The sequence below is a fragment of the Phaseolus vulgaris genome, chromosome 10 (assembly GCF_051622355.1).
Source record: "Phaseolus vulgaris cultivar YP4 chromosome 10, ASM5162235v1, whole genome shotgun sequence".
NCBI lineage: Eukaryota > Viridiplantae > Streptophyta > Magnoliopsida > Fabales > Fabaceae > Phaseolus > Phaseolus vulgaris.
The window spans coordinates 39,789,052-39,861,140 of NC_143507.1; the positions used below are offsets into that span (position 1 = coordinate 39,789,052).

Here is a 72,089-nt window from a genome sequence, read left to right on the forward strand (position 1 = left end):
CCCATAAGGACCAAAAATCTTACACATAACATATCTAACATAAACAACTACTAGATTAACAAATTTTTTAAAAAGTCCTTTTACAATAAACTTCAGATTTCACCACAAAATTGTTGGGAAAAAACAGGTAATTTCCCCACTAAAACAGAACCCTAACAGAGCTACTCGACAAATAATATTGAATAAACACAGCGGAATAATAAAAGAGATAAAGAGGAAAAACACACCAGAAAATTGTTAACGGAGTTCGACCAATTTAGCCTAATCTCCGAGCACAGCAAAAACAACTCACTTTTATTATTATGGGAGAAGATATTACAAATTGGGATATATAACAGTGAAGGAGGAGAATTTAATTTATAACCCTCAAACCTCCTTCCCAAACAATGAACCCACCGATGTGGGACTTGGGATTAAGCCAAAATCAACAAATCTCCACCTTGGCTTAATTTCAAGTCTCACCTAATACAAATCTTCTCAAAACATAACAAAAACAAACTTTGCAGTGCTTCAAATTTGCGCCTCCGGGCGCCAACTTCAAATGTGCAAAATATTAATCAAGTTTAAACAATGTTCAAACTTGGCCCTTGTAACCACCTTGCCTTGTAGCGAACATCTTCTTTATTAGGAAATTCTTCTTTCTTTTCAAATATCCATTTGCACCCAATTGCTTCTTACCTTTTGGTAATTGTGTCAGCTTCCACGTCTTGTTCTTCTTCAAAAACTGCATCTCCTCTTCCATCGCACTTGCCCGATTACCACCCTCTGAACTCAGAATGGCTTCTGGGTAAGTGGATGGAATGTCATCAACAACTGGAAGTGCATAGGCAACCATATCCATGAAACGAGCAAGCTTCTGAATATCTCGTCTCTGTCTTCTAACTGCAATTGGCGCTGATTGCTGTTGAGATTCTTGGGTAGGAACCTCTTCCTCAGCTGACTCTTCTTCTGCCATAGGAGAGTCACTTGTGGTATTTCGTATTGGGATCACCACTGTCTGCTCAAACTCCACCTGCTTCCGGGCACACTCCACCTGTTGCGGAGTACTATCAGCTCCTTCTGGATTTACCTTCTTTAACATGGCAGATTCATCAAAGGTAACATCCTTGCTGATAATCGTCTTCTTTGCCTCTAGACACCACAAACGGTATCCCTTCACTTCAGGACTAAAGCCTATGAAAAGAGCTTTCTTTGTCCGTGAATCCAACTTTGATTCAGTCACATGATAATATGCAATAGAACCAAAAACATGTAAAGAATCATAATCAGTTGCAGGTTTTCCAGACCATACCTCTAACGGGGTTTCGCCATCTATAGCAGAAGATGGCAAACAATTGACGAGATGTTGAGCGTATGTCACAGCCTCAACCCAAAACTCTCAGCCTAACTCAGCATTAGACATCATACAACGAACTTTCTCCACAAGTGTCTTGTTCATACGCTCTGACACCCCATTCTGTTGTGGTGTTTTTCTAACAGTGAAGTGTCGAACTATGCCACAATCTTGACATACCTTCAGGAACGGATCACTTTTGTATTCTCCTCCATTGTCTGTTCGGAAAATCTTAATCTTCCTTCCTGTCTGGTTTTCAATTTGAGCTTTCCACTTAAGGAAAATTTCAAGCACATCATTTTTGTTCTTCATAGTAAACACCCAAACTCTCCTGGAAAAATCTTCCATAAAAGTGACAAAATAATACCTACCTCCGATTGATGGAGTCTTGGCAGGTCCCCACACATCTGAATGCATATAATCCAGAATACCCTTGGTATTGTAAATTGCAGTGCCAAACTTCACTTTTCGTTGTTTTCCCATAACACAATGCTCACAAAATTCAAGTTTGCAAGCCTTCGTACCTTTCAACAATCCCTGTTTGGTAAGAATTTGCAAGGATTTCTCTCCAGCATGTCCCAACCTCATATGCCACAACATTGTTGCCTCAGCATTCTTCTTAGAGCTAGAAGTTGCTGCCGCTACTGTCCCCACCATTGTACTACCTTGGTAGTAATACAAATTGTTCTTCCTCACGCCTTTCAATATCACCAGTGCTCCTGAAGTTGCTTTAAGAATTCCATTTCGCATCGTCACAACTAGGCCTTTAGATTCTAAAGCCCCCAATGAGATGAGATTCTTCTTCAACTTTGTCACGTACCGTACATCCCGCAAAATTCTGGTAGATCCATCATGATTTCGCAACTTGATTGAACCTATCCCAACTATCTTACATGGATTATCATTACCCATGTAAACAACCCCGCCATCGAGTTCTTGAAATTCAAAGAACCATACCTGAATGGGACACATATGATAGGTACAACCTGAATCCAATATCCACTCATCTGGATATGATGATGCTGAAAGCGAGACAATTAAAGAGATATCTGATTCCACATCACTTTTTCATTTTGCAACATTTTCATCTTGCGAAGCCTTCCCTTTCTTCTGCAGTTTTGGACAGTCTTTCTTCCAGTGTCCTTTCTCATGACAGAAAGCACACTCATCTTTGGCAACGGCTCGACCTTTAGACTTAAACCTCCATCTTCTCCCATTTGTTTGGCTTTGCTGACGACCTCTTGCCACCAATGCTTCTTCTGATGTCGTTGATTTGATTTTCATCTTATCCTGCTTTCTCAATTCATGACTATATAAAGCAGAACAAACAACATCTAACGACACATTCTCCTTCCTGTGAAGGAGCGTAGTCTCCAAATGTTCAAATTCATCAGGAAGAGATGATAACAACATCAAAGCCAAATCCTCATCCTCAAACTTCACATCTAAATTCAACAAGTCTGCTACTAATTGATTAAACATAGTGATGTGTGCATTCATAGTAGTACCTTGTTGGTAGTCAAATCGGAACAACCTTTTCTTCATCAGGAGCTTGTTCTGACCACTCTTCTTCAGAAACTTGTCCTCCAATGCCTTCCACAGTTTGTGTGTAGAAGTCTCATTTTTTACAGCATACTTCTGCTCTCTGGACAGGCAGGATCGAATAGTTCTGCATGCTAACCGGTTGATGATGCTCCAGTCTTTCTCCTCTACCTCTTCTGGTTTTTCTCCTTCAATAGCAATATCAAGACCCTGCTGAAAAAGAGAGTCCAAGACCTCTCCTTGCCACATGCCAAAATGTCTAGTGTCATCAAATATTTCCACCGCCAATTTCAAAGTGGACACCAGGAACCTCGACCATGATGACGAGGAGCCCGACACTCTGGATACATCCTTCGCTTCTTCTTCTTGATTTGCCATTACAAACTCAAAATATAATATTCAATATTACAAATAATTTCAAACAACCCAAGGCGAACCTTCGGCTCTTGATACCACTTGTTGGGAAAAACAAACAGAACCCTAACAGAGCTACCCGACAAATAATATTGAATAAACAGAGCGGAATAATAAAAGAGATAAAGAGGAAAAACACACCAAAAAATTGTTAACGGAGTTCGACCAATTTAGCCTAATCTCCGAGCACAGCAAAAACAACTCACTTTTATTATTATGGGAGAAGATATTACAAATTGGGATATATAACAGTGAAGGAGGAGAATTTAATTTATAACTCTCAAACCTCCTTCCGAAACAATGAACCCACCGATGTGGGACTTGGGATTAAGCCAAAATAAAAAATAAAAAAAATCACAAAAGCATAATATCTTATATAAAAAAAAATCTTATATAAAAGTAGCTTAAGATTTTTCATTAGAATCTAGGAATTAGAATTAGAATCTTAAGATTTGAATGTATGAAATCAATTGACTTATGACTATTCATATTGACAATGATAAATGTCTAAGTCATATAGCATTACATAAAGTTGGTGTGAATGAAGAGGAAAGTTTTGTAACATAAGGTGGATGGAGAGTGGTGGTGATGTTTGACAAGTGTGAACTTGATGTATTTTAACATAACTTATGAACTAAAAAGATGGAGATATCTCAATCAAGAATTTTAGCACATCCCTTTAATTACGCTTCTGTCTCAACAAAGTTCTTTCCGACAGTGACATCAGTTTCGTGAAACAAAATACAATCAATAATACACCTTAAACTCAAACATTTGCTTCACTCCAAATTCAAAAGTTAACAAAGATTCTCACTCAGAATATAGAAACTCAAACAACTAAGTTTACCTCATATGCTGTTCTGATACATGGTTATATAGATTATACTTTTGATTATCTCAACTCAATTCCATTTTCTATATTCTTTTAAGAGTTTTTTTTGCATGTGTTGATATTAATTTTTTTATTGAAAATACTATCTTGCATAAGTAATATTATATTTACAATTTTCTATATTTTTTAAATGAGTGTCTTAGTAATATTTTTTATTTGAAATAATATCCTGTATAATATAATATTCTCATTTATGCCTCCTATAATCTTTGTATATATTCAATCTATCTTAATTGGTTTTCTAACATTTTATCCATTTTATCCATACATGAGCAATAAATTGATAAAAAAATTAAAAATCGATACAAATAATTGATAACTGAAAACTTTTATATTGTTTTGAATTTTCTTTTTCTGATAATCCAAGCATTTCGATTTGGTTTGTAGTTTGAATTTTCAAAACTAACCCAAACTACAATATACATTTAATACATATATATTATTAATGTATTATTAATGTAACAATAGTAGTAATAATAATAAGTTATAGATTTTAATCTAAATTTATTTGCAGAGTTGTTTATTATGTGTTACACATTTGATTTGCGAGTTTTTATTCCTCAACATCGGGTATTTTTATATTTTATTTTAAGTTTGTATTGTTTTAATTTTTGTCTATTTTTTAATTATATTAATTATTATATTTTATATATTTTTAGAACTTGACCCAAACTCATCACTAAAACTATGATGTAGAGTTTGATTAGTTACTGTACTTAAAATTAATCATTTTTATATGGTAAGAAAATTTCTTGACAATGTTTTTAAAAAAAAATTAAAAGAAAATGTTGCAATTAAAATTTAAGAGATGATGTTTTATTTTGCAACTACATGGATATTTGATAGTTGATATGAAAATGGAGATAATTTTTTTAAAAAAAAACTTTGATGTTAGGCATCACTATGTTACTTGACATCCGTTGACACCTCAAGTAACAACAATCATTTGTCATCACATGAAAAAAATATTATTAAAATAAAAAATAAAAATAAAAATACAAAAATATGGGGGACTAGACCAAAACTCATATGTTAATAAAAACGATACATAAGTAAACTATACTTATTAATAAAGAATTCTAAGAACATACTAGATGAAAGTCTATTATACTAATGAAATGATTCTTTATGAATAAATCATAAATTAACCAAATTATCAGCACACACATTCCCTTCACAAAAAATATGAGTAACCCTAAATCTGATTTTTTCACAGTAATTAAGACAAGTATTCTATTGATTACGAAACATCCAAGGAACATTTGTTCTAACAGTAAACGCAGCACAAACCAAGACAGAGTCACATTCCAGCTAAACATTAATAAGTTCCAACTTTTGAGCTTCCTCCAAAGCATATATAACTCCATAAGATTCAGCAATCAAAGCAGTTTGAATGTCAAGAAACACAGAAAAAGCTCCAATAAACTCTCCCGTATTCCCATGAAAAATAAATCCACAAGTGGCAAGACCTGAATAACCTCTAACAGCCCCATCAGTGTTAATTTTAACCCAGCCTGGTATAATTTGTTCTTATGTTCTTTTTAATAGATTGGTCAAAATTTTCATATTGATCTATTATTATATTTTTACGTTATTTAAGTTGATATTAAATTTTTGGTTCGTATTTATTTGTATTAGATTATAAGAATATATAGCTTTTAAGAATATTAAATATTTAATTTTTTATTTAATATATTTATAATTTATTATTATATTTTAATTTAAAAGACGGGAAAAAATGGTTAACAAAAAAATATAATTAAAAATTAGAAACTATACAAACTTCTTCGAATAAAGCTATGGTTCATTTTTTTCTTTCGATCTGATTTACACATATATTTTTATTTAAATGTATTTCTAAGTAAAAATATAATCAAGCCGCACCACAAACATCTATTTAAAATTGTTGCAACAATATCTCCTCTTTTATACTTTGAAAAATCGTAGTTAGATAGAAAATACAATCATAATTTACAACAAACTCTTATTAAAATAGATTTTATATAATATTAAAAAATAAATTTTAAATTTAATTTAACTTTATAAAACTAATATAAGATTTACAATATATTTAAATAAATTAAACATAAAAATAATATTGTATTACTTTGAGACGAAAACTGTTTTTATATCAAGTACTAGTAATTATTTTGTAATCTACCTTTTCCTACACAGTCACATCAAACATCTATTTAACACAATTTATTTTGACTCTAAATTGGAAAACAAATTTTGAACATAGCAAGAAGTGAGCAATATTACCTAAACTTGTATGAATTAGTCTTTTAAGTATGATTATAGAGAATCCAATGCAAAACTAAAGACTCAATGATTTGTATCCCTATATAGATATAGAAGCTTTTTGGGTCATATAAAATAAAGCCTAAATGTTGGAACTTATGGCCATTCTCCTACAAAACAAAATGTTCGAAATGTATATACAACCATTTGTTTAAATAAGATTTGTCTCCTTTATAGGAAGCATGCCATGTACTCCAACTCTTACTATTCCAACAATAACAAAAATATGCACAATATTTATTCAATCTCTTGTTTTTTTTCGCATAATGCACACTGTCTACTACCCACTTGCTATTTTTTCAGTGTGAAAATAATATTTTCTTAACATTCATAATAGTAAATTGATTATTAAGTAGGTTAAGTTTTGGGTTACTTGGTATCAATAAGTCATGAAAATTTTATATAAAAAACACTTCCAATTCAAATATAAAAATAACGAATATCTGATTTTTTTTCATATATTTTTCTTCAAATACATTTTTACTCAATATAAAATAAACTCATACTTAAAATTTCAAAAATATTAAAATGTATATATTATGATAAATAATTGTTGTTGTTTAAGATGTAATATAACTGAAACTGAGATCACAATAATTCTTAACATAAAAACTTTTATTTAACGTTGAAAAATATATGTTTTTTAATAAGAATTAGTTTGATATGTTTTAAAAAAGTACGTAAAAAATAACAATTCTCTTAACTTTAAAAATTAGTTGAATAATTAAAAAGTATAAGATTAGTTTACACAGATTTCTAAACATACATCTAATCTCAATTGTTATTTGATGGTTTAGATTACACTATGGGTATTGCTGTAAAATTTTCCTTTATTCAATCAATACTCATATATTGATAAATTTCACAATTTTCAAGAAGCATAACTATAAACTTTCTTGAACCATCATAATTGGTAAAATTAACTGTTATAACTTAGTATAAATCTTTTAGACTTTAACGGATCCTAAAACTGAATATTCATTACTTTTAAGCAATTTATTCAGGTTGAAACTATTAAAATATGATATTATGTTTTATAAAAGGATATATATTTTAAAATAAACACTACAATAAAATCATAAAATAAAAACTAATTTTAGAAAAAAAATAATAATTAGTTGTTGTAGTTACTAAATTAAAAATCACTTTAAAAATTAAAAAAAAATTAAAATGGTTTTTAAATTGATATTTAACTAACAATTAAAGTTTTTGTTACCGAATTTAGAATCTAAATAATTGGAAGAAACTTGGATAGTTAATTAGATATCAATTTATAAACTATTTAATAATAATAAAAATTAATTTAGAAACCAATTTTTTTAGTTTCTAAAATGATATCTAATTTAGTCAATATAACAACTAATTTTATTTTTCTTAAAGTTAATTTTTATTTTATGATTTTCGTGTACTTTTATTTTTTTTTAATTATTTATTTTCAATTGTGATCTCTTTTGTTGATTTTAAACCTTAAATATTTAGTATTTATTTAATTCTCAATTTTACTCATGTTTAATTTTTCAGATTCTAAATTTTATTAGTTGAATTATTTTTTAGAATACCTTGATATATAAATGTCATGTATGATATTCATTTGAATGAAAATAAAATAAAATGTATATAAAAAATCTGAAGAATCAAAATAATAATTTTTTTTAAAAGGAAAGTACTAAAATGGTACATCAGAAATTAAAAAAATGTGTTATAATTTAAATAAGCTTAATAAAAAAAGTAAAGATAAAATCCATTGTAAAGCAAACTAGGTGCACGTTAAGAAGTCAGTGTCAAATGAAAATAAAATAAATAATAGATTATTGGAATCACGTCTGAAAAAAAACAACTTTTTTACGTGTTGATTTTTATATTAATTTAATGCTAATGATTTCACGTAACATTGATATGATGTTCCAACTGTCTCCAAATGGTCACAATGAAATCTTTAATTACTAGGTGGACCGTTGTTCTTGTAATCATTTTCAATAATTACGTTATATTATTTTCCACAATTTCTCAATAATGACTCTTATCATTTTTCTTCTTCAATACTCGATGCTATTAATTATTATTTTTCTTTTGCTTCCTAATTTAATCATAATACCATTATAGTAGTAGTTATCATGATGTCAAACATGTTGAAACCCAAACTCAATGTTTTGAATATATAAAAGGTTTTGTTAAGTGTAAAAAATAACTTAATTTTTTTTTCAATAAGTAAAGTATTAAAAAAATACGAATATTTAAGTAATGTTATTATAATAATTAAAAATGATTTAATTTGGAAATATTTAGGTTCAATTATCAACTCTTTTTTTCTTAAACTTTTCACCTCTGTATTTACTCCTGAGTTTCTCTCATTACAATTATAATTAGATTTAAAATTCTTTATATTTTTACCGTAAGAAAATATAATAATATATAATCACTTAAATTTATAAAAAAGTCATATTAGTTTGTCTAATTTATTATTCTTATTTTGTTTGATTTTTTATTATAGAAAAGGAATTTCAACTTTGATGAGACGAAAATTATTTTTCATTTCACAAAAGTTAAAAATATATACCATATAAAAATATCATGTTTGCTAAATTATTATTTATGTTTCTCACCTAATCTCATTGCCAATTTTAATTATTTGAGGTTTATTTTTTGTTTCCCATTCTTTATGTTTATTCTCATTTCCATTTTTGTTACATGGTTTGTTTGTGTTGTTAATCCTTTATTTGTTTCTTTGTTCATTCATTCATTACCTAATTTGTTAGTGTTACATAATCTCTATTTTGATTTCACATTATGTATTCTTTGTCTATTAAACAATTTTGTGTTTTTCTTTTGCAAATTGTCAAAAAATACACCAATATTTTAACAAACACATGTTCACTAACAATGTCAATATAAAAGTAACTTGAGCTAAAAGCATTTAAGAAATGAGTGTATAATAATTACCTAAATGAGTTTAACATGACCACATGCATATTATGTACTGTTTATATACAACTTTTAAAGAAGATGCATATGAGTTTTGACAAAGATAGATGGTAGTATGAGTTTCAAATAAATCCAAAGCATCTTTTTACTTCCACTCCGTATAAAACAAAATCATGATAGTTACATGTTAAGCTTTCATATCTCTTAAGTTATTAAATAATTAACTATTAACAAAAAATTTCCTTTCAAAAATTTCTTGCAACCTCCTTCTATGGCTGCCATCTCCCTTGTTGCATCCAGGCTTCATATAGCCTCCATCAAACTTTCTTGAGAAAAATCAATTACCTTATAAGTTAACATGAAGGAACTAAATTGTTGTCATCTAAAGTTTATAATTTTCTTTACACATCGTGACATTTTAAACTACTTTAATGGTTTGAACAACAATATCTTTCCGAAACTCATCTGAATGTTCTAGACATACCAATGTGATAAGGAATTTGAACATTCTATCCACATTCCTTGAATGTATAATGGTTCTCAACCTAAAAACTATCTTTAAAGCTACAATTATAATAGGTAACAAATTGCAACTATAAAGGACAAGAACAATGCTACTATGTAGAGAATCTAGTAGAGAAGACTTTGTATCCAAACTCGAGCAAGACAAAAAATTGGTAACAAGCTTACAGCAAAATCATTCTTCACAAAGTCCAAAAATTGTGTCGTTAATAAGTTTATCTTCTTCCATCTCATTAGGGAATTCCTCTCCACTTGTCTTGCATCCTTTTTATGAACTTATTAAGGAACATTGAGGGATTAGAAAGAGACATTATTGAGGACACCTACTCAATTTTGTTGGGTCATCTAATGAGGTAACAATACATCATCAATAAATTTTATGATCTCAAACTGAAGATGAGATTCTTCATCATCCAAAGAAAAAAATGTGACAATTGAATATATTTCACAATCATAAACATTTAAATGACGTCATGCATCAATTTGGAGTCACTAGAATTTTAGGTGAAACATAACATCATACTAATTATTATGTCGATCACCTATAACCTCCTCATCTAAATCTTCAAAAGTTTGGACAGTTCAATGTATTTGATCCTTCTGATAAAATGAAGAAGATAACAAAATAACAAAAATTAATATTACATACGATAAAAGTTAAAAACTAGATCCAACTAACACTTAAACCTCTATTGATAATAAAAGAGTATTAAAAAAATTATGTTAATGACGTGAAGAAAAGAAAAATATTATTTTGTAAATCAAGATTACAATATTTAATATATTTTTTTTATTCTTTTAAAAATAAAAACTACATTGAAGTAAATTTTATAATGGTTGTTGTCTCATAATTTTATAATATTTTAATATCCATCAATTTTTTTTATTACAATGAATTAGTATCTGAATTTTTTTAAGATACATAATTAAAAATAACTCTTTAATTTCTTTTAAATGAACCTTCAAAGAAGAATCTGAATTGTTGAAGGTTATAATTGTCGGTGATTTATTTCTTAATGTTATAGGATCACTAATTTGTTTCCAAACTTAATTAATTATTAATAATTATAGTCTTTGACTTGGATACGTATCAATTGATTTAAAGTAGCAACCAAACTGATTAATACTCACACATGATTAATATCAAACTAATCCTAATTCTCCAATTGAAGAATTAATATTAATTAATCTGATAGCACTAGAAATAAAGCCAACATCAACAGTAAATTTAAACACTAAAATTGATTATAAGTTATTACAACTAAGTCTTCTGAAGTATTGTTTCTATCTTTCATCACAAATTTTGTAGAGATAAATTAATTATTTTTACCAAAGTCCTATATTATAATTTTTTTTTGTCTCTAACAGTTATCAATTTTCAAATTTGGTCCGTGAAAAACTTGTATTTTAATTTTTAGCCAATAATTGTTTTTCTTCAATCCTTTCAAAAATACATAATATCTTCTGCATCTTCTTAGTGAAATGGCCAATAAAATTGAACTAACAATGAAGCACTTTTATTGAGACTATTGAAAACATGCCTAATCAGTTAATAGAGTCCAACTACTGTATGATGATATTAATAAAATAGGAAAATAAATTAAAAAATGATTAAATTAAAACAAAAAATTATTAAAAACAACTACTCACATTGAAATTTGTAGAATTAAAAAAATTATAAAGATTAAAATTGAAAAGTAACAAAATTAATGTTAAAATTGGAATTTCAGAGTATTTTAAAAGACTTAAAAATGACAGGAAAATAGTTTTTGAATTGAAGTTAGCTACAGAGCTGACTTGGTGATGTTACAAAAGTGTACTTGACAACTTTTGGAGAATCTCTAGGGACCATTTCTCTTGTGGGTTGGTTGGGTGGTGTGCTTTTGGTCAAATTTGTGGAGCCCTCTTTCAGAATCATATAAATAACTAATTAACTCAAATTTAAATTTCATGCATGTGCCTTCAGTATGATTATAATGAAACTAAGGTGATGTTTGGATCAACAACTTCATGAAGACTCACAGAAAAAAATAACAAAAAAATACTTTTGAAAGTTATAATTAGTTTGTATATGAATTATCAATATTTAAACACATATATGAGAGAATTTGTAATTAGATAAGTTCATCTTAGTTTATATTGATAAGCTACTTTCAATATATTTTCTCTCTCTTATAAAAAGGCTTGTGGAGAAACTAATTCAATATATAAAAAATGATTGTAGTTTTCTCCTCTTAACAAATAAGGTGTTTTAATATAAGATAGATTTTATGATTTTTTTAAAAATTTGTTTATGCCCATTTGATTGAGTTTGTAATAAGAAACGAATTAATTTGTGCAAAAGTGGATGTGGTTTAAATGAAGTGAGTTTCAATATTTTATTAATTAAATTAAAAGATTTATAAATAGAAAATTTAGTTAATTAAATTTTATTTCATAAAACTATTATCTTTCTAAAAATGTTTTTTTTTCTAAGTTTTTGAGTGATTCATCTATCATTTTAAATATTTGAGTTTATTTTAAGGATGCTTGTAGAAAAATAGTTTTATAGTAGAATTGATATAATTAAAATGATACCTGAATATTTTATTATTAAAATTAAAAGAGCATATAAATAGAAATTTAGTTATTCAGATTTCATTTTAAAAGAACCATCATCTCTCTAAAAACTATTTTTTCCTTTCATATGTCTTCTTTATAAGATTCTGAGCTCCTCGCTCATCAGTTTGACTATCAGAGTTCGTCATTAGACTCTTGACAGTGAACTCTACAAGATTGTCGGATCAAAATCTTACATAGAGTAAGTTCATTCTTGGCTCCTTTTCTTTTGAGTTAATTTTGGTCTGGTTAGGTTTGCTCAGTTTAATCTTGCATGTGATGCTTTTATCTTCATAAGTAGTCTTTGTTAGCTTAGGATCCTAGTGGTATAATTAGATTTGTGATCAGGACTCTTTTGGTGCAGATTAAGTGACCTTTAAGCTTTTGGTAAATTTGAAGCTCTTAGTGAGTATATGCTCAAGTTCATGTAAGGGAAGCTATTTTTAAATTTCCAATAGAAACCTTAGGCTATAAGATCTGGATGTGGGGGTGATGTGGTCACCAGTCTCAAATTTTCTTTGAGGATTGTCTACTTAAAGAGTAAAGTAATATATTAACTGAAAGAGTCGATTTTGAATATTATACAGTGATTTTTAAGGTGAATAAGTTAATGCATTGTGATTGAGAATTGAAAGTGTTTGAATGGTAATATAAATGAGTTGAATTGTATTTGAATAGTCCATTCAAGTAATTAAGATGTGATGTTTGATTTAGAAAGCATATATGAGTAGGAATTGTCAATGTAATGTGTAGATTTATAAATTTATGAATTGAATGAAATGTTGATTTTGAATTTAAACAGGTTTATGCATAAATTTTTTGCATATCTCGCTCAAGCGAGAATAAAATGGAAGGATAGGGTGCTCTCGGGTCCATTCTCGCTCAAGCGAGAAGGAATCTCGCTCAAACTAGACTCCTTGTTAAAAAAAAACTAATTCTTTCTATTTGCTTTTAAAAGGTTGGTTTATTTATTTTTGTATAGTTTTACTTATAAATTATGTAAACTTGTATTTTATGTATATTTAATTGAAAATTTCTTTAATTAGATATTTATATGATTAGTAAATGAATTGTAGTGTGTTTTGGAAATTCTAAACTTTGGTATGATTTGATTGTTTGATGTTGGATATCGTGAAATTCATAATATGAATTTTAATCAAGACATAGTATTTTCAGGAAAGAAAATACAATGTTAAGATTGTTTAGGATGTGTATTGACTAGAAATTTGTCTAGAAGAAGATATCCTGACTCTCCTGAGATAATGAGAATCATATAAATGAAGTTATTTAGGTGGTGAGGGTCAAATGAGGTTCATATGAATGGGTAAGATGTTTGAAAGATAATTAACTTGACCTGTTATATGAGTTAACCCTGTCATACCCTATGAGATGGATGATATTAAGATTATTTATGTGCATAGCTGTGTGGATTTCACAGTGATATAGTATGACATGTGCATATCTCTGGGTCTAAGTCAACACACGAGTCTTCCAGAAGTAGAGTCAATTGTCTATGTGTTGTGAGTCAGTAGAAGTCTGACATGTGAAAGATGAATTATGGATTTTAATAGACACTTGATGGTTTGAGAAATTATATGAGACTTGATGAATTATGTTTATTATTTTAAAATTGAAATTATATAGAATTTTTTATATAGTTAGCTTACCCTTTGCTTTGTTTTGTGTTTGTTTTCTTTAATTTGTGATGATCGTGTTAATTTACACGGGAGCAGATGAAGTTGCTAGTGATAGAGCTCCTCAATGAACAACCAGAGGAACATATGTTTTTATTCTGAATATTTTCTTTGTAATCTTTTGTGTATATATTAAAATCCCTAAGAAGAGGAATATATTTTGAGATACAATATTATATAATAGTATATGTTCATATGTTAATTAGATATTGTTTGTTTTACTTTTATTTTATTATATATATGGGTAAAAATTATGGATGTTATAGTGCTAGTAAAGAGGAAAAGATAATTTACCGATAAATTATTTGTTTAGAGTAAGTTTTTATTTATCCTTTGTTGTGATGGTTGCATGTTGAATTGTGTGCATACTTATAAGTAAGTGTTTGCATATGTGGTTTAATGAGAAAAAATGAATCTTTGCTACTCTAGACTCGTAGTGATATAATTACTTTCATCGTCAATTTTTTTATTAACATGTTTTGAACTTTGTATTTTAAAATAAAGACTTCTTGGAGTTTGACTTAAAGTAACTGAATATTTTCAAGTTTAGGGTAGACGGTCTAGATTGGTTACGTGGATGTGACCTAGTCATCTTGATGTATTTTATGTAGGGATGTATATTAATGTGAATTGTGTAAAGGTTTTGAAAATAACCTTAGAATAGATGTGGTATATTTTAAATGACACCTGAATATATTATTATTAAAATGAAGAGAACATATAAATAAAACATTTAGTTATTTATGTTTCATTTTAAAAGAATCACCATCTTTCTAAAAGTTTCATTTTTCCTTTCCTCTCCTTTCTCTCTAAGATTCAAACTTCCCCACTCATCAGTTTGACAATCGAAGTACGCCATTAGATTATTGACAACGAAGACTACAAGATTGCCTAATCAAAATCTCAGATAGAATAAATTCATTCGTGACTTCTTTTCCTTTGAGTTAATTTTGATTTTATTAGGTTTGTCTCTGTCTATGCTTTGCATATGATTCTTTTAGCAGGGTTAATCTATGTTAACTCAGTGTCTTAGTTATATAGTTAGATTTTTTATCAAGACTATGTGGTGTAGGTTAATTACCTTTAAGCTTTTGGTAGATTTGAAGCTCTTAGTGAGCCTCTGCTGAAGTTAAGGTAAGGGAAGCTAGCATTATTCTTTTCAATAGAACCCTAGGTTAGAAGATTTGGATGTCGGGGTGACGTGGTCACCATCTCCAATTTTTGATTGCATGATTGTCTCTTTTAAGAGTAAAGTAATATATTGACTAAATGGTTGAAGTTGAACTGCTTTATGTAATTCATGTGAGAATATGTTTACATTTTTGCTTCCTTATGAACCTTTGCATTCATGAAACCATTTACATGTGGATCTTATGCCCAAGAAAGTCAAATAAGAATTTTGCTTAGAGTTGTGAACTTTCTTTACATGTAAATTTGAGGAAATCTTGTTTTATTTGGTGTATAGTGGACCTTGTGGCAGCTAAGTGGATTTTATGGTCATTTGATCACATTGCAACACTTTAAATTTTTGTTCATGTATTTATTTCATAATATAGGGAATCATTTGAATTGTATTATTGGATTGAGTTAATATATATTGAAAAGCTTAACTTAGTTTAGCATAGATCAAGCTTGCATCTTTCCATCTTATTCAAAAGTCATTTTTTGGTTGTCAATGCAATTTAAGGGGACTTGTGGTTTTGTAATTTGTTCACATGTTTTCCAGTATATTGTAGATTGTTATTTGACCGCCTTTTCTGAGAAACCATATCTTTGTGTGCAGTTTATGGCTGTTTTTTTTTCTTGTCTGTTACATGACATGGATGACAAGTATATTAAGTATGTAACATTATTGTAATTTAACTTATGGTATAGTTATTGAATTACTTAAAATGTGATATTTGATGAGAATTGGTTGTTTGATATTAAATGATGTATGTAATGGACTGAAAGTGTGATCAAGACATAATATTTTCAGGAAAGAAAATACCATGTTGAGATTGTTATTAGGGTGTATTGATTTGTGAGTGTCTTGTGAATGAGACGATCCTAACTCTACTGGTACAATGGAATCATATAGATGAAGTTATTTAGTTGGTGAGAGTCGAAGAAGGTTCATTTGACTGAGTCTGAGGTTTGAAAGAATTGATCAGATAAAATTATATCAAATGGATTTACCCTATCATATGAGATGATGAGATGATGAGACATTGAGATGATTATGCGCATAACTGTGTAGATTCACACTGAGTAGTATGACAAATGCAAGTCTCTGGATGCTAATTTCAATACACGAGTCTTCCAGAAATAGAGTCAAGTGTTTGAGCATGTGAGTAAGTAGAAATATGACAGAAGTAATGTGAATGATGAAATTGTGAAAATGTGTGAATATTGATGGTTTATGTTGATATTTAAAGTTTTAAAAATAGCTAACTTACCATGTGCTTTGTTTTGTGTTTGTTTTCTTTAATCTATGATGATCGTGTTAATTTACACAGGAGCAAATGAAGTTGCAGGTGATAGAACTCCTCAGTGTGCATCTAGAGGAACATATATTTTTATGTTGAATGTTTTGTTTGTAAACTTTTATGTAAATATTAAAATCCTTATGAGGAGGGATATCTTTTTTAGATACAATTATGAGATAGTTGTATATATTCACATGTTAATTAGATATTGCTTGTTTTACTTTTATTTTATTATATATGGGTAACATTAGGGATGTTACAAATTGTTAGAGTGTTTTATTTTTGAAATTGTAGAAATGTGTGGATGTAGAGTTGTGAAATTTTAATTGTGATTTAATTACATGTGAAGTTGTTTGGAAATGTTGATGGAAGAATTTTAATTATGGTGATTGTGCTCTTGGTTGATGGAAGAGTTGTTTGAGTTGGTTTACAAAAATATTTTTAATTAAGTTCCAAACTTAGGAAGTTATGATTGATTGTAGTGTTATTGCATTTTTATGTGTCGAACTTGAATAATAAATGAAAATAATGTATTTTAAACTTTGTTGGATAAAATTAAGTTGAATATTGGTGAAATAATATGAAATAGTTTTGTTAATAGAGTTTGTAATGGTCATATGAAGTTATATTGGTTATTGTTTGAGTGTGGATAGTTAAATTTGATGTATAGATGTTTTATAATAATTTGAAATAATTGAATGTGTCATTTATGAGGTTTTTATCAGTTTTGGATCATTTTTTTTTGTATAATTTGCTAAAAAAAATTAAAATTAACCAGTGGTTTTGAGGTATAGAGGAAATGAGTTTTTTTAGGAGAATTTTACTCAACAAAATCACTCAAATGACAAATCAAAAGTTTATACAAGAAATTGATCAATAAATTAAAAATTTGCTCAATGGATAAAGATTTATTTAAAGATTTTGGTGTTTATTGTCCAAATTTCACTTAGCAAATTTCAATTCCTATTGAGCATATTTGTTAAAAAGAAATAATTCATAAATTTTAAATCATTCTCTTTGTTTAAAGGTATATGTTTGTTATTAATACATTTTTGTATAAAAAATAGTTGTTGGATTCAAATTCATAATAATAAAAAAAAAACACAAGAATAAGATTGAAGAAGGTACTTTTATTCAATAAAAAGTTCTATACATAAAGTTTGTTCACAAGATGTCTTATACACACATAAAGTTTCTAGATATAGAACTTAAGAAATAACCAATATACATTTGTGGAGATGTCATGCCTTATATCATTGACATGAGTTATATTGTTGCTTTATTTTTTTGTATTGTAATATGCTGTATATGTACAAACTTTAACTAAGAACTAAGCTTTTTGTATGTGGGTTGGAGTACCCCAAGTATTCACATTTATATTATTCTTTATCGCTGATTAAAAAAAAAATTAACATACACTACAAGAAAACCATTTAATATCAATTAATTTTAGAAACTACAAATAATTATTCATTATAGTGACTAAGTTAAATATTATTTTATCAACTAAAAAGTTATTGTTACTTTAATAATTTATAGTCTTATAAAAACTTATAAAATAGTTTCTTAATTGGTATGTAATATTAGTTATCAAAGTTTTGAGGTTTACAAAAACTTGTTAATGAAGATTATAGTAGAATGCAATATCTGATTACTTTTCTTCATGTATTCATCTAAATCTCCTTCTCGTCATTTGTTGCTCCTACATCAAGGTAAATCTTTCATCCAATACTACAAACAACTATGAAAACAATGAAAAATAATCAAGCATAAATAATAAAACGAGAAACCAACCAAATCATCAATAAGACACACGACTACGGAAGTTTTTTCTAACTCGAGATAACTCTCAATGATTTTTTAATCAACCGCATGAATTTTTTTATTTCCCACCATATATTTTTCAATTTAATTTTGTTTTGAATTAATCTCAATACTTTTTACACATTTTTGCAGTTTTGTTACATATATATTTTAAGTTCTAGAAAATTTTAAGTTCTCTTAATTCAACTTCCATCTCTCTGTAACCTTCATCTCTCTTTCCTCATTTCCATTTTTTCCTGTTTAGATTCTCAGTTTCTCACGCTTATTTCCAAAACAGTACTACACTTTCATAAACACCGTGTATTTCGTGGATTCAGTACCTCATGTCTCTCAACACCAGTTAATTTTTTTAGTGGCTTTTTGTGGTAATCTCATATCAATGATTTTATTTTAAAACAAAAGCATATAATGTGGCAAATGAGAAGCCTCTATAAATGAGTTAATATAGTGAAAGTTTTTTTTATACTATATTGATTACATTTTTAATGATGTACATAAATTCTTATAAATAATAAATTATTATTTTTAAATATAAAGTATAACTTATATATGTATATATATTAAATAATGTATTTTGATGGGTTTGGACATAATTTTAAATGATATTATCACATATAATAGTAATTTGGAATCATTATTACAAAATTTAGGACTTTTGTAGAGAAAAAAATCTAACTCAATTATTTTATCGAATATCAAATGGAATATTTGTTGGACGTAACTATACCGACACACATAGTCTAAATTCGACAAAGATGTTAAGTTAGCTCATGATTCGATATTAAACAGTCACAATTAAACACCCTAAATAAAGAATTATATTAGAATTTAAAAAAAAAGAGTATATTGTAATAATTATTGTTGAACCTATTACATAACTTGGAATATAACCCTACATTAATAACTAATATGATTAAAATATATTATATAAAATACGAAATCACACCCTTAATAAAATATGGCTCTCTAAGTGTGAATAGTGTTAAAATCTGAAATTTAAAATACAATATACATTTTATCTTTAATATTAAAAATTAAATAGTTTTCGTAAATATTATTCTGAAACAAAAAATATATTTGACTTAACGAAAATGAAGCTAAGTTTTGAAAAGTTGATTGAAGAAATATTAAAATGAAGTTGTGGTTAATTAATGGTGCCGACATGGTTTGTGTTTGAGTCAAAGGCTCAGTTGTACTCAGCCTGCACCCTTTCTGAGACCATTCAAATGTGTACGTTCATCATACCTTTAACTTACGTAAATGCATAGCCTTCACGTGTTCTTTTTAGGTTTTCTGAGATGAAACGTATATTTGTACCCGAAAAAGAAAACAAAAGATGAAGTTATCATATGATCCTACACACACAGAACAATTTGTTGCATATCACAGACACTTGACCGTACCACTCTCAATATTTTTCTCATTCTATTTTAGTATTTATTCAAGATTTTATATGGATATGGATTGATTTATAATATATAAATCTTATTTTATAAATTGATATAAGTTAAAGGGTTAGAGAATAAATTGATATAAGTTAAGGGTTAGAGATCTCATGTCGAGGTATCTTATTATAGTAGTGTATACCTCAATTTATAAACTGATTTTATAAGATTAGTTAGATTTAAACCTAACTTCTTAATATAATATTAAAATTATTTAAAATTTATTTAATAATGTTGAATTTATCAGCTAAAAAAATGAAGTTTATTAATATCTGGTTAAAATATGATTATGCTTTGATTTGTGCTATGTTTATTATTAGGACAACTATTTATTGAATGCTTCGAAATAGATGAAATACTTATCTTAATTACAATTAAAAAAAAAAATTAATAAAAAACTTATCATATCATTCTCTATTGAACTTCTATCGGACCATTAATAAATATGTTATCTCATACACAACTTGTTTATTTTTTAATATAATATATATAAAAATTATCAAATAATTATTATATATATATATATTAAATTATCTATAAATATCTAATTTGATGAAGTCGATGATCTTGACATAAAAAAATATTTAAATATTTATATTAATTTAAAATAAAATAAATTTATAATATATAAATAATTAAAATCTGAACTTAAAATATATAACCACTTGAGTTGAAATTAAAGTATATTTCTTTTAAAACTTTTATTATTATGCAGACAGAAGTAGGTAAATACAGTGCACTGTGGGTAACCTTTTAGTCATTGTCCTGTTTCAGCCAACGACCTATGAACATCTCTTTTATTGCAGGTAACCTTTTTGGTTTACGTCATACATATCTATTGTCCAACTCATTTTATTTCATTCAGATTTTTTTAAGTTAATTATGTTTTTGTTATGAAAATTTCAAATAAAACCTTAGAAAAATATTATTGCACTACTCAGTCACTAAATAATAGGTATTTAATAGACATTGTTTATTAAATATTAATTACTACGCATATTGAAGGTAGATCGTTCAGTAGTGGATAAAAATTACATGGAGTTATATTATAACTTGGCAGAACAATGTGAAGTACAACATATATAGATCACACACATTACTCACATGCTTACAAGTAAGTAGCCACCTTAATTTATAAATAATATCATTTTTAGGAAGTATTATCAAATCTTATATTTACTTAAATTATTATTATATTTATCTAAGTATCAGATAATTTTATGCAAAGTCTCGTCAGTCGATTCAATAACTCAATATTTATTATATTCATCTAAATACTTCGAAAATTTTAAAATTTATCAGAACCATTATTAATAAAAAAAACAATTCTGAGTTGGTTAAATTTATATTTAAATGAAAAAGTAGTGTAACAAATAATAATAAATATGATATGACGTAAAATTATTGGTTATATTTATTATTAAAAAACGGTGTTTTTAAAAGTATGTGTGTAGATAAATATTATTTCTTCATAATTAATATTAGATGTAAATATATGAAATGTATGAATATTAAGGGTAATAATAAAGGTGACAATGCGAGCTTACTCACCCCTGTACTTAGTTTGCAAAATACAGGTCGGGTTGATCCGTCTGCGCAAAAAATGTAAATTTGTTTTATTGGGTCGTCCCGCATAAGAGATAGTCCGTGGATACGCAGACCAACTCGTATAAGAAATATATTTTTTTAAGAAAAAAGAAAATTTCATTATTATAAAAAAATTTACTTTTACTACTGAAAAATTAAAATTTTATACATGTTTCAATTCATTCAATTAAGATGAAAATATGAATTCAAGTAGGAGGGTTGTTAGAAAACTTGATTAAAAATAATTAAATTTTTATTTTGCATCTATTTTCTCTCTATATACGTAAATGTATCATATTATTTTATCAAAGTTTCCCTACAAAATATTTTAATGAAGATGACTAATTTTTTAATGAGTATCTTATTGAAATCTTTTTTTTATCAACCAAATTTACATATAAGATTTTATCTAAAATTAAATCCTCGGTCATTCTTGATACTAATTTCTTTAAATGATTAAAATAAAAAAAATTATTTTTTATTTATGCAAGGTAGCGGGTCACCATCTTGCTTTTTTTTTAAATAAAAGCTTTCATGTTAGGTATCACTATGCCACTTAAGATCTCAGCTAGGCTGACACCTCAAGTAACAACAATCATTTACCATCACATGAAAAAAAAATATTATTAAACAAAAGAAAAAAGAAAAGAAAAAAAAAATACAAAAATACGGGGGGACTAGACCAAAACCCATATGTTAACAAAAACGATACATAGGTAGACTATACCTATTCATAAAGAATTCTAAGAACAGACAAGGTGGAAGCCTATTATACCAAAGAAAAGGTTCTCTATGAAAAAATCCTAAATTAGCCAACTTATCAGCACACGCATTTCCTTCACGAAAAATATGAGTAACTGTAAACCTAATTTTCCCACAGTAATTAAGACAAGCATTCCATCGATTACGAAGCATCCAAGGAACATTTGTCCTAGCAGTAAACGCAGCACAAACCAAAGCAGAATCACATTCCAGCCAGACATTAGTAAGCCCCATCTTTTGAGCTTCCTCCATAGCATGTATAACCCCATAAAACTCAGCAACCAGAGCAGTCTGAACTTCAAGAAACGCAGAAAAAGCTCCAATAAATTCCCCCATACTCCCACGAAAAATACCTCCGCAAGTAGCAAGACCAGGATATCCCCTAGCAGCCCCATCAGTGTTAATTTTTACCCAGCCTGGTGAAGGAAACTCCCATCTAACAGGAAGAGGACGTAGAACTTTACCAGTACGAGTGTTAATACCAAAAAACTTTAGCACATTGAAATCAAACATATCATTCTTCATTGAAGCTTTAGACGAATTACCCACTAGACAAGTTAAGTCTTTAATAACCAAAATAACCCTAGAAACCTCAATCTTATCCTGAAAACGAGCATAATTCCTCATACGCCATATCATCCAAATAGAAAAAGTTATCACAGCTAGCTTAATTAATTTAACCAACGGACTACCATCACTCTTAATAAAAGAAAGAAGATCATCCTTATTAGAGAAATGATAAGTAGGAAAAATGTGTTGAACCCAACTCCAAATACGCAAAGCATTAGCTCATTCAAAAAATAAATGTTGAATAGATTCCTCGTGCTTTTCACAAAGCGTACACATAGAACAAATATGCAAACCTTTATTTTGAATATGCTGATCTGTAGGAAGCCGCCCATGAAAAACTTTCCAAAGGACAAGAGTTTTGGAAGGCGGAATATATGAAGACCAAATAAATTTACCCCAACCACAAGAAACCCCTGGATCCAAGAAAAAATTCCTAGCTGATTTAAGAGTGAAACGACCAGACTCATCTAGAATCCAATTAGGAATATCCTGTACCGCCCTAACCATGATATGACTAAAAAGATGAGGCATCTGCTGTAAAGACAATGGAATACTCCAATCACTACCTGTCAAAACTGAGAGACTGTATCCGGAATACTAGCACCATCAGATAATCCTGCAATATTTGCTAAAGAAGAAGTAGCACACCATTTATCATTCCAAAAATTAATAAGAGAACCTGTACCAACAGTCCAAGAAGTATAATCAAGTATAGTAGAATAAAATTGCTTAATTCCAGGCCAAAGAGATGACGATCTATAAACCATTCGAAACTCATATTTTGATTTAAGGACCCTAGCTTTCAAGAGCAGAGACCAAGGCTTGTTGCTTTTAACCCATGCAAAATGCGAATTATGCAGAATGAATCTAAGCATGTCACCGAGTTAGATTTGTGAACCCACTCCACTTCCACTCCACCTTTTTTAGAAGCAGATTACATATTGCGAACTGACTCATATGTTTTGTCTCGCATTCTCATTCCTAATCATTATTTTAATTATATACCTTTATCATTTATTTGTCTATTTTTATTTGTTTTTTCTTAAATATGAAAAAAAAGTTAGAGTGACACTCACACAACCGTGGGTTGTAAATGAATATAAATTAATATATATAAATGTGTGTTTCTCTTTATTTTATCATAGATACTTTTATAATTTTATACCCATATTTCCTTTTTGTAAAACTAAATAGATTTTCCCTTTTTGTTAAACATCTATTTTTTATCCCTTCTTTTGGTTTCACCTCTTTTCTACTTTTATCTTGTTTTATAAACTAAATATACCCTAACTTTTCCACAAAAGTATATATTTTTTTGTTACACCAAACTCAGAATCTCAGACATTGTTTAACTGTAACCAGACAACAACAAAAGTACCTATTAGCCGTTGGTGAATTCCATTGCATGTCACATACATATGTTCCTTTTACCCTTTTTACGTGTATTGAAATAAAACGGTAATTTTATCCCTTAGCTTAACGTTCAAAAAAAAAAGTTCAGGAATTATTCTAGTTGCTATAAAAGTTTATATTTTTCTTTTTAATTTTTTTTATTTGAACAATTTGCAACTAACTTAATCTTAACAACACTAATTTACCTTTTTTATAAGAAAAAAATCATTAATAAGGATAAGAACTTTAGTTAAGAAATTAATAATTCCACCGCTGGAGAGGGAACAGCGTATTCATCGGAAAATGCAATTTAAATTATTTAACGGGAACAAATGGAAGCACATTAACGTCAAGAATTTTTCAAGGTTATAAAATGATTATTTAGTGAATAATTTAATATTTTATTTTTACTGCTACACTTGTTTTTTAAGAAAATCCTCCTCTGTAATGTAAGAGACTATGACACTTGTACAGCATGCTTAAAATTCAAATATTTGATTTTAAAAATTAAATTTATTTTTTAATTGTGAAACTACTATTTTTTTTTTTACATAATAAATAAATTTTTAATATAAATTAAAATATTAAAAATATCTCATTATGGATGTATAATATTATAAAACATTTCAAATTGAAAATTATTTATCATATAAAAACAACTCATAAAAACTTATTTTAATCATTTTTTACTATAAATATATAATACAAATATATAAAAGGTATAAAATTCGGACAAAAAAACTAATTTTAAGTTATAATAAAAAAGAACATATTTATTTATTGATTTTATATATTATACTTTATTTATTATCTTATTTTATTACAATTGTAATGATTGTATTTAATGATGTTTTATGTTCTGCTAAACTAATATAAAGAGATATATTTGTTTGGAAGAATCTAAATATTTGATGTATTTAGTGATATTTGTTTGTAATATTTGACTGTAAACCTTTTAAGGAGAAAAAAATTACTTATTATATATTTATTTGTTTTTTTATTTTTATTTTAGAGACTAATTAAAGAGATAAAGGTTAAATCTCAATAGATTGTGATAACAAGATCCTTCTACCACTTACAATAATTATATATTTATTTATTTATTATAAATATTTATATTTGAGTATATGTGAAATTGATAAGAATAGCACATAATTTTAGGAATGTTACACTAATAAATGTTAAACACAATTCTATTTGGTTTACTCAAAATATTTTAAAAATACATATACTTAGTGGTGTCTATTATCAAAACATAGAAAATTATTGTAACATATTTAATTCAAAGTATGGTTATTATATTTTGTCTGTAGTTTTTAGTATCAAGAAAAATTGATTTGTTTAATAAGATAGTTATTGCTAAATGTAGGTGTTTTAATAAATTATTTAACAACATAGAAGTTTGAACATAGTTTGACTTGCATGAGAAATGCTGTGTAACATGTGTAAAATATTATGCTGGTTAGAAGACTGTGCGTGGGGACTCGTGCACTCAAAACTGATTCCTCAGCTATACGCACCGTTTTCGGTGACCGACATTCGCACATTAGGGTACCAATTAGGTTAAGATCTTTTCTCCAGTAACATAACATCTCATAACTCCATTTTTGTTTCTTCCACTCTTAAATTTCACATTTTTCATCACTTTCCCAAAAAGTTTGAACATAAAAAACAAATAATAATACTAATTAATGGAAAATGCGTCTTAAAAGAGAAACTTGTTTGGTTTCTTTCTCCATTTCTTTATTCTTTATGGCTAATTTCCTTTCTTCAATCTTTCTCCCCAATCTTTAAGGCAATAAAATGTGTTTTTCCCTGTCATTTCTCAAACTAAAGTAGTGTTGTTCATTCATATTAGGGTTTAACTGTAGTGGATATTTGGAACTAATTTACCGACACTTTTTCTTTTGTAAAAAGTAAAAGCCTATCACAGTTTCACATGTTGCTATGTGGGACTTCTACGTTTAGGATTATTAGTTTGAGGAATTTTTTTTATTTTATTTTTTTATATATACACATTGCAGTTTTATATTCTTTCAAGAAGTTGTGTGCAAAACATTAAAAAAACACAAACCCTATGTTTTTTTAATTTAAATATAATATTTTATTAAATCACACGTTTTCTCAATTTGAATTCTTTAAAATATGTGATTGATAATTTTTTAGATATATACTTTTTAATAGAATGTATAGAATTGTATGCATATTTGAATTCTTTAAAATATGTGATAATGATTTTTTGATATATATTTTAAATAAAATGATATAGAATTGTATAGTGTTAGACATTTATTCGTTTCTTTTACATAAAAAATGTTTTTTTTACTGTATATAAAGAAAGTTAAGAGAGTATAAAATATTTAAAATACTAAAAATGAAAAACTTTTCTCGCAATAGAAGATATTTGTGTAGAAAGGTAATCAATATATATATATATATATATATATTATATTTTACATATAATCAATTTTCTTTTAATATAGTTAATAATTTTTTAACATAATAAATTATTATTATAATTTTATTAATAATTATATTTTAAATATAAAAAACAATTAATTAATATAATAAATAAAGTAATATCAGTTCATTTAAATTTTAATATTATTATTATTTATTTATTTGATATTTTCATTTTAAAGTATATATATATATATATTTTAATTTATATTCATATTTTAGTATATATATTTATTTTGAAATATAATATTTATTTATTAAAAAATTATAATATTTCTTTTATTTTAATTTAATATTTAAAGTTTGATTCATATTTTTGAAAAATAATTTTGAGGATAAAATAATTTTTTTTAAATATATTAATATAAAAAATAAAAATTACTATTTTACATCCATCAAATCATCTACAGTTTTTCTACTTTATTATACTTATTTTTCCCTTAATTAAAAAAAAACTTTTCATTTTTTTCCCTTTTTTCCCCTTTCCATCGTACTCTTAATCAAAACAATACAATGTTAACTATTTAATTTACTTTTCTTTCTTAGTTGATAAGAATATAGGAAGGTTCAGCCTCGAAGAAGGAAAAATTAAATTTATAAATTAATTTTTAGAAGAAACTTAGGAGTACAATTATTTGTCTTAGTCATGATGATAACAAGAAGAATAACCAAATATAAATAAAATTTCTATAACTTTGTAAAAAGACAAAATGCAACACTTATTACTCTTGAAAGAGATACTCATCTATCTTGAAAATGCTTATAAGAGAAACAAGTTAATGATCTCTAAATATTATACATATTATGAAATAATTTATATAACAAAACATTTATTTTTCATTCTTATCATATGCTAGATTTCGTTGTTATCATATGCTAGATTTCGTTGCTTTAATATTAAAGTATTGTAAATAAAATGTTGCTAGTGTAACAAAAAAAAATTATGACGATTTTTATTATGATACAGATTCAAACAATTTAGAAATTAAAATCTATCATAATAAGTTGAATTTATTATGATTGTTGTATATAAATTATTATAAAATATATAAAATGTACAAAATATATGCACAATATATTTAAACGAATGAATGATATTTCTAGATAAGTCATAAAAATATGATTTAATATAATGGTTCTTATTATAATTGTCAAAATAATTGATTTTCTATGATTTTTACCACCAATTTTAATCTAAATACTAATAAATAAAAAAGAGTTACAAAGTAGTAGAAAAAAATTTGGAATTCTTTATTTAAAAATTAATTAACTTATTAACAATTAATATTTGTGTAAAATATAATTAATATTTATCAATTTTTTTTAGGAAACTTCTGTATTATAATATATAAAGTACATCAAATTAAATTTCACTCACCTATTGATGCAAGTGAAGAAATATTTTAAAAGTGATACACGAATGATATCATCGAGTGTGCCAAGTAGAAAATGTTTTCAAATTAAAAAATAAAATAAGAGGATGAAAGAAATTAATAAGTTATAAACTATCAGAAGTAACTTATTATGAAGATAAAAAAAAAAAACTATAAGAATATACTGTTGTATTGAAAAAAAATATTTTATTCAAACTAGTTATAAATTATTAGAGTGATTCAAAACATAGTTATTTTATGGTTTTTTTTTTTACTTTTTACTATGCCTTATGTTTTACTCTGGTTTGATTTTTATTAGACTATAACATTTAACACATTAGTAGAAGTACATTTTATTTTTAAACTTGGAAACTAAATTATACTTCGTCAATATATTAATCTTTTTTGCATTTAAAATATCATATAACTAAACTTGTTGGAAGATTAAGAACAATGAAAAAAAAATACTTACGCTTTTATTTATCATATATGAGAATCCCTTTACTTTGAATTCGTAAAAAACCATAATTTTATTCTTTTATTTATGAAAAATATCAAATGTGCTCATTATCATTAGTAATGTGAAAAATGAAGAATACGCATCACATTACACATTTTTTAATAAATCAGAATAAAAAAGAAGCTATTTTTTTAGAAACAAAAATGAGGGATTTCTTATTTATATGTAAAAAAAACATAACCCATTTGATTTTTATTTACAAAATCAATAGAACTTTAAAATACTTATAAAAAACCAAAGTAAATATCCGTTTTTTTTTCATCACTTAAAAAATAAACAGCATTAATGTAATATTTAAAACTTAATATAAAGTATTATCTATTAATTTAACGTTACGTTATATTATTAAATTTATGTAGAAAATTAATATTAAAACATAATATAAAGCATTATCGCTTGATATTATAAAAAAAAGTAAAAAAAATTATGCAATAAATTTGACAAAAGTAATTAAAAAGTTAAAGGAAGTTGACATAAATTTATTTGTAATAAAAACAAAACTAAAATTTTAATAATTAAGTATTTTTATTAATATGTATTGTACATACTGTTCAGGAGTAGTATTTTTGCAAGCATTAGAGTACAAAATAAAATATAAGATTTAATACTATAGAGTTAAAATATAAAAAAGGGGAAGATGAACACAGAAGCCAACAAGAGAGTGGAAATAGCAAAACATATGGAAAAGGCAGAATATTAGCTGGATCCACCACCACCTAAATTTTACTATGCTCTTTTCAATTATAGATCCTCTACGACAAATCTTCTCTCCCATCTTTCTCCAATTTACTGTATACCATCCGATTAATCTAACGTTGAATAATGATGACAAGACGTGTATCTTCTCCCACTGCACCATTTCCACCTATCACAAATTCGAATTAAAAACCATCAAGTTAAGCTTGTTAAGAATTTAAAGCCAAACTTTTCTTGCATTTTGTAGAGTATGAATGTTGTACATAAGAAGATGCTTAAATGGAAAAAAAATTGCACTGTTATAAATTTGATAGAATTTTAATCAAGACCGTTAAATGAATCCAACGGTGAATAAATGAGGGGGGAGGAAGGGGTGTGGTAGAGGATCCTAACCCCTGGTTTTTTTCTCCCCTTTTGTCATCCTGATTCAACCTTTTCTTTCCAAGACACTCACTCTCTCACTCTAACAAATCTTCTTCCCACCTCTCTCTCTCTCCTTCTCTCTCTCACATTTGGCAAGAGAGAGAAACAGTGACAGAAACACAGCACATGAGAGAGATGAAGCAGCAGAGCACAATGTGCAGCAGCAGCAGCAGTGGCAGCTTCATCCTCACCCTCTTCCTCCTCATTGGACCATTCCTCTCCCATTCCTCTTGCACACCCATCAACAGAAGAATCCTCCACCAACCCTTTCTCCCTGAAGGGTCTTCCCCACCTCCCTCACTTCCCCCAAACCCCCCTCCACACCCTTCTCCTTCACCTTCACCTTCACCTCCAAACCCAAAGTACCCATTTTCCACCACACCCACCAACAATGCTTCAACACCCTTCTTCCCCACATACCCTTCTCCCCCACCTCCTCCTTCTCCTTCAGCTTTTGCTTCTTTCCCTGCTAACATATCCTCCCTCATCCTTCCACAATCCCCCAAGTCCAAATCTTCCTCAAAAAAACTCGTCGCCGTTGCCATCGCCGCCGTCGCCTGCGCTCTGGCCGTTCTGGTTCTCTCCGCCTTTGTCTACTTCCGCCGCCGTCGTCAAAGCTACTCTTCTGACGAGAAAACCCTCAGATCCGACAGCAGCATCCGCCTCTTCCCCCGTGAAGCTTCTGCTGCCCCTGGCGGCGGCCGCAAACCAAGAAACACGTCTTCTACCAGCTCCGAGTTTCTCTACCTTGGCACCATTGTTAACTCCCGTGGCGGCAGCGTCGATGAGCTCTCTGACCCGCATGCTGCCGCTTTGAACCCTCGTAAAATGGACTCGCCGGAGCTTCAACCGCTACCGCCTTTGGCGAGACAGGCTTCCAGGCTTAGAGAGGAAACGGCGGCGATGGTGGAGGATGATGAAGAGTTCTACTCGCCGAGAGGGTCGTTGAACGGAAGAGAAGGCTCCACCGGAACCGGATCGGGTTCCCGACGAGTTTTCTCCGCCATTGCCGGTGAAAATTTAGTTGGTCGTAGCAGCAGTGAGTCAACCAGTTCTTCTTACTCTTCTTCCTCTTCACCTTCCCCGGATCACTCTCATTCCATTAGTCTCTCTCCTCCAGTGAGCATAAGCCCCAGAAGATCACAACCCAAGTCGCCTGAAAATACCATAGCACACCATTCTCCACCACCACCTCCAGCAGCAATTAGAAGATCTCCGTCCTTGTCCTCACTGTCATCGCCGTCACCGGCTTTCGGGCAGCATATGCCGTCGTCGTCAATGTCGTCCACGCCGGAGCGGAGGGACTGTCAGTCGCCGTCGCTGTCTCCGCTTACTCTGTCGCCGAGGAAAAACCCTAACCCAGATGGTGAATCTCCCCCAGGACTTGTTCTACTCGAAAAAACGCAATCTTTTGGTTCGTCTAAGTCCAAAAGCGACACTGGGTCGCCGAGATTGTCCAATGCTTCTTCCATTGGAAAGTCCTCGGCGTTTTCTCTGCCGTCGCCGGATAAAGGGATGAACTTGCATCATGGGTTGGATCAGTCTCCGACCATTTCCGATGTTTCGGATCGGTTTAGACATTCTCCTCTGTCATCATTACCTTTGTCACCGACATTACTTTCATCGCCGGAGAGGGAGTTGAGCCCTCAGCCCCAGCCTCAACCTCAACCTCAACTACCACCTACACGAAAACACTGGGAGATTCCTGACTTGTTGACACCAATCGGCGAAACACCGATTTTCTCAGCTCCTCAGAGGAAACAATGGGAAATTCCGGTTTTTTCTGTACCAATTGCTCCGTCTAGCAGCAGTGTTTTGGCCCCTCCACCGCCGCCGCCACCACCACCACCACCACCTCCGCCAGTTCCGCGGCAACGTAAGCAGTGGGACATGCCAGTGCCTTCTCCCGTGACGCCGGTGGGTCAGCAGGTTTCGAGGCCGCCGGCGCTTACGCCGCCTTCTAGGCCTTTTGTGTTGCAAACTCCAAATACAATGGTTTCTCCGGTGGAGTTGCCACCTGGTAGTTCTCTAAATTTTGAGGAGAGCTCTGAGGAGACATCTAAACCTAAGTTGAAGCCTTTGCATTGGGACAAAGTGAGGGCCAGCTCTGATCGTGAGATGGTGTGGGATCAGTTGAGGTCCAGCTCTTTTAAGTAAGATATTCATCTGTCACTAAGAATGTTACTGTTATGTTATTACCTTTTGCCTCTTTGATTTCTGTTATGCTTAGGGAATTGCTCTTTTAGCAGTTGACGATTCGTGTGTGTGCATATGTCATCGATGTTCATGGATTGAAGTGCTTTTGAATTGTTTTGACTGTGTAGGTTGAACGAGGAGATGATTGAAACTTTGTTTGTAGTGAACACGCCAAACCCAAAACCGAAGGACACAGCTCCTCGCCCAGTTCTTTCCTCGCATAATCAAGAGGATAGGGTGCTGGATCCTAAAAAGTCCCAGAACATTGCTATCTTGTTAAGAGCACTTAATGTGACTGTAGAAGAAGTGTGTGAATCACTTTTAGAAGGTATTTTTCCTTTGGTTACAGGGTTTATGTCATAACGTTTAATTTCTCTAGTTTATTGTAATTATTGCTTGTACCTTGCATAGTAAAACTTCTGTTTGAAGCGTTGTCCATTGTGGTAATATTGGCAATTGTGTAAATTCTTGCTGATCTTGGCCTCTTGATGATAATCATTTGGAATAAATTCTTTACCCACTCTGGACATACAAATTTTAGTTGCATGTGCAGTTGATGCTTGGGTATTTTATACAGTCGCTGAATAAAGTAGGAAATTTTAAAAGGAAAAAGAACAGAGATATGTCGACATTAATTTCGGCAACAACTTTTTCTTTGGTATAGTAGTAGAAGTTTTGTGTGGGTCTTCATTGAAGGGGAAGATGTGTTTGTTGCCTAGATATAAGAATAAATAATATTGTCCAAATGAATAGTTGTGGTTATTATATGTTCCTTGAATGAAGCTAGTGTACTGTGCTGGTTTGTTCTGCTATGATATTGCTTAAGTTCTTTAGAATCTATTTTGGTTAAGCTATTTATGGTCCTCCAGAATCTAGTTACTTAAACAATATACTTATGCACTAAAAATCTATGTTTTTGGTAAGTTCATTATTTGGTATGTGGTTATCAATGTTTACCAAATGAAGGGGGTTCTATTTTTTATGTTCTCTCTCCATGTTCTTTATTTGGTGAAAACAATTAATGATTAGTTGACCAGGCCTTTGTTCATAAGAATGTGATTTCAATGACTAAATCTGTCCACAACTTTCCAATTTTTGAACGACTAAATCATTTTACCTTGACAGGCATTACTGATACACTTGGAACTGAACTACTTGAAAGCTTGTTAAAAATGGCACCAAGCAAGGAGGAAGAACGCAAATTGAAGGAACATAAAGACGATTCTCCAACCAAGCTTGGTCCTGCTGAGAAATTCTTGAAGGCAGTGCTTGATGTACCTTTTGCATTTAAAAGGGTGGAAGCAATGCTTTACATAGTCAATTTTGAGTCCGAAGTGGAGTATCTTAGGAAATCCTTTCAAACTTTGGAGGTATCATCAGTCTCTCCCTCTGATTTATTCATTTCCTCCTGCATTCTTTATCTGTCTATCTCTTCCTTATTATTGTGGTGGAGGTCTAGCAGATCATGGTGTCAGGACATGTTCTCAAGAGGTTTCTCTTTGTATGTCTCATGAGTTCTAATGTCTTCGCATTTTCAGGCTGCCTGTGAAGAGCTGCGAAACAGTAGAATGTTCTTGAAGCTTCTAGAGGCCGTGCTCAAAACTGGCAACCGGATGAATGTGGGGACGAACCGTGGCGATGCACATGCATTCAAACTTGATACACTTCTCAAGCTTGTTGATGTCAAAGGCGCAGATGGCAAAACCACTCTACTTCACTTTGTTGTACAAGAAATCATCAGAACTGAAGGTGCTCGTCTCTCAGGCACCAACCAAACACCAAGTTCGAATTTGAACGACGAAGCCAAGTGTAGACGGCTCGGCCTGCAAGTAGTGTCCGATCTGATTTCCGACCTGGCGAATGTGAAGAAGGCCGCCGCAATGGACTCTGAAGTCCTAAGCAGCGAGGTATCCAAACTCTCCAAAGGAATGGCACACATTGCAGAGGTTGTGAAGTTGAATGAAGCAGCAGGATCAGATGAAAGCAGCAGGCAGAAGTTCAGAGAGTCAATGAACAAGTTCACGAGAATGGCTGAGGAGGAGATTTTAAAAGTGCAAGCACAAGAAAGTGTTGCTTTATCCCTTGTGAAGGAGATCACAGAGTATTTCCATGGGAACTTGTCAAAGGAAGAAGCTCATCCATTTAGAATCTTCATGGTGGTGAGAGACTTCTTAACAGTTCTTGATAGGGTGTGCAAAGAAGTTGGCATGATAAACGAGAGAACCATGGTTAGTTCTGCACACAGATTCCCTGTCCCAGTGAACCCTATGCTTCCACAACCCCTTCCTGGTCTTGTTGGAAAGAGACAATACAATTCCTCAGATGATGATGATACTGCATCTCCTTAGCTGTTTATCACTCATCACAGTGTCCATCTTTGGCTGCATCCTTCTCTTAGGAACAACCTGGAACCAGGTGATTTTGATGGGTCTGGGGGTGCATGTATGGTCTGGCCCATTTTTTTTTCTTTGTTAAATTGTAAAAATCCTTGTAAAAGATTTGAGTTATATATATTATAGATAATATAGAGTAGAAGATTTTCTTTGGGGAAAATAAGCTTTTGCCTTGTATGAATAGGATATGTATTTAAGTTTGTTATGTACAAAGCTATTCAATTGGAGATGGCACTGGTTGCAAATCCTCTTACTCAAAACTATGATTCATGAGCTATATGGTAGAATTTAGACTTTGGAGGAGTATTAGGAATACATTTCACTGGCTAAAAATCACTAAAAAACTATAAATTAAAATAGACTCGTTAAATAATAATTAAGTTTTATTAAAAAAAAGTGTTTTATTTAATTAATTTTAGTCAAGAATAGAGATTGTTTAAAATACATGTTAATGCTTGTGTTTAGAGTATTCGTGGAGAGTGTGGGAGTTAGTAGGATCTTAGCTTGAGCTTAGTATGAGTAGAATACTATTACAGTGAAAGTTCATTGAAGAATGAGATTTACATAATTTTGTAATAAATAATCAATTTTAACTAACAATAAAAGAGTGAACTAAAAAATCATAAGCATTTTTGATATTCTTGAACCACTTTAAAAACCATCAATGCTAGACATCTTGTCCAAGACTAATTTCAGAGGTTGCGTGAATAAAGCTGATTATAAATTGTCACATTTGCAGAGGACAATAAGTCACATTAACTTATGTTTATTGCATACAATTATAGTTACGACAATTGAATAAGTTCAGAATATCAATCATTTTTAGGTGATGCATATCTAGTTAGCATTGCATATTTTGAAAACATTATTTAACTTTTTTTTAACTTTTTTTTTTGGAAGTAAACTTGCAACAAAGCAAGGTTGTCACTCGAATCTAATTTAGTTATTACTTGCTTATTTAACTTTATTGATTGAACTTTCAAGATCACCGAAGTCATGTTGAAATTTTCAATTGGATAAAATCTTCTGAAAGTCTTCCATTTGTGTAAGATTCAATACCATATCTGTATAACGAATTCAAAGGTAGAAATCTTCGGAAAAATTTACTGATTTTTAGTAGATTTTCGTATATATAACATACGGTTGTGAAGGTTAAGAGTAAATATTTTATTATTTAAACTAGTGACTGGATTCAAAATTTGAGAAAGAAAAGATAAGAGTAATAGAATTTAAAGAAAAAAAGTTACATGAAATGTTTGATGGATTACATAAAATTCTTGGAAGTGTGTTTCATTTTATAGAATGAAAACTATACCATTCGACACTGAGACTAGTGTCTCCCTAGATCAGAACAGTTGATTGGAGATTTCTTAGGTGACATAGCCAACCCAACAGAGTAAAAACAGAAACCAAGTTTTGTAATGAGAGGAAGCACGTTACCAAAGTGGAAAGGGATTTGTATTTTTTGCAGCATTTTCCAGCAGCTTTAAGACATGTTCCATGCAGAAATGGCTGCACGTGATGCCCTAGGATGGGGAAAAAATAGTTTATTAGTTGACAGATTAGGGAAGTAAACAGAAAAATAGAACAGCATCTCTAATTCTCTTTCTCTCTCTCTCTGTGATATGAGCATGCATATGTCTACAGAAAACATGTGAATAACAGCAAAGCAAAGAGTTACATAAAATTGAAGCCAAAACATTGGTCTTGATCCGTTGTCTATCACCTAACCTGGTTCCAATACAAAACAGGACCATGTACAACTTATCTAAGCACCACTTGTGCTTCTTATTTCTCACAAACATTAACAAAATAATTCAAGTCAAACAAGTCCCATACAATAAAATGTTCTACCAAATATGTCACTACAAGAAATAATAATATTAGCCTCCCCAATAAACCCATACAAAAGTAAAAGGGAAACACTAAATGATACTTAAAGTGAGTTTAGTGTCCCATTAAGTTGACACTAATACAAAGGTTGCTAATGAATTAGTGAAGACTATGGGAGGTACAATTATTTTTTTATGATTTTAGTGTCCGTTTAAAACCTCTTTGTCCACACTATAATTAATATTTAATTTTGTGTCTAAATTATGTAGGATTTGGAGACACTAATAATGTCTCTTACTTGACCCTCACTTTTTTTGACAGCTAATTACAATTTTTCTTGTAGTGTTTAATATTTAGCTACTTACGAAGAAGATGAATACAAGTTAATAAAAAATCATAATACTATAAACTTTTTTAGGCAATATAAAAGCATATTTGATGTAGGAATTATATATAAAATTATAAGTTTAATACACAGATCTTCTAAGATTTTATTGAAAAATCCATAAAAAATAAATTAAAAATCCATTTTTGTTATCTTGCATTGCATTGGAGATATTATAGTTGAGTTAAATAGATAATACTAATAATTTTACCATAATTGAATTATTCAAATATTTAACACAATTATATATATTTAAAAGTTAGAACTCTAATATATATTAGTAGTTAAATTGAAATAACTCTAGGATAGACATGCTATATTATATAATACATGTCCACTTTAGTATTTAATTTTTTTTAAATAAGAAAATTTTAATTTTAATTTACATAATTTTTTTTATTAGTTCAAAATTTAAAAGTAATAACATTCATACTAAAATGAATAAGTACTATTTATTATAGGTTTTTTTTAAAAAGTTATATATTAACATTATAATATACTCCCCAACAGTTTCATATAATTTTTAGACAATGTATAAATCAAAATGTAAGATGATATGTGTTGAGCCAGTGTATAGTAGTTGCATGGTTCAGATCCAAGCTTTAGGTTCATTTGTGATTTGCATGTTGGCATGGTAAGAAGCATTAGTTGAGGAGTTAAAGGATTAGTTATTAAGTGAAGGGTAGTTAGAAGGAAAGAATTGGTCATGTCAAAAAAACCAGACAGATCCTTTAAACTCGCGGGAATACTGTCACCCCACAGAATCGTTCACAATCATGTTTGAGTGGTGAAGCTCAAGTTCATCAACTTTCTAATCTTGTACCATAACTCACATAACTTCATGTAAAGTTACTGGTCTTGGTTAATAATATTACAAAGTTAAAAAATTTACCATTTTTTTTTCATTTTTCACTTTTATGTTTTTGGTTCCTTACATTTTTCATTCCTATGCCAAGATTGTTTGATTCTCTTGGAAAGTTGGTGACATCAACTCTTGCATAGGAAACCCAGAACTCATTTTTCTTCCTATTCTTTTTTTAATCACATTTTGGAAGGAAGGAATTCTGCTTTAGTTTATGTACAATTTTGATGGTGCTTCAATCTGCATAAGCTTTACACAAGAAGGAGCTTGTGATCTCAATCTCCTTCTTTGCTTTCATTTTGTATTGCTCACCGCCATTCTTATCTGGTTAGAATCTAAACTCTATTGATGAATTACAATGGTTTCCAATGTGAATGAATTGAACTCATACTACTTGTTCATCTCTCTTCTTTCTTTTCAGGGTTTATTTTAGATCAAAACCAGAGTTATGGAACAATTTAGGCAAATTGGGGAGGCACTTGGGGGTTTGAAATCTGTGATGGTATTCCGGGAGAACATTCAAATCAATCAGAGGCAATGTTCTCTGCTGCATGATGTGTTCAGCTTTACATATGAGTGTATTGCAGATGAGATTATACAGAACCTGCAATTTGAAGAGAAGAATGTGAAGTGGAAGATTCTAGAGCAGCCCTTGAGAGAGATCCATAAGATTTTCAGAGAAGGTGAAACTTACATTAGGCAATGCATGGAAACAAAGGACTGGTGGGCAAAAGCCATTACCTTATGCCACAACACAGATTGTGTTGAGTTTCATATACACAATTTGCTTTGTTGCATGCCAGTTGTAATTGAAGCTATAGAGTCTGCAGGAGAAACATCAGGGTTGGATCAAGAGGAGATGCAAAGGAAGAAGAATATAAATTCTAACAAATATAGGAAAGAGTATAGAGACATGAAACTTTTCAGGTGGAAATTTGGGAAGCAGTACCTCATCACTCAGGACTTATGCCACCGTTATGATACAGTTTGGAAGGAAGATAGATGGTTCCTTTACAACAAACTCTATGAAAAGAAATTAGAAGGTGTAACAAAGTATGAGAAGAAATTGATAGATTTGCTTTTGAGGAATTTGGAAATATCAGAATCAGTAGCAGGGAGGCTCCTTCCAAGCACAATATTGGTTGGGTCTAAGGACTTCCAGGTGAGAAGAAGAATGGGGAATGCTAGTCAGTACAAGGAGATTTCATGGTTAGGTGAAAGCTTTGTGATAAGACATTTTACTGGAGACATTGAAGCTTTGCAACCTGAGATCATAGAACTTTTATCTCTTTCCCATCCAAATATAATGGACTGCCTTTGTGGTTTTGCTGATGAGGAGAAGAAAGAATGTTTTTTGCTAATGGAACTCATGAGCAAAACCCTTTCCACCCACATCAAAGAGATTCATGGTCCACGGAGGCGAATACCGTTCTTGCTTCATGTGGCAGTTGATCTCATGCTTCAGATTGGCAGGGGAATGGAGTATTTGCATTCAAAGAAATTATATCATGGAGAACTAAACCCTTCAAGCATTCTTGTTAAGCCTAGAGGTACATCCCCAGAGGGTTACTTGCATGCCAAGGTAACTGGATTTGGACTAACTTCTGTCAAGGATTTGAATCAAAAAGGGACCACAAATCAGAATGGAACTCCCCCATTCATCTGGTACTCTCCTGAAGTACTTGAGCAGGAAAACTCAGGGGGTACATCAAGCTCCAAGTACACAGAGAAATCTGATGTGTATAGTTTTGGAATGGTTTGCTTTGAGCTTCTAACTGGCAAAGTCCCTTTTGAAGATAGTCATCTCCAAGGGGAGAAAATGAGCAGAAACATAAGGGCAGGAGAGAGGCCACTTTTCCCACTTAATTCACCAAAATATGTTATTAACTTGACAAAGAGATGTTGGCATATTGACCCAAATCAACGTCCAAGCTTCGCTACCATATGTAGAGTTCTTCGTTACATAAAAAGATTTCTTGCTATGAACCCTGGTTACAGTAGTCAGCCAGAACCACCACTGCCACCAGTAGATTATTGTGATGTAGAGTCTGTGCTTCTGAGGAGGTTTCCTTCTTGGGGAAGTTCCGAATCAGCACCAGTTTCAAAAATTCCATTTCAAATGTTTGCCTACCAAGTTATAGAGCGAGAAAAAATAACTACAGGTTGTAAGGAAAACTCTGAGTCTGGGAGTGATGCTTCAGCCTGTGGTGATGAACTTGTTACTTCAGGGGATGAACCACTTCCATCCACAGCTGAAAGGAAGACTTTTCTCGGAAATGAAATTATGAGCAGAAAAATTAATTTGACCAGGAAATCTCTTGATTTGAAGCTCGCCAAACAACCAGGTTACCTTCTGAACTTTTTGCTCTTGCTAGTTTTCATGCCATTATGGCAAGTTTGTGAATTTCTTTTTAATCAACCAAAATCTTAAGTTGCAAACTCCTGCACGCCAAGGATACAAAAAGGCCTGCTAGGAAGAAACCAACGAAATTACAGAAGTATTCTAGCCATAATAGTCTATTAATTCTAACAATTTGAGAAAATTTTAATGTCAGAATGATTTAGAAATGTTGTAACTGAAATTGCATATAGCAATTTTCGTGTCAGAACAAGTACAAGGAACTTAGAAAGCCCAAAAATCCACTTTCACCAACTGTCATTACATGACTTTAATTATGTCCTCATTTTATCAAATTTTTTTTATATTACATACACAAAAGAGGAATACTACCAAAGCACACTTTTCAATAAAATGTACTATGAGACTGAAATACTAGTGCATCATATTAAGGGTGAGTTTGATTTTCCATTTTGAAACTGCAACTAAACAAGGTTGCTCACACAATTGGTAGAGGGTGAGGCAAGACACACAGCAAAGTGAGAATTTGGGAGAAAGGTTGAATAAGATATGAACTTTTTAAAAATCCTTTTGGAAAGTTTTTAAATAAAATAAATTTGGAATGAGAAGTTCTTTGTTCAAAATGTGAAAATTATTTTAGAAAACAGTTTTTAGAACAAAAAAGTAGGAAGAAAATCAAACAGAGGCTAAATGATGGGAAGCCTACTTCCTATTTAGTGAAATCTACTCACTAAACATTTATCAAATATAAATCTGCCTTCAAAAGGAAAAGGAGAGGGGTGTTAAGGAAGCTTCAGTCTCATATAATTGCTAATTGTTTCTGGACTTGATGTGTTTTTCAATGTAGGTACACCGAAAGCGAGATCAGCCAAACCTCCACAAATGTCCCCTCGTGCAAGAAGTATGAGGATGTCTTCAGAGAATATATCAAGTCCAAGGGGAATAAGAAGAGTAGCTTCTGGTCATGTCTCAGACTCTGAGCTTTCTTAGATCACAGAATGGATTCACATTTTAGTCTGACTTCAGACACCAAGCAGATACTTAAGATTCTTCTCATTTGCAAGGATGGATTCACATAATTAACTTAAGTAGCTTAAATTAATGTATTCTTGACATGAGTAGTATGTGAAAAAGGATAGGAACAGCTAGAAGTTCTTTGACAGACTCCTTGTATTCATGCCACAGCAAAATGTCTGATTAATGCATGAAAACATTTTTTCCACCATTTCCTTATCCTTAGTAACTGGGTGGAAAGAACCTGAAGACTCAAATCCAGCAAAGTGGCACTGGAAACATCTTTTGAGCATAACAGAAAACTAAAACATGGTGTATAAAAGGTTTCAGTAGTTCTGCTTTATATCGCATTCTTTATCACCAATCTTCAATAGGATATTTTTTTCAGGTAGTTAATAAAAAAGTTCTGTGACATATAGGTAGAGTTGGCTGCCAATATGAATAAACATGTTTTGCACAATTTTCATTGGCGGTGTAAAATTAATATTGGAACCATTATCACAACTACAACTAGTTTTTACAAGCAAACTAGAAATGAACAGCATAAATCATATCCTGTACTTCTCTGATAAACTAAAAGTGATTTGGACACTAAAGTAACTTGTATGTATCTCTGCGCTGCATCCAGATTTGCTTTAGTAATATATCCCTCACTTGCTTAACAGACTGCAGTATCAGGAGCTTGGATGTGTAGGAGCAAGAAGTTATGCTGTAAAACAACATCTTTGTCTTAGATTCAAGTTCAATCCAACTTTCAGGTCTGTCTGGTGTCCCTAGATGCGAAGTTTCTGAAAGAGAAACTTCTTCTTTGCACTTTGGAGGGTGCTATATACAGATGTAAATGAATCAGAGGAAACCATAGTCATGTGTGATACTGATATTTGAAAGAGACTTGCACGCTTCAGCTTCACTAGTGCTTCAGTTCAAAATCCTAAATTTGTACATGCTATATACACTTTTGGTTCAGCTTTTTTTTTTGTTTCAGATCTTAAAAAAGTTATCTTCATATCATTTTGTAGGAAACAAGATCCGGAAAATTATGAAAGCATGAAAAATAAGCACACTTTTGCTCAAAAGCAATTTATTCCCCATTAATCATTGAAGCCTGAATAAAAAACCTAGTCTGATAGTTCATCTAAAATAAAATGAACCCTTTTAAGGCTTCAGTGTTAACCAGACAAGTTCTCTTTTCTGTCAGACCATCTGCAATAGTTTCACAATTCCAACTGAGTTGGCGGCTACAAGCATGTTAGATTTCTTTCTCCAGCAAACACAAGAAACAAACTGTCCATTATCTGGATGACCAGAAATGGGATCAATTGACTCAAATTTATGAGTAGCAATTGGCACTGGCAGTGATTTGTGATAACAGTATACCTGAAAGGGATAAATGTTTAAAATAAATTAGATTTTGTACCTTGTTATGGAAAAATTATTAAGAGAAAGCAAAGTCCCATATTATCATTAGCATGGTGTAGATACGAATCACATCACCTTGTTAATTGTCTTAACTGTAAGAATGAATGATTCTCATTGAATTAGGTACGAGACATATGCATGAACTCCAAGCATGTTTCATGTGCTATAAAGTAATGTTCTAGAACAAATAAAATCTGCTACCTTCAAATATACATAGCCTTGGCTTGAAGTAAAACCTATGAACTAATTACTACACATCATTAGCATCCAAGGACAAACTCAGACTAATATTCCATTGTTACAAAGTCAAGATTAGGATACAATCAAAATTATACCTCATTAGATTCTGAACCACATGCAATGTATCCATCCAAAACAGATAATCCCACGAAATTCTGGAGAAGAATTTGAACAACAAACAAATTACAAAATATCAAAGAAGACAAATAGAGTATGGTAAAATGTGGAAAAAAAATCAACCTTTTGATTTCTATGTCCTTTAAAAGTTAAGACACAAGCATCAGAAGACAAAGCAGAAGAACTGGTTTTCTTTAGGTCCCAAAGCTTCAAAGAGTTGTCAGTGGAAGCAGTGACAACTGTTTCAGCATCTATAAATTTGATATAGCTCACAGATTTGGCATGACCAGCTAAAGAGCACCATGGGATTCTAGTGTGACGAAGATCATAACCATAAACCTTGTGATCAGCTGATCCAAAAAATAAAAGATTTGTCGATGGAGGAGAGAACTGAACACAGCATATATTGGAAGGCATCTTTATAGTTTCCACAGAATTTCTCTACAAGCAAAAAATTGAGACAATTATTACACAATGTGTAGCACAAGCATTCAACCGTGTCTTTCTATCACATATTAATCTTGTTTAGTATTCCAGGAAAAGGGCAAAAGAAGATGAAAAATATTACACTATATAACTTCAAATAGTATAAATACCAAGTGTAATAGTAATGATTTGCTATTAAAATGCATAAAAGAAAGCATGCCTCGTTAATATTCCAAACTTTGACAGAACAGTCATCACTTCCACTAGCAAACATTTTTGGGTCTGACAGAGAAATGTGAACAGACCAAGCTCTCTTTTGGTGCTCCATGTATTGAGATAAAAGCTGACCAGTGCCTGCATCCCACATCTGAATTTATCCATTCATGTTATATCAGTAATTTCAAATGTCAATGGAACCTAAAAGTAGTCAAAACAGCAAAAACAACGATATAATGATAGCATACTTCTTGGTACGAATGAAAGAACATGACTAACATTGGTTTTCTTTCAACAATTATAGCACTATTGTTGCAAGAACTACACACCTTAATCTCACCACCATAGTCAGCAGATGCCAGATGATTTTGTATGTAAGTGTTCCAGCAAACACTACTAACCTTTGATTCATTTGACATCTCAACTACTGGGTACTGGATTTCAACAGAATCATTTGAAATATCACTGAGGTCAAAAATCTTGATTTTCCTTGAAATTCCTGCTGCTGCAATGTATTCTTCATCACGGTCAAAGCTTAAAGCACATACTATATTGCCAGAACTAAACTGATCACTGTTTCTTAATCTGGCACACTCTTCAAACTTGCTGTAACGAGCAAACTTGCATAAACCTTCACAGAATGATTCTAGACAAGCAACAGAAGAACTCCGAATTCTTCTTGGCTCCTTATCAACAGTCTCTACATGCCTCCATTCACTTTCCATCACATTTTTATCATTGCTTGAAGCAGATGAAGCCTCTTTCGGCAGGGCTCTGGATCTTGCAGAAAAGTATGAACTCTCTAGCTGATTTATATTACTCAATAATCTTTCTTCATCAGCAAATGACCTTCGAATCAATCTACTAATGTCTGAACTGGAAAAATCTTGACAGTGTGCACCGTTTCCTCTCTCTTCAGGATTTTTCGTTTGTGCCAAAGGAAATGCTGAATCTGTCCCAAGTGAGTAGCTTCTTTCTACCTCCTTAATATCTTCATTCAAGAAATTCAGCACTTCTTCCAACTTGGTTGCCTGTTTCTTCTTTTCTTCTCTGAGTGAAAGTAGAAAATGTAGTAAAATCTGTGTTTCAAAGTCATTCTCAGATACTCCAACATCATCTTCAGAATTTGATTCCTCTGGTTCACATACAACTTCGGATTCTGTAATCTTCCTGTTAAACACAAAACGAAAATTACAAAATTATAGAAGAAACATGATACATTTATATCAACAATCCTTTAGCTTTGTCATTATTCAAACATATAAAAGATGCAGTAATCAGATATCTGTTTCTCAATCACATGTAACACAAACAGATACTTGACCAAGTTTTATGGATCTGAATACAAACACTACATTTCCAAAAATCTAAGGTTAGGGAAACATGTTTCTACTTAAAATTAACATTTTTAAGAAATTCTTTTTTTCAGAAAAGATTTTTAGTTCAAGTTTCTTTCCCAAAATACTTTCATTGGAGAGTTGATTCCATGTATATAGGTAATAATTGTTCTTGGTCTATATCGTTTTATAAAAAATGTGACATATTACATAGTCTTTACTTTCATAATACAATTTTTTTTACGAAAGACAAAATACACAATTTTTTTATGAAAGAAAAAATACATATTTGGATACATTTTCATAAATAAATCACCAAAAGTAAACAGTTTATTTGTAAGATAAATAAAATAAAGTTTCCTTATTCATTTTGACTCAAATATATTGAATTTTGATTTTTTTTTTTATTTCGGATAAAAGTTTATTTGAAACCTTGAATATAAGAGAAAAGAAGGGCTAGTCTCTCGCATCAAGATTTTCTTTGATAAAGATATAAATATATTTTTAAAAATATATGTTTTGAATCTTATTTTTTATCAAACATAGGTCTATATTTTTATATCCATATATTTAGTCTTCAATTTAAAAAAAGAATATCTAAATTTAGTATTTTTAAACATGAATAAAACGCAGCATCAATTTTTTAGGCTTGTAGGAATAAGTTTACACGTTTTTTTAAAAAAATTTAGAAATCAAACTCTTCTTTATTTAATTATATATACATGGCCTTTATATACTAAAAAAATACACTAAACTTTTTTTTCACTATAATATTGTTTTCTCTCCTCCTCCACGTACGAATATAAATGGAAAGAAGAAAAAGTATTTAAATACTTTTTAAATTTATATTTAATTTAAATTTGTTATAATTACTTTTTAAACAAACATTATATAATACAAAAAAAATGAAAGATGAATTAAATATGAAAAACAAAGACCTTACAAAATTAATAATTTTAATGTGTCCTATAAAAAAATATTTTACTTTCTTTACTTAAATAATTGAAAAATTATTTTTTTATACTTATTAAGGTATATTCTTAATAATAATTTGTATGAATAGTAAAAAGTGGAGTGTGTATTGAAGATAATAATCACATACAGATGATCGAAAAAGTTATATTTTTCAAAATAATGTTATTTATTTATCTTTAATTAAATTTAAAAAATTATAATTTCTAATTTTAAAGGAATTAAAAAATAAAACAAAACAAAGTTTTACCCATTTAACAAAAGTAGAATTTTCAGTTTTAAATTATTTAGGGACAGGTAAAATAAATTATAGAAACAAAGTAGAAAACATACGTTACTAAAATCATACTTTGATATTTGAAAAGAAAAATGTTTCTTTTACACCATATTTTATCAAAACACTTCCATTTTCCAATCATTTTAATAAATTATATTTTACAACCTATTTTAATAAATAATATAAGAGTAATTTTTTTAACGCACACCTTTTAAAAACTTTAAAATGTTTTACCACCACCATATAAAAGGTTCTTCATATAAATTAAAAAAATGTCAAATATAATTTTTCTTTAAATTGTAGTAAAAAAACATATTTAAAAAAATTATAAATTATAAGGACCCTCTCAGCGACCAGAGTTGTTGTTCTTCGTCGTCGACCGTGGCCGGCAAGGTTTGCCGAGCGAGCAGGGGATGGAGCTCCGGCGAGTACGTGGCGTTCCTCGTTTTCCGATAGGCGGCGGCGGCATCGCAGGGAAAGCAGTTGACGGTGGAGTCAGCGAAGAAGGTCTTGCGCCTGCGGAGACAGTAGAGAAGGGCAGAGAGGGCGAGGAGGAGGAGGAGAGCGCAGGCGGCGGCGACGACGGCGACATCGAGGGCGTTGGCGGAGGTTGATGTGGGGTGAGAGGGTTGGTTGAGGAGGGTTGTGGTGGTGAGTGTAGAAGTGGTTGGGTGCAGCATTTTCCACATTGTGTTGCTTTTGAGGGAGAATTAGGCAAAGAAGAATGCTTTAAATGGTGAATCATATGAAACAATAAATAGAGATAAAGTTGACCTCAATGTTTATGTAAATTTTTTTAATTATGTTTAGGTGTATAAAATAATAATATTAGTTACTATAAATATTGATTAATGTGATTTTAGTGATAGATATGGGTAGGTATGGATTATTTTATTATTATTTTGCCATGTGTTTGATGTATTTCAAGCACAAAATTTGCTTAGTTTCGTGTATGGTTTCTGTCCACAATTCTTATCATTTTTTAATCAAATCAAAGAAAAGGTTAAGTAGTGGTGGGTGCAATTAAGATTCTGCTTTTTCTCATGCTTTCTTATCTCAAAAAAAATTCACCTTTTATTTTATAAGTTTAATTAGGCCTTACTACTTCTTGAATTTCTGCATGATGTGCAAAGAACGGTAGGAGGTGATAACCACCGCTTGGGATCAGAAAGATGAAGGAAGAAGATAAAGGAAGATGAAATTGCTTATGGAAAAGGGAAAAATAACTGTCTTGTCTTATTACTTTTGCTATGTACAATATATATACGAAATACAAAATACAATAGTTTGGGCTTCAGTCCAAGGAACAAAATTAGAAAGGCCCAAAACTCAATATCCCCCTCAAGCTGGTGCGTGGATATTCAGCACGCCTAGCTTGTGAAGGAGTCTATGAAAAACATCATTGTCAACTGGTTTAGTGAGAAGATCAGCAGGTTGATTTTCAGTACTTATGGGTAACAGATTGAAGAGACCTTGCTGAAGCCTTTCTCTTACCACATGGCAATCTATATCAAGGTGTTTTGTCCTTTCATGGAAGCTGTGATTTTGAGCGATATGTCTAGCAGACTGACTATCACAATACAAATTTGTTGTGCTATGAGTGGTAATGTACAGATCCTCCAGCAAGAAAGTAACCCATTGAACTTCACAACAAGTTGCAGCTAACGCACGGTATTCTGCCTCAGAAGAAGACCTTGATACGGTGTTCTGTTTCTTGGTTTTCCATGATATTAGAGATTCTCCAAGGAAAATACAGAAACTAGTGGTTGATCGCCGTGTCAAGATGCAAGATGCCCAATCAGAGTCACTGAACGCCTTGATTTGGATATCTGTGTTTTTCGGGTAAAAAATTCCTTGAGCAGGGGAGGATTTGATATACCGGAGAATTCTCTGTGCAGCTTGATGGTGTTGTTTTGTGGGTGCTTGAACAAATTGACTAAGACATTGAACAGCAAAACTGATGTCAGGTCTTGTGTTCACCAAGTAAAGCAAGCGGCCAATGATCCTTCGATATGCGGAAACATCATGCACAACAGCTTGTTCAAACAGCTTTTCATTTTTCTTGACCATAGGTGTAGAAACTGGTTTCGCACCAGGCATCCCTGCATCAGCTAGTATTTCAAGAGCATATTTCCTCTAGCAAATGTGGATCCCTTTCTTTGTTCTAGCAATCTCCAAACCTAATTTTTTTTTTAATTGCCCAAGGTCTTTGATGGCAAAAACTGCATTCAAAGAACTCTTAAGAGCTTGTATCTCTTTCATGTTATTCCTAGCAATTAGTATATCATCGACATATATGAGAAGTGCTGTAAAAGTGTTCTCAGTTTTTCTAATGAACAGAGAGCTGTCAGCTTTTGAATGAGTGAAATTAATTGAGTAAAGAAAGGTAGTAAGTTTATCATACCATTGCTTGCTTGCTTGCTTCAAACCATATAAGGATTTAGTCAAGCGACAAACCTGGTTTTCTTTTTCAGTGGTGATCCCGGGAGGAATGTCCATGTAGACTTCCTCTTGTAAATCCCCATGCAGAAAAGCGTTATCCACATCTAGCTGCTCAAGGTGCTAGTCCATAATAGAAGCTACTGCAAGGATGCATCGCAGAGTGGTGAGTCTCGCAACTGGTGAATAGGTCTCCATGTAGTCTATTCCTTCCCGTTGTGTATATCCCTTCGCAACAAGACGTGCCTTATACCTCTCAATCTTCCCATCAGCTCTTCTCTTGATTTTGTATACCCATTTACATCCAATGGGAGTTTTGTTTGGAGGAAGATCTGTGATTTCCCAGGTTCTGTTGAATTCGAGCGCTTTTATTTCAGATTCCATAGCCTTCAACCACTCAGGGTGTCCCTTTGCTTCTTCAAAGTTTCGGGGCTCGATTTGTGATGAAAGGGACAAAGTGTATTTTAGCTGTTTATCAGATAATTTATGGTATGAAATGACAAAATCAAGAGGATAACGTACCTTTGAGTTCAGATTCTTATTGCACGGTGCAACCATCATCTGGTGATGATAATCTTCCAGATAAGTGGGTGGTCTCCTAATCCGTGTGGAACGCCTCAGATCATCATGAACAACATTGTTCTCGTTTTGTCTCTGTTCTTCTTGTTCAAAAAGGCTCTCTTCGGGTTGTTCAAGACCATCATTCAGATACATCATAAAATCGTTTCCTTCTTGAGTAATGGGTTGATTGGGTTGACTATTCCTATTTTTCAGATCACAAAAACTAGTTTCATAGAAAACAACATTTCTAGATACATAAATTTCTCTAGAGTGTATGTCCATGACAATATAACCTTTCACTCCTTGTTTGTAACCAAGAAAAATGCACTTACGTGCTCTAGGATCAAGTTTGTGCCTATTTTGTTCCAAAGTGGAGGCAAAACACAAGCAACCAAAGACTTTAATATCAGCTAAAACAGGCATGCATTTGTGCAAGAGTTCATAGGGACTTCTATTCTGAATTACAGGTGATGGTAAGCGGTTTATCAAATAAACAGAGTGCAAAACAGCAAAAGACCAGTATGCATTAGGTAGATTTGATTGAAACATTATGCACCGAGTAACGTTAAGAATGTGTTGGTGTTTTCTTTCCACAATAGAATTTTGTTGTGGAGTTTCAGTGCAAGAACTTTGATGTATGATACCATTTTTATCATAAAAATCATTCCAGCAGAATTCTTTGCCATTATCCGTTCTAATGGTTTTAATACTCTTATCAAATTGGTTCTTAATGTGAATAACAAAATGCTGTAAAAGATTTCTAGTTTCACTCTTATTTTTCATAAGATGAACCCAAGTATGTCTACTAAAATCATCCACAATGGTTAAGAAGTACCTGTGACCTTGAATAGAAGGAACACCGAGAGGACCCCATATGTCAATGTGAATAAGATCAAAAACAGATTTACTAAAACTTTTACTAAGCTGAAAAGGTAATTTGTGTTGCTTTGCAAGATGACAGGGAGAACAGATATTATCATGATTGAAATGTATATCATTGTGTGTTTTGGCTAAGTGTTCTAAGACCTTATTCGAAGCATGGCCCATCCTACAATGCCAAATATCAAGTTTTTCAGTAGTTTTAAAAACAACTTCATTATGTACAGAGTTAACAAGACTATCCTTCCTATCTGCATACATGTGATAAAGCCCATCCTTGATTTCAGCTTGACCAATCGTCTTCAAGGTAAGCTTTTCCTGTATCTGACAAACATCATGTGTGAAAACAAATTGACACTTAAAGGATTTTGTTAGTCTTTGCACAGATATAATATTTAGCATGAATTCAGGTATGTACAAAACGTTATGCAGTATAATATCTTTGGTTAGGTAAACAGTTCCAGCAAAAAAAGCAGTGACCCTTTGATTGTTGGGAAGCTTAACCATTACTGGTTTTATCTTGTAGTAATTTGTGTAAATAGAAATAGAGCAGGTCACATGGTCTGTGGCTCCAGTATCAAGAATCCAGCAATTCATACCTTTTCTACCTGTGTTGTTGTCAGCTGTTGGGAAGTCTCCTATGGTGTTGTTAACAACCTTTTCTGTTCCTTTTGAATTCTGTATCATGTCCAAAAGGTGTTGGAGTTGCTCCGGATTGATAGCTTTAAAATTTTTCTCATTGACAGCGTCATTGAATATGTGTTTTCCTCTCTCGTTCTCATGATCTCTATCTTCTTCAGTAGTGCCTGCATTGTAGTTGACTTTATGCTTCATCCATGGTGGGTATCCGTGCTTCGAGTAGCACTCGTCTGCGGTGTGATTCATTTTGTGACAGAAGGAACACTGTTTTCCATATCCTTTTCCCCTTCCTCTGCCGTAGTTGCGCCAGCCTTGTCCATGGTTACTAGTTTTACTGATTTTTTGATGTTGTTGATCGGTACTATTTGCTAGAATCTTTGTATCCATTCCTATACTTTCACTCAAGTGCCTTTCTTGTTGCAGAACCAAAGAGAAAACTTTGTTAATACCTGGCAGAGGTTCTGTTAGCAAGATCTGCGTTTTGACAGCATTGTAAGCTTCTCCCAAACCCTTCAAGAAACTCATAATGCGCTCTGAATCCCTGTATCCTGCCATGATTTTCATCATATTGCAGCTACATTTCATTTTACAATAACAGCTCGGTAATGGCCTAAAATAATCCGATTCTTCCCACAAGATTTTGGAGTCGGTATAATACTCTGTTATGCTTCTTTCTCCCTGCTTAATAGAATTTATTTCTTGCAAAAGGTCAGATAAACGGAAATGGTTGCTTTTTGAGAACCTTTCTTTGAGATCTTCCCACAGTTCCTTCGCATTATCAATGTAAACGATGCTTTGTGCGATTTGTGTTGAGATGCTGCGTGTGATCCATGAGATAACCATAACGTTGCATCTCTCCCATGCTTCGTATTGACTCTCACCGTGCGATGGCTCAGGAATATCCCCGTTGACGAACTTGAATTTATTTTTCGAAAGCAGAGCACGTTTCATCGCCCTACTCCATGAGTGGTAATTTGAACCATCTAACAGCGGAGTTACAAGGACCATACCTGGATTTTCCCCAGGGTGTAGATAATACGCACTGGTTGGGTTTTGTTGATCATTTTGCTGTGAGGGTTTTTCTTCAGCCATGAGTTGCAGAAACGACGAGGATCAAGAAAACAGGGGAAAGGAAGAACAATAATGGCAGCGGACTCTGATACCATATTACGAAATGGACTTTAAGCCTAACTCAACCCCATAAAACCGGCTCAATGGGGTGAGGTTTGCACCCACTTATATACAATGAAGATTCTAATCTCTAGTCGATGTGGAATCTCCAACACACCCCCCTCACGCCGAGACTGCCAACTCGTGCATGAGACTATATATTTTGGGTGGTCCAATAGCGGCCCGATAGCGGGTGGCACGATAGGCCCAACAAACACTCGCTAGGATAGGCTTTAAATGGCTCTGATACCATCTTGAATTTCTGCATGATGTGCAAAGGAGGGTAGGAGGTGATAACCTCCGCTTGGGATCAGAAAGATGAAGGAAGAAGATAAAGGAAGATGAAATTGCTTATGGAAAAGGGAAAAATAACTGTCTTGTCTTATTACTTTTGCTATATACAATATATATGAAATACAAAATACAATAGTTTGGGCTTCAGCCCAAGGAACAGAATTAGAAAGGCCCAAAACTCAATACTACTCAACTACTATTACATTTTATTATCTATTTTATATGGAGGTGGAAAAAGAAATTGCCAACCACATAACATACCATTAATTTCATATAACAAGAATATATCTCAATCATAAGGAAAAAAATGCCAATTTATAAAAAGAAAAAAATTTAATTTTAATGGATGAAGCCTACTTTGACCTTAATTCTAACAGCTTAAGACTAAGACTTTTCCAACCCACTATCAAGATAAGAGAACTTACTTTAAAGATAAACTATTAAGTTTCAGTACTTAAAGAGTGCACTCTCAATCAAATCTTCAACATGATGCTCTTTTTCTTGTGATAACAAACTTGTGAGATATAGAGTTAGCACCAATGAAATAAACTAAAGTAATGAAATCAATTTTTTAAGGGTGTAACATTCCTAGTTGAACCATTATATCAACTACAGTTAGGTTTTGCAATTAATAGCAAAGCATAGGTCATATCATGTACTTTTTCTGATAAAATAAAAGTGATTTTGAAGTTAATTGGTATTTATCTTTGCTTTGGAACGTGTGCTATATACAGAAGTAATTGATCAAAGGAAACCTTTAGTTCCATGTGATACTAATTATTGAAAGAGAAGTTACAAGCTCAAAAGCCTCCATTAGCACAGGCTATATACATTTCTTGTTCATCTAACTTTTGTTCAGAAGCAATGACAATTCAAGACCCCATTTAAGGTTAATACTCCTTTAATCATTGAAGCCTGAGATTTTATGTCAAATAAAACGCAAGCTTAGTCTTCTGAAAAGGGTACTAAACAAATTATGCAGTCAAGAAATGAAAGCTTTCCAATTTTTTTCTCTTTTCTGTCAGACCATCTGCAACAGTTTCACAATTCCAACTGAGTTGGCGGCAACAAGCATGTTAGATTTCTTTCTCCAGCAAACACTAGAAACAAAGTGTCCATTATTATCACCACTACTTAGATGACCAGAAATAGGATCAATTGACTCAAATTTGTGAGCAGCAATTGGCACTGGCAGAGATTTGTGATAACAGTACACCTGAAAGGTAGCAATGTTTAAAATGAATTAGAATTTGTATCTTGTTATCCTGCATTTGCTGGAAAATTCAATTAAGAGAAGCAAAGCTCCATAAATACCATTAGCATGATGTAAATAGAATGACCTCACCTTATGTATTAATTGTAAGAATGGATGATACTCATTCTCTAATTGTGCACATTAAATTAAATACATGACCTATATGGTATAAAGAATTATGCTTGGTGATGCAGAACAGATAATATTTTAACCTGCATTAGGATTTGTGGTAACAAAGCTTGATTTCATACAATGATCAGGCTCCTAAATAAGCATAAAGTAACACAAAAGAGAAAAGAAAATTCAACAACTAATTTCTTTTCCCACATGTAGTGCAGATTGTGAAATATTTTGCAGGCTTCATGACAATCAGCATCCAAGGGTGAACTCAGATTATTATTCCATTTCATATTGTGAAGTCAAGGTTATGAAAAAATAAAAGCCATACCTCATTAGATTCTGAACCACATGCAATGTATCCATCCAAAACAGATAATCCAGCAAAATTCTGGAGAAGAAGAAGATGACGATGAAAGATAAACTGATTAGAAGAACAAATAAAAAAATACAGAAAAGTGTGGTAAAATATGTTGAGAGACCAACCTTTTCATTACTATGACCTTTATAGGTTAAGGCACATGCATCAGATGACAAACCAGTAGAGCTGGTTTTTTTAAGGTCCCAAAGCTTCAAAGAGTTGTCAGTGGAAGAAGAGACAACTGCTTCAGCATCTATAAATTTTACATAACTAACAGCTTTGCCATGACCAGTTAATGTGCACCATGGAATCCTAGTGTGACGAAGATCATAACCATAAACCTTGAAATCAGCTGATCCAAAAAATAAAAGATTTGTTGAGTAAGAAGAGAACTGAACACAGCATATATTGGCAGCGTTCCTGATGGTTCCCAGAGAATTTTTCTGCAAAACAACAGCATATGAGACAATTATTATGCAATATGAAGCAATAGAATTCAACCGCATATTTTCTATCAGTTTAGTAAAATTCAATGCTTTAGTGGATATAAATAAGGGTACAAGTATTACAATTGGATTTCTAAAACCACTAAAGTTTTGGAACAAAACTAGATTCTTAAACAACTATACTTTTGGAAAGGGGGAGTATGTCTTAGTAATGATTTGCTATTAAATGCATAAAAGAAAGCATGCCTCGCTGATATTCCACAGTTTGACAGAGCAGTCATCACTTCCACTAGCAAACATTTTTGGGTCTGCCAGAGAAAAATGAACAGACCAAGCTCTCTTTTGGTGCTCCGTGTATTGGGACAATGGCTGACCAGACTCTGCATCCCACATCTGAATTCATCCATACAAGTCATGTTATTAATGTCAATGAAACCTAAGAAATAGTCAAATGCAAAGGCAATGGAAGTTTGGTTAGTATGAAGAAGACAAGACAAAAGTTGGTTTTCATCAATGTTTTAATAATTTTAGTCCTTGAAAATATGATGAATTTAGTTTCAATATCACTAAAAAAATGTTAGTTATAGTCTTTATAAATTGTAAAAGTTTTCAAAGTAGTACCTATCGTTATTTATGTTAAGTTGATAGTGTATGCATCTAGATATGTCAGGTGATGTTTATCTGAAACTCACCTACATGACATGTCTAGATATATATCACTTCATTACATAAGGATAAGGACTACTTGAAAAAATCATGTGGACTAAAATAAAAATTTGCTATATTTGCATAGACTAAAAGGCATTAAACCATTTCATCAAGTATAGTTCAAATGTTGCATGGTATACACACCTGAACCACACCATCATAGTCAGTAGATGCCAGATGATTTTTTATGCTGGTGTTCCAGCACACACAGCTAAGCTTTGATTTATTTGTCATCTCAACCACTGGGTATTGGATGTCAACAGAATCGCTTGAAATAGCATTGAGGTCAAAAATCTTGATTTTCTTTGAAACTCCTCCTGCTGCCATGTAGTCCTCATCACGGTCAAAACTTAAAGCACACATTACATTGGATGAACTAAGCAGATCTCTATTTCTTAATCTGCCACGCTCTTCAAACTTGCTGTAACGAGCGAACTTGCATAAACCTTCAAAGAAGGATCCTAGACAACCAACAGAATTATGAATTCTTCTAGGCTCCTTATTAGCATGCTCTCCTTGAGGCAATCTCCATCTATTTTCCATCAGATTTTTATAATTGCTTGAAATAGGTGAATCTTTTAGCAGGGCTTGGATTCTCGTAGAAAAGTAAGAATTCTCTAGCTGACTTATGTTAGCCATAAATCTTTCTTCATCACCAAATGACCTTTGAATGGATCTACTGATGTCTGAACCAGAAGAATCTTGAAAATGTAAATTGTTCTCTCTCACTTCAGAATTTTTCATTTGTGCCAATGGAAATACTGAATCTGTCCCAAATGAATAACTTCTTTCTACCTCCTGAATATCTTCATTCAACAAATGTAGCTGTTCTTCCAACTTGGCTGCCTGTTTTATCTTTTCTTTTTTGATTGAAGTTAGAAAATGTAGTAATTTTTCTGTTTCAGCCTCGTCATCAGATATTCCATCATCATCTATAGAACTTGATTCCTCTGATGGGCGTATAAACTCAGATTCTAAAATTATCCTGTTGTACATAAAAGAAGAATTAAAAAATTATAATATAAACTACATCTATATAAATATTCTTTTAGCTGTATGATTACTTAAACAAGTAAAATAAATGAGAGAGACTGATGTGGTTTTCCTGAGCAGCTACTTTCATTTACCAAGAGCCAAGAAGTTCCAAGGTGCTAGTGGCCAAAAAATATTCGCATAAGGTAATGGAATCTGGAAATAAAGAAATGCCAAAAACCAAAAAATGAACAGCACCTTAACAGCGTAGCATGCCCTTCACAAAGGAGACTAATAACAAAATGTGCTAATCAGCACCGTTTCAAGCTGACATTTACACAAATGGATATTTAACCAATTTTCTATGAAGCTTAAAGCCATTCTAGAAACACTCCTTTTTATTGGTTTCTGACTTTTAGTTATCTGGTTTGTCAAGCATTACGAGCAATAAGAATAACAGTCATATGGCTAGCAAATCAAGTTAAGAACGAGTTTCTTTTTATCATCTATAGGCTGCATTGTACAAGCAGAAAACCAAGTAACATCATATTAACAAGTCGCATACATAATGTAGTAAGTATTTTGCACTACTTCATACATTGCTCCTAAGATTAAGACAGTCATATGGAGTTTGTGTAGTTAGCACCACTCATTTATATGAGTGGCCAGATAAAAGCATGCAACTTTAACTTTTCCACACAATGTCCTAAGTTCCCCTCAATATCAGTATGTCACCACTATCATCATCCATCCTGAAGCCATTGAAGATGGCACTGTCATAATACATCCTTGAGTAAGAAAAATTTTACAAATTCAAATGAGGCATATTGACAAACATAAGATAACATATTACATCACCTAGCATTAGGGCGAGAGGATGGTTCAGGATGCAGAAGCCAAAGACAAAAGCCAGCTTCCTTTGGATTTTCTGCTAGAAATTTAGGCGGTAAGATTCTATGACACAACTCCAACATCACAGTTGAATGCGCCTCCTCTGACTCAATATTGCACAGCAACTGAGAACACCATCCACTTAAATGTTAAAAGATTAATATATTTAACGAGTTAATCTTTGAATATGATTAATAGCAACTTAAATAGTTAAAATGATCAACATATTTAACAACTCCAATCCGGAAAGTTTAATCCACCATAACTCATGTTTCAATGTCAATTCTAAAGGTTTGGTACTGCATGTCAAACAGGTGTCTTGCTTGGAATTAACTTCTTGGCAGGTTGCAGCAACCAAAAATCTCATCGTTTTCATGAACATATTCAGAAAAAAAATGGAGCATATTGAAGATCTATGGTTAGTTTCATTGTAGAAATCCAACAAAATAATTTGCCTTGCTATCAATCAAAAGAATATATGATAAAGCTTTATGGAAAGTAACAATGTGTGAGACAATATTTTCTTACTTCAAAAAGAAGAACTCCAAGGCTGTAAATATTAGATGACAAGGTGCAGACTCCATCATTCAGCATTTCTGGACTACAATACGACTTCTCTTCTAACTGAATGGAAGCAGACATAAACTGATTTTCTTTGGTAAAAGTTTGCTGACAATTAGAAATATTTTGGCAAATACTTTCTTTACTCCTCGATTCCAAGGGTCTGATTGTGTCAGAAGTTTGATTCACTATTGTCCTGCAGTCATGAGTAAAGGAGCATTGATGCGACTGCCTAAAAGATTCTGTCTCCTCAAATAGTTTTTTCTGCTTTGTACTCGAACTTTGGCAAGCACAGGTATTCTGTTCGAGAGGCCTTTTCCTATTCACATTGCAGGTCATGACTTCATTACCTAACTGTTGTTGGCCATATGAACCAATGTACTTAATCTTACTTGAAGGCAATAAAGTGAAACAAGATGGTTGAAAGTCTAGCAAGACAAGTCCTTGGGAGTGTGCAAAATCAACCGTTTCCAATACCTGCTTAAATATATGAATCTTTTTTAATTTCTTCACTTTATGACATTCACATTTCAGCCACTCTCTTAAGTTGATTTCATTGATACCAGACACTACAGTTCCTTCCACTAAAGGCTTATTATCATCTTCAACATTTGATCTCCTCAGTGTATCAGATTGAAACTTGGCCGCAAAAGGCTTCTCATCCTCCTGGCTCTTATGTGCTCCTACAATGATGAAGCTTTTGTCTAAATCTTCACAAATAACCCCCTTTCCCTTCCTTGTTTGCTTTACAGATTGAGGATAATGATAAGCAGATGAAGTACTCTGAGTTATGCTGCTAATAAGATGTGCATTATTTGAGATTATAGCCTTGCCCATATGGCTTATATCCCCTGAGACTTTCAGTGAGTTCTGATTTACACTCTTGTCAGAGAGAGACTTCAGACCCCAAATTTCAGAATCATTTCCCTTAAGTTCTTTACTTAACCTGAACTGTTCTTCAACCTTGGAAACAACTTCTCTATTTAAGCCATAATACTTGGACTCAATAGTCAATTGATTCCTTTCCTGTCTTGAATTATGTGGGTGACTAACTAAGTCTGTATTCTTGCTCTTATAATTCCTAATAGGAACAGACAACTTTTCAACAATGTGTTCTGAGTCTATAGTAGAACACAAACTAGTACTAGGAAGTCTAGATTCAGCTAAGGAAATTACATACCTATTCGTATGATTATCTTGATTACCAATCACATTCTCATTTGGCAAATTCTCTGACCATTCCTTCTTAATAGGTGTGCACAATCTAGGTGATTTTGACATGTTTTGCTGACCCTCATGCTTAAGAAAAGGATCATTAGTTTTTCTCTTGTGCTCCTCAGTCTCAGTCCCACCATTTGCAGTAGTCATGTCTTCTAGCAAAACTCATGCAAATCCAAGTGCAGTACCTTCAATTAATTTCAAAGAACTGCACCAGAAAAATTAGATCAATGGGATCACAAAAAATAGTTCATAGAAAAAACCTCAACATAATTAGAATGACAAACTATGAACATGAATGAAGGTGAAAACCTAGACACAATTATACTTAATCCTGGACTCCTTTACTGTCACCGATACAAAAAAAATGTCAAATCTCGCTTCTGTTCTAAAATTTCCAAAGGGTGACATAAGCATGCATGTATTGAAACTATACAATTTGTTATATCAGAAACACAATTACAATGTTAGATGACAAAACATGGAAGTTAACCATTTAGCTAAGATTATAGAGAGTGTGACTGTGTTAAGCAAGAACATATACAAACAGCTATGGTAGTGGAAAGAGAAAGAAATATCAGATACCAATGGATAAAATGAACTGATAAAGAGGATGGTTTGGATGGTTACCTCAGTTAATAAGAGTTCCTCTCAGAAAAGAAATATCTTGTTCACAAAACTGACAAACAATAAATACAATGAAACCAATATAAATACTTTGAATTTGGAGGAAAAATTAAGGATGTTTTGAGTTAGATATTTTTATAATTATTATGGACACCATTTAATACTTTTTCTTTTTCATTAATTAGATTCTGAGTACATAATAAGACTGTCCTCTGAGGCCAAAAGTACTGCCACGATATCATGTTGCCGCCGCCACCTACACAAATTTAAATGAAGTATAAATTAATTCTTTTTTTTTTCATTTTTTTTATACTTTTATTAAGGTGGTCCGAGTGAGTACGTCAACTATTTAATGTAATGTTTAATGTTTTTGTTTAAAAAATGATGTTGTGTTAGGAACTCATTTTGATTGAAAACTTACACAGAATATTAGTTTAAAGTTAAGATATTTAGATATTTATAGAGTGTTAAATATTAAATATCATTATGTTTATTTTACTTGTTTAAAATTTGTAGAAACTTGACTTATTTCTTAAGCATGTTTTAGAAGTAATAAAAGTTATATTTATTATTTTATTCAGTATGAATATTATATCTATCTACAAAGTAGAATGGAGAATTAAGTTTAGTATAATATCTTGAACTCAATTCAAGAACAAATATAAATTGAACAGGACTGCTCAATTTTATACTTATTAACATGACTTTTAGATCATTATTATAAAATTAATAAGTTCATATGATAATTTATAATCAGATATTTTTTTATAAAGACAAAACATTCAAGTAATTTTATCAATAATTAGCTTTATTGATGACTGGATACTAGATGATATTTAATAAAAAAAGTTATTATTTTTTATTTATAACATTTTAGTTTGATATTAGATTTAAGAAATTTAAAAATTAGTTTCCTATCAAATAATGTAGTTGTTATATTTTGCATTAAATAATTTAAATAATTTTTAAAATTAAACTATTAATTTTGAAGAAAAAAATATTGGATGGTTATTGAGATGACACGACACTAGAATGTAAATATTAATATTAAAAGAATTAAGAAGGTTTATAATACTTTGGTGAATCTACTTTACACGTGCCATTGATATTATTTGGGTTTTATATATCGTGGCTTATGATCTGCGAATGCACACAAACAATCTCTCACTCGTGTCGACTACCAGAGAAAAAGAATATTTTTAAAAATTAACTAATATTTATAATAAAATAATGACTAATAATTTCTTTAGTGAATAATAAAAGAAAGAAAGAAAGAATATGAAAACAAAGAATAATAAAAACAGAAAGAAATACAGATGTTCAAACTACAATTACAATGTGTATAGTGATGACACGAAAACAAAGATTGATGAGATTGATAAGTTTGTTTATAAGTTGTTGAATATATTTTTAGATAGATTTGTGACATAAATTGTATCATACATTTAAGTCTTTTTGTATTAGTTGAAATGCTTAACAAAATTAACTGATATATCAAAAAGTTCCTCACTTTTATATAACTTATTTGTGGTGAATAATGGTTAAATAAGATTTAAATCACTATAAAAAAATTATTCAATACAAAAAAATTATTCAATACAAATCTATTTTTAGATACCAAAATAATTAGTTGTAATAATAATTAAATTAAAAATCATTTTAGAAACTAAAAAAAATAGTTTCTAAATTAATTTTATTATTATTAAATAGTTTTTAAATTAATATCTAATTAGCAACCAAGTTTTTAATATTCTAAATTTAATAGCAAAAACTTTGGTTGCTAATTAAATACCAATTTAAAAACCATTTAACAATAATATAAACTAATTTAAAAATCAAAAATTTATTTAGTCTCCAAAATGATATCTAATTTAGTCACTATAACAACTAATTAATTTTTTTAAAAAAATTGATTTTTATTTCATAATTTTTTTTTAATGAATATCCATAAATAGAATTTTTGAATAACTTAGTGTGTTACGTTTAGGTACTTTTTACACATTTTAATTTTTTAAAAATAACTTCTTGTTGCATATGTTCTTTTTTATTAAGGTTGTTGGTTTAGAAACATAAGGCAAAAAAAATTACTTTAAAAAACGTTTTTCCTTTTTGTAGCGTGCACAGAAAAAAAAATAGAGAAAATATTTTTATTTTTCCTTGTTTGTGTTGTTGGGATTTGAGTTTTTATTACTGTTGAAAAATGGTGTATATTAATAGAATTTTTTAATAATTTAATGTTTTACATTTAAATCATTTATAAATATATATATATATATATATATATATATTCAAATAACTTCTTGTATATGGTGTTTTTATTAAGGTGATTCGATGTAGGAACATAAGGTAAAAAAGAAAATATACTTTAAAAGTGGTTTTTTTATTTTTGTGTAACGAGAAAAAAAAGTTCAAAATGGAGAAAATGTTTTTTTCCTCCTTTAGAGTGGTTGTGTTTTTGGGGTTTAAGCTTTTATTACTGTTAAAGAATGGCTTCTTTTGAAGAAATCAGATTGTGGGTATGGTGTAATGGTTAAGAATGGTAGAGATTTATGAGCTAAATTTAAGATTATTTGAGCTTGTGATGAAACTAGTGGTGAGGAAGAGTAGCAGGATGCTTTTGTAATGATGTATCAATTTGTTTACATACCTTATACCTTCATAAAAAGTAATAATTTATGATTGGCTAATTCTTTTTATTTGGACTAATCTGTTCTATATAGACTCCGCGTTTTGTTAATAAAATGTAGGTTGGATTGATCTTTTTGTGTAATTAAAAGTAAATTGATTTTTCTATCTTATTCTGCATAAGACTGTGAGTTAATCCGTGTAAATTTTTTCTTTAGAAATTCAATAAAAATATTTGCTACCAAAAATTGAATAATTATAATATATATATATATATAAAAGAATTCAATCAAAATATTTGCTACTTTTTATATTGTTACTGAAAAATTATATATAAATTGAATAAAAAATTGAACTTATGTTTGCTACTAATATAAAATATCAAACATCAATATTCTTCTATTTCAAGCATACCAAACATCAATAATTTAATTAAGATAAAACACAACTTGTTTTTTTTCTTTTTTTATGTGAGTCAGTGGACCAGCTCGCCCTGCTGTTGGCCCGTGCGGACTGTGGGTTATGCGAGCGGAATAAAACGGGTAGTGGGTTGAATAACTGAGTTTGTCTCGCGCTTTTTATTATGTGTACCCAATATATATTTTAAAACTCCAAAGTATCGTTATCATCTTCATTTTCAAAAAAAAAGTTGCAAAGGAGGTATTTTACTATGGTGGAGGCATTTTGAGTGGAGGTGGTGGTAGTGTAGTGGTTTGTTATGGTGGTGGAGCCAAACCATTACTCTTAGGTGCGGTGCAATTGTCTTTTCAGGTAAGCAAAACCGTTTTCGTGTACTTTTCAATAAAAAAATGATGTTAAGCTAATATAAGATATCGGGATCCACAACATTGTCTACGGATGCAAAAATCCATAAATATTGATTGTGTACTTTGGATTTTCAAATCCAAAATGAGATAATAGGCTTCTAGATGTTGGCGTCCAAAAGGTATTGGTGTTTGTCCAGATAAGCTTGTGGATGCCATATTCGGAAGTGACATATTAGTTATGAACTTGCATGTCCGGAATTTTCTGATTTAGGTTGTGGATATGGATATTTGGAAGGTAAAAGTTCCTGATATGTGTTTTTTATACAACAGTGTCAATGGATACCGTGGATTCATATATGAGAATTTCAAGGGAGATTGATTTGTGAGAGATGATGTTGATCTGGAGCAATCACTATCTTATAACGCGTTAGATCATGAACGTAGGGCATATGAGTGTAGTGAGGCGTTTACTACAAATGAGGTAAGATAAAAATATGTTTTATTTTAGGCGTGTGAATGATAGTTTATGAATGATATATAAATTTGGCATATGTTATTGTAGGTATTTCGTAATCGATATGAGTTGTTAGAATGGGCGAGAAGTGTTGACTATAGTTATGGATTTGTTATTGTTATATTAAGGTCGAATACATGGACGAAGCAACGATGAAGGATGACGTACGTATTATTAGGTTGTGAGAGAGGAGGTAAATACAAACAATAAAAAAAAGATGTAGATATCAGTCGAAGTGGAACTAAAAAATGTGACTGTCATTTCAGATTGCAAGTCAAACCGGTAAAAGGTGGTGAAGGTTGGACGGTTGAATTAATATGTGGTTGTTACAATCATAATTTGGCAAAGACATTGGTGGATCATCGTATGTTGGAAGTTTAAAGGATCATTACAAATAATGTTCATTTTAATGCTTATCATTGCCTCGGTACGAATATTACTATTTGAAATACACAACATTTCTTACGGATATTACTATTCGAAACCCACATCATTGCCTATGGATATTATTAACCAAAACGCACATACATGCTTACGGATATTATTATCCAAAACGCACGTACATGCTTATGGATTTGCATGTTCAGAACCCACAACAATGCCTATGGATTCCATTATCCGGAAGCCATTACAATGCTTCTCAATTTGCATATCCATAAGGCAAACATGGGCCTACAAATTTCCATATCCAGAAACCATATTTTTTAATAGGGAGTACATATTTCATAGTGTCATAATTTTGTGTACTTTCAATGGACAAAATTTAAAACCCTAAACTAATTTAAAGAATATAAACAAAATCACACACCAAATACACTTAAGCATAAACTTATTGAGATTAAAATAAAATTAATTCATAGTTAAAGTTCAAACAAGAACATTCACGGATGAAAATATTACAACAATTACAATTGTCCTAATACATTTTTAAATATATCAATTATTCCTACATGAATGCCTCCTGACATACACAACTCTATCACTTGTCGCTCTTCATGCTAACATCAAGGCTGCTTGTATTCCTTTCCACACAGGGTTGCCCTCCACCAAATCACCATGATTAAGTAATGGTTTTAATGTCTGTGTAATTCTACGACAAATATCCTACAACCATGAATGTCTAATATTATACACAAATCAATAAATTATTAATGGTTCATACATACCAGAGCAGGATGTTCAGGATGTGTCTCCTGAAGATGCTTTGCAACTGGTCTGTGGGCAGGTGCTTATGAGGGTATGACTCCAGGATAGTCATCCTCACGCATGTCAATGACATATGGATGTGATATCGATCGAAACTACTCCATATACTGTTGAATACAGGCGCTAGGATAAGGTTCTACGTCCATATCCTGGATGACATAATCATTGAAATGTAACTATCATCGGTATACTTTATTTGTAGTGAGATTGCCATCTTTAACTACAGATGGGTGCCGAGGAATCATCTGCATATATCCATACTAGCGGAGAACACGTTCTGGCAAGTACAATTATCTCCAACTTCCAAGCCTCATATAATCCGAGAATAAGGATATCTACTCAAATGGACGTTCTTCCCTGTGCTCGTCGTATGGGGTAAACCGAATTCCAGGTGGTGTAATTGTATCTAGCTGCAACTACACAACTGCAACTAAAGTAACTTCCCTAGTTCATACATCCTACCACAAGATTCTTCTTCAGAATACTGGGATCTCACACGTCCCATGCCTATAGGCGGGGAATGCTCACAAATCCAACCTTGCAACAAATTCGCATAACCAGCTAGTTTGCATAACTACAATCTCCTAGTTGCTCATACATGTGGTTTAACGTAGTTGTCGCCCAAGAATATCCCTAGTCAGCCTCAAATCTACAAAAAAACCCCAAGTATATCACACTCACTAAAGTAGCACTCTTGTCGGCGAAGATAGTGCAACCAACAAGGTGAACCAAATATCCTTGAGCATGCATCCTAGTATACATCTCTCAAACAAATGAGGCGTACATGATCTCCCCGGTAGTGTTGTGTCTCTTCAGCTGCAACTCCACGGTCAACAAGTAGGGATTCTACCAACAAGTCATTCGTCCCATCTACATCTAAGGTTTGGTGCGTATAAAATTTCCCAACAATGGGCAAATGCAACAAATTTGACACATCATCAAGAGTGATGGTCATCTCCCCAATAAGTAAATGAAATGTGTTTGTCTCTGCATGTCACCTCTCTACAAATGCACAAAGCAATCCTCTAACTAAATTCTCATAACTTGCATGAATAAGACTACCTAATCCAGACATGTCTACTGCAACCTCTATGCGCTCATGTGGTGCTCCTACTTATTCACCTTTTTCCCATGAGAAACAACCTTAAGTTCACCATCATCCTACAGTAATAAGAAATACCATCAACAAATACATACATAGCACACTCAATTAATGTTCATTATTTACCTAACCATTCCATAATTGTCTCGCCACATGATCAGCAATAACTTATCCACTGACCCTCTTGAATAACCTTCATCATCAATTTCCACTTCTTTTTGTTCAATATTCTCTTCAAAGTCCTCATTTGCAACTGAATTACTATGACCACCACGCTTTCTTCTCACATATGCAGTTGGTCGCACGCGATCCACATTAGAAGATCCTCCTCTCTAGTCCTCACCATGTTCCTAAGCATTTCATAAAATGACCTCAAATGAAAAAACACATACACACACTTTGCACAAATGACTTCCGAATTACCATATCCAAGACATTTGCAGATATCCAAATTCGAAAGTCATCACTTCTTTTTTGTGCTTCTAGACAACAACATCCAGGAAACCTTCGAATTTCCCCATCTGGATTACAAAAACCACTTCTAGATATACATATCCAAAAGTCACCTGTGTCACGAAAAACTTACCTTCTTCTCCGATGAGCACAACCAACCAACATTGTTTTCTTCGATGTACACTTCTTCTCCATCGACAACTCCTTCTTCGCGTGCTGTCGGCATGCTCAACTATGGAGATTCAATGCCTCAATGAAATGTGCCTTAATGAACCCTAAGAAGTGTTTTAAATCGATAAAGGCAAAATAGACTTTTTATGTGCAAGTGTTGGGTGCAGATAAATGGTGTAAGGAAAATTAGCCTTTATGATTTTAGATTTCATTTTGTTGGTTTATTCATTATGCATTTTTAAATTTTTGTTTGTTGTCTCCTTGATTTCCAGCTACATCTATTCATTCAAATAACTCTAAAAATGCTCTAGAAGATCTCACTCAAATTTAATTGTATTAAAAGTTTTTTTACTCGTGATAATTTAACCATTTACATTCCTTATATTTGTTTTGTATTATGTTACGAATAACTCAATTTTCTATTATAAATATGTGGATATATACACATTTCTTGGACATCATTATCAAGGGTTTTAGTTTAATTCCACTTATGAGAAGGAACATCCTGGACTGTTTCTTCCTGCACCTCCATAGGTTTTTCTGTCATCCCATACACAACTTGAAAATACCTTTTTAACCTTCTTGTGTCACCCCCATATAGTAGCTTCCAGATTATGTAATCCAGACACGCATTTGAAAAAAGACTTCCGGATTATGTTATCCGGAAGCTAAAAAAGATTTATGGATTACATAATCCAGAAACTAACATTTGAAAAAAGGCTTCCAGATTATGTAATCCGAAAGCTAATTATGAATTTGAGAAAAGACTTCCGGATTATGTAATTCGAAATATTACAGAGGAGTATTTTTGGAAATATGAAAATATATGGCGGTGGGAGAAGAATATATGGAGGTGCAGGAAGAAACAGCCAACATCTTGTTGTTGTAGGATAGGCTAATTTTATGGTTGGATCAACTTGAGAGTGCTTCTTCCTGCACCTCCATCCCTTCTTCAGCCACCCCCATAGTAAATTTGATTTTACTATTATGCCCCTCAGTAAAATAATATTAAAAATTTAAAACTAAACCTAATTTTACCCCAACCCACTTTACTATCTCTTTGCTTCCTTTCACAGCAACAGCAGAAGGCGCGGCGGCACCCACCCCTCCCATTCACCTCCTTTTCTTCAAACGCCCAGCAGCCTCCATTCTCGTCCAGCAGCTCCATCCTCGTCACCATTCACTTCCATTGTAACTCCAAATCATTGTTGAAGCATTGAGCCTCTTCATCCAACACAGAAAAGGTTAGTTCCGTAATTTTTTGTAAAGGAATTGTTTTAAAGCATGCATTGTTTTGTTCCGCATCACAGAGATTTTTAAATCCGGTAGTGTGTAGTTAGGTTCCGTATTCAATAATCCGGTAGTCTTTTTCAATAGTTCCAAATCCGGTAGTCTTTTTTGAATAGTTCCGGATTACATAGGTTTCAGATTAAATAATCCAGTAGTCTTTTTGAATAGTTCCGGATTACATAGGTTTTTGGATTAAATAATCCGGTAGTCTTTTTGAATAGTTCCGGATTACATAGGTTTTCGGATTAAATAATCCGGTAGTGATTAATTAGTTATATAATCCGGTATGTGTTTTTTAATTGTTGGTTTCGGATTAGATAATCCGGTATGTGTTTTTTAATTGTTGGTTTCGGATTAGATAATCCGGTATGTGTTTTTTAATTGTTGGTTTCGGATTAGATAATCCGGTAGTATTAATTTTAGGCTAATCCAGAAATGACTTTTTTTGGAGTTTCACTTATGCAATCTTGTTTAGTTTATTTTGTTTCCAGTTGAAGAACTTTTTTTTAGATTATGTGTCATGGTTCACCTATGACAGATATGGCTAAAACAAGAGGTGGTGGATCTCAAGGTCATGATCGAACAAGACCAACGGCATCCGTCTGTAGAAGAGATCGAGGTGTTGTGGAGGTAAGAATTGGTGATGTTAATATTGATAATGACAATCAACAAGAATTACCAGGGAGAAGGGTTTCCTGGAAGACCTTCTGATATGTCTTTGCTGGTAAATTTTGCTGACCATGTTGTTGTTAAGCTTTGGGATGGTGAGGTAAGAACGAAAAAACCTTCAATTAAATTGTTTTTGTTAATTATTGTTCAAATTGATTTAATTATATTAAATATATACAAATTTTGTATTAGGATCGGGGAGAACTTAAATTGGTATCCCACGGTAGAAAATTACGTAAATTTGGGATGCCTCATGCTGAGATTGAAGTTCTTATACAAAATTCTGGATTATTTAGTCTGTGCAATATAAGCTATGAGGTGGGGGACAGGGGGTTGATTTAAGCCTTTGTTGAAAGGTGGCATGCTGGACAAACTCCTTCCACCTTCCCATAGGTGAGATGACCATCACACTTGATGATGTGTCATCTCTTTTACACCTCCCCATTTTGGGTCAATTCCCTACGTATGTGCCCTTAGAGTACAACGGAGCTGCAACTATTTTAACTGAGTTATTAGGGGTGGAGGAGGCTCGTGGGAAGGCTGAGATGAGGCAGTGTCGAGGCGTCCACGTACGATTGAATGTGTGTCCTATTACATGTAGACTCATTTCAAAGGATGCCTTGATTTCATTATGTTGAAGTATAATAACATGCTTGATAGCATCCCAACATGAGCACAAGTCTCCCATGCTATTTTGTAATATTCGTTTCAAAGACCAATGAGCTGATTCAACCCTGTATAAGTATAAAACATAAAACAATTAGACGTTATACATGTTCTAAACAAAATAAAGGCATTGATATACCTGTTTGATGTTGTATTTCCCAAATGCATTAATGAATCTGTCCAACACTTTACAAATTTTTCTTTGTGCGGAATAATCCATGTGTTCTTCACATATTCAACAAGTAATGGCCACGGTGAACAAATAGTTTCAAAACTTTTAACAAACTCATCAAATTGAGCAATATTTGTACAATCAATGATAGTCCTCCATGAATCCATCACAACTTCTCAAGCCTCGACAGAATCAACCAACATTTTACACTTTGCTTTAACATTCTTATTGATATGAAACCGGCAAAGAAGGTTTCTTGCTTTAGGAAACACAATATTGATGGCATTCATCAAAGCAAGATCTCTATCACAAACAATGACTTCAGGCCCCACATGCGATGTCAAAAGTGACCCTCTAAATTTTTGTAGTGCCCATATGAAGTTCTTTTCCTTCTCGCTAGATAAGAATGCAAAACCAGCAAAAAAGGACAAACCTGTACAAGTCACACCAACAATCTCAAGCAAAGGCAGTCGATACTTGTTTGTTTTGTAAGTCGTATCCATCAAGAATACAGTGTTAAATGCATTCAAAAGTTTCACAGCATCAGGATGAGTCCAAAAAATATCACTAACAATATTGGAAGACTCATGACACGTACTCCAGTGAAGATAGTTGTCACGGTCTAACAACATCATTAATTGTTGTAATTCAGATCGTGGTCCTCTAACTGATCTCTTGTATGAGTATCTTGCATTATACTTGCTTTATTGTTGTCATATTATCCTCATTATTCTCCTTCAAAGTAAGTAGTATGCTACTCGGTTTAACCATGCTTTTAGTCATATCAAAAAGCATGGAATGTTCATTCGCTTTTAATCTGCCCGCATATGGATGACCAACTAATGTATCATACAAATCATGATTATGAGTACCACATATTACATTAAGTACCCAACCTTGACCCTTTCCAATAGGTTTACCTCGCAATTTAAAGGGACATTGACATTTTCGAGTACCAGTTACAGTAACCTCCAAACCATCCTTATACTTTCTGTAACTACCCCCCCCCCCCCCCTTCACAACCTAACAAGACATATGTTTTCTCCCTTGCTTCCCATTTGCTATGTCAGACCTAATAATGACAATAACAAAACGAAGTCTATAAGTAACCCTACGGACCCATTCAAGTAAGTCTTCTCGCGAAGGAAAAACCTACACAAAGTTATTCCAACAATATTACAAAAACACTTCTTCAAATTATAAAGCAATAAACATAAATAGAATGAAATTTTATTCACCTCATCTGTTGTAAAATGAGTACCATAATCCTCTTCAACTAATTCATGTTGATGCACAAAATTCATTAATTCTTCCATATATATCATTTCTACTTCATCCGATCTTTTTGTAATCAATCCAACCTCCATGTCCATACTTACACCTTCATTCATAAAACATAAATTTCTATTTTATTCTAATTTTCATAAATTCAAACAAGTATGCAAAATAAAAACAACATTCAATTACCCTTCCGGATAGTGTAATCCATAAGTAAAATAGTACCTTCCAGATTAGATAATCCGTAATGCATTTCACAACTTCAAAGTGACTTCCGGATTGTTTAATCCAGAAGTCAAATTAAAACAGCAAATTGCATTTCGGATTACATAATCCATAAGTCATATTTAAAGTTCTAAAATGACTTCCAGATTACGTAATCCATAGTTCATTTTAATGTACCGGATTACACAATCCGGAAAAGTGAGTATCTTTGTTCCGGATCCGATTTACCCCCACTTTAACTAATCCAGAACACTTTAATGTTGTCTTACGGATTGTAAAAACATTTCGGATTATAGGGGTGGATAACATGAAGTTCATTTCACGGATTATACAATCCGGTGATCTAGCGGATTAACCCAATCCGGAGAAATAAGTGTTTAAAGCACGAAGACTTACCTACGAACGGAGAATACGAGCGCAGTGAAAACCACCCACCACAGCAACAGCACCACCTCCACGGTTACCACCACAAGCACCACCACAAGCACCACTATCACCACCGGCAAGCACCAAGCACCAAACACCAAGGACCAAACACCTTCGTTTTCACTATGAGTAGAAAGTAAAACAAATTTTCTATTTTTATCTTTTTTTACTGAAGGACAAATTTGGAATTTTAAAAGTATATGGGGGTGGCTGAAGAAGGGATGGAGGTGCAGGAAGAAGCACTCTCAACTTGATGGTTTGACCCAAAGTGCGGTCATTTAAACGTCATATGAAGAGCCCACAGTAAAATATCCTTTAAATGGATTTCAATATTTTTTTGGTACATCTATCAAGGAACTTACGAACATCTTCTGGAACATTAATCATATATATTATTATGTTATTATAATGAATTGTCAAGTGCATGTTTTTCCGTTTTCACGGTATTAAAGTATCTTTTATGTATTTAACTCATGTGCCCTTGGTGTCATATGACATCATGCATTCCAGTTCTTTATTTATAATGCAATCAAAATACAAAAAAAGAAGTAACAATTAGAATTGACTATTTGTCCATGTTACCTAGAAATGAACAAAGTGTTTGTAAAATGGTCCATTGTGTTGCGGAAAATCATGGATGAGTTAAATAGGGTACTTATTGACCCGATAGGGAGGCCATGTGGGTGTGGGAACTAAATAAAAATGCTAAGTACACTCTTCAGTCAGCCTATCAACCGCGGACACATGGATGGAGGGGTGTGATGATATTTTCCCAACGATAGGCTTACCTAGTGCTAATTATCTATAGGAAGGATAGCTACTAAGGACAAGTTAAGTAGGGGGGGGAATACATCAAACTGAAAGTTTCTGTTCCATGTGTAGAACTCAGTGAAAATATTAATCATCTATTTTTTTTAGGGTAAGGTGGTTGGACTGGTCTAGAATAACTACAATAAGTGGTTGGGTATTACTTTTGTTAACCATAATCAACCTAGGGAGTACTTGTACGGCTATGGTAAACTCTAATGGTAACTCTTCATGGAAAGGACTATGAGTGGCAATTGTGTGGGGTCTGTGGAAGCAGAGAAATAGTGACTCACAAGCCAAGAGGTGAACCTGATGTGGCAATTGTATTACAAATGGTGAACCTGATGCACAAGAGGTGTTATGTGACTCACAAGCCAAGGTGTGGGCCTGGTGAAGGAACTTCTATCGCAAGTCAATCTTCACCTCCTCAGATTATTATCTTAACCCGGTCATGTGCTTAAAATCTCTGAATTATGGATAACATATTATTAGTCTTATGTAGGGCGCACTATTTTAAAATTACCTCCTCCTTTGGCAGTGTTCCTTTCTGGATGCTAGTTCTAATAATCTCTTCTGCCATCAGTCCTACTTTAACAATGCTGCAAGCACATCAGATCAACCATCTAGCTGAAGGTGGAATGGAATTCTGTCAGAAAGGAAGTTTTGGTTGTTGCGTATCTGTGAATTATGGTTTTAATCTTCTCTGCCATCAGTCATGTTTTTAACAATGCTGCAGGCACATCTGAACAACCAACCAGCTGAAGGTGATATGGAATTTTAGGTCAAAAAGGAAGCT

At 31.9% G+C, this 72,089-nt stretch overlaps 4 protein-coding genes across 17 annotated transcripts; 2 read left to right on the forward strand and 2 right to left on the reverse strand.

Annotated features, from left to right (window-relative positions):
- Positions 1-29,539: 29,539 nt before the first annotated feature.
- Positions 29,540-34,554, forward strand: LOC137818248 (formin-like protein 1). The gene is made up of 4 exons (XM_068621547.2): positions 29,540-31,891; positions 32,063-32,262; positions 33,060-33,304; positions 33,473-34,554. The coding sequence occupies exons 1-4, from the start codon at positions 29,865-29,867 to the stop codon at positions 34,280-34,282; spliced, it is 3,282 nt and encodes a 1,093-aa protein (XP_068477648.1). The 5' UTR covers positions 29,540-29,864; the 3' UTR covers positions 34,283-34,554.
- Positions 34,555-37,846: 3,292 nt separating this feature from the next.
- Positions 37,847-40,756, forward strand: LOC137819209 (uncharacterized). The gene is made up of 2 exons (XM_068622986.2): positions 37,847-39,752; positions 40,614-40,756. Exons 1-2 carry the CDS (start codon positions 37,856-37,858, stop codon positions 40,754-40,756), a joined length of 2,040 nt encoding a protein of 679 aa, XP_068479087.1. The 5' UTR covers positions 37,847-37,855.
- A 462-nt stretch (positions 40,757-41,218) lies between these two features.
- LOC137819210 (protein SUPPRESSOR OF PHYA-105 1) lies at positions 41,219-46,522 on the reverse strand. Of its 6 annotated transcripts, none has more exons than XR_016516273.1 (6): positions 46,127-46,522; positions 43,600-44,368; positions 43,203-43,336; positions 42,680-42,997; positions 42,535-42,594; positions 41,219-42,157 (listed from the first exon to the last, which is right to left on the reverse strand). XR_016516273.1 is itself a non-coding variant. In XM_068622990.2 (6 exons), the coding sequence occupies exons 1-6, from the start codon at positions 46,471-46,473 to the stop codon at positions 41,975-41,977; spliced, it is 1,824 nt and encodes a 607-aa protein (XP_068479091.1). In that variant the 5' UTR covers positions 46,474-46,521; the 3' UTR covers positions 41,219-41,974. The 6 variants fall into 6 exon arrangements, 4 of the variants coding, with proteins under 4 accessions (XP_068479091.1, XP_068479090.1, XP_068479088.1 ...); XR_016516272.1 differs by having other exon boundaries at positions 43,528-44,368; XM_068622990.2 differs by having other exon boundaries at positions 43,203-43,349; positions 46,127-46,521.
- A 5,984-nt stretch (positions 46,523-52,506) lies between these two features.
- Positions 52,507-59,095, reverse strand: LOC137818429 (protein SUPPRESSOR OF PHYA-105 1). Of its 9 annotated transcripts, none has more exons than XM_068621865.2 (9): positions 58,926-59,030; positions 58,258-58,503; positions 57,045-58,158; positions 56,484-56,641; positions 54,798-55,638; positions 54,192-54,338; positions 53,625-53,942; positions 53,470-53,529; positions 52,507-52,982 (listed from the first exon to the last, which is right to left on the reverse strand). In XM_068621865.2, the coding sequence occupies exons 2-9, from the start codon at positions 58,443-58,445 to the stop codon at positions 52,788-52,790; spliced, it is 3,021 nt and encodes a 1,006-aa protein (XP_068477966.1). In that variant the 5' UTR covers positions 58,446-58,503; positions 58,926-59,030; the 3' UTR covers positions 52,507-52,787. The 9 variants fall into 9 exon arrangements, 8 of the variants coding, with proteins under 8 accessions (XP_068477966.1, XP_068477969.1, XP_068477967.1 ...); XM_068621868.2 differs by lacking the exon at positions 58,926-59,030 and adding an exon at positions 58,881-58,900; XM_068621866.2 differs by lacking the exon at positions 58,926-59,030 and adding an exon at positions 58,789-58,873.
- Between the last annotated feature and the right edge of the window lie 12,994 nt (positions 59,096-72,089).

What these genes read in the sequence shown, in the direction of transcription:
- LOC137818429 (XM_068621864.1), bottom strand. Translation starts at nt 58,445, where the DNA reads ATGACTACTGCAAATGGTGGGACTGAGACTGAGGAGCACAAGAGAAAA. An exon ending in TCCTCTCGCCCTAATGCTAG is followed by an intron (nt 55,639 to 56,483) that starts GTGATGTAATAT and finishes TATGTACAACAG; the next exon opens with GATAATTTTAGAATCTGAGT. An exon ending in AAGGTCATAGTAATGAAAAG is followed by an intron (nt 53,530 to 53,624) that starts GTTGGTCTCTCA and finishes CTTCTTCTCCAG; the next exon opens with AATTTTGCTGGATTATCTGT.
- LOC137819210 (XM_068622987.2), bottom strand. Translation starts at nt 46,473, where the DNA reads ATGTGGAAAATGCTGCACCCAACCACTTCTACACTCACCACCACAACC. An exon ending in CAACTCTGGTCGCTGAGAGG is followed by an intron (nt 44,369 to 46,126) that starts GTCCTTATAATT and finishes TGTGTTTAACAG; the next exon opens with GAAGATTACAGAATCCGAAG. An exon ending in GTGGTTCAGAATCTAATGAG is followed by an intron (nt 42,158 to 42,534) that starts GTATAATTTTGA and finishes TATCCCTTTCAG; the next exon opens with GTATACTGTTATCACAAATC.
- LOC137819209 (XM_068622986.2), top strand. Translation starts at nt 37,856, where the DNA reads ATGGAACAATTTAGGCAAATTGGGGAGGCACTTGGGGGTTTGAAATCT. An exon ending in GAAGCTCGCCAAACAACCAG is followed by an intron (nt 39,753 to 40,613) that starts GTTACCTTCTGA and finishes TTTTCAATGTAG; the next exon opens with GTACACCGAAAGCGAGATCA.
- LOC137818248 (XM_068621547.2), top strand. Translation starts at nt 29,865, where the DNA reads ATGAGAGAGATGAAGCAGCAGAGCACAATGTGCAGCAGCAGCAGCAGT. An exon ending in GTGTGAATCACTTTTAGAAG is followed by an intron (nt 32,263 to 33,059) that starts GTATTTTTCCTT and finishes TTACCTTGACAG; the next exon opens with GCATTACTGATACACTTGGA. An exon ending in AATCCTTTCAAACTTTGGAG is followed by an intron (nt 33,305 to 33,472) that starts GTATCATCAGTC and finishes TCGCATTTTCAG; the next exon opens with GCTGCCTGTGAAGAGCTGCG.